The 70,629-nt window shown below is 48.8% G+C and overlaps 2 protein-coding genes across 2 annotated transcripts; one reads left to right on the top strand and one right to left on the bottom strand.

Annotated features, from left to right (window-relative positions):
* Nucleotides 1-16,715: 16,715 nt before the first annotated feature.
* Kcnk12 (potassium two pore domain channel subfamily K member 12) lies at nt 16,716-56,149 on the bottom strand. Its single transcript, XM_021644498.2, has 2 exons — nt 54,469-56,149; nt 16,716-17,769 (listed from the first exon to the last, which is right to left on the bottom strand). Exons 1-2 carry the CDS (start codon nt 54,857-54,859, stop codon nt 16,868-16,870), a joined length of 1,293 nt encoding a protein of 430 aa, XP_021500173.1. The 5' UTR covers nt 54,860-56,149; the 3' UTR covers nt 16,716-16,867.
* Nucleotides 55,316-63,669, top strand: LOC132652532 (uncharacterized). Its single transcript, XM_060378633.1, has 3 exons — nt 55,316-55,352; nt 55,538-56,224; nt 56,706-63,669. Exons 1-3 carry the CDS (start codon nt 55,316-55,318, stop codon nt 56,723-56,725), a joined length of 744 nt encoding a protein of 247 aa, XP_060234616.1. The 3' UTR covers nt 56,726-63,669.
* The last annotated feature ends 6,960 nt before the right edge of the window (nt 63,670-70,629 follow it).

The raw sequence follows: 70,629 nt of genomic DNA, 5'->3' as shown, positions 1-70,629 counted from the left end.
TGTTTTTACCCTCAGCATATGGTATGAGCTGCTGATTCAGTACTGAATGGCTCTTTAAGCTTGTTAGTTACATTCTGTTGATTAAAATGGTGTGCAGAATAGTCGGGAAAAGCCAGTCCCTGGTCTGAAATAAACATTGTTAATTAGCTCGTGAAGAAGAACAAATGAGTAAAGAGATTTACAGATTCCGTATGTTTGGGTTAAGGAGGGAGGGTATGGTCAGGCAAGAGGATGAAAATGCCCAGAGTGACATTGTTAGTGTGAAGCTGGGACTGCAGCCCAGCGTGAAAGAATAGCTTCTGCCAGATGTCCCTTCTGGGTGCCCACACCTCTTTTTTTGACAGAGCTTTTATTGCTCCGCTTCAGAATTTACACTTGTGCTGTTGTCCACCTGGGATCCCAGCACTGAGGAGAATCCTGAGTTTAAGGCCAGCTTGGATTTATATAGACAGTTTGAGGCCAGCCAGAGTTACAGTCTCAGAAGACTAAAAGCAGACTCTCACAGATCCTGCAAGCCTGACGCAGCGCTGAGGGGTGGTAACTCCGTGTTCGCAGCATGCCGATGTAGTGGGTCGCTCGCCTTGCCTTGCTCCATCCCCACAGTTTCTGGCAACATCCAAATATGATGGAACTCCAGCCAGCACAGTTTGACTCTAGGGTGATTTGTCCCGTCTGAACTGTCCCCCTGCACACATATCACAGTCAGGAGTGCAAGAGCCATGATGGCGGCAATGCCGGATAGTTCTGTATGAATTGTGCTAACTCACTTTCTTGAGAGGGTCTCAACATGAAGCCCAGGCTAGCCTCTAACTTGAGACCTTCTTGCTTCAGTTTCCCTTGCCCAAGGATTGTTAAGTGTGAACTCCACGCCTTCCCCCACCTGGCCTCATTCATCATCTAGGAGACTACGTTTTAAGTTTTGATTCACCTCAGTGTGGCAAACCTTAAATGGTTCAATTTAGAAGAAAGAAATTCTATCTATAAGTTGTTCTTATCACAGCCGCAGATTGCTTGTTCAGAATCCACTAGTAATTGCAACCCTAGCAAACTTTACAAATTATCTTGGATGGAGACAGCTATAGCTAAATTGAGAGTAATTAAATCTAAAACATTTTAACTTTTCAATTTAATCACTGACCTCCAGGTTTAAAAGGTACCACCAGGATTTTTTTTGTTTTTTGATCCAGGGTGTCATGTAGCCCACACTAGTCCCAAACTTGCTGTGTCGCTGGTCATGATCTTGAACTTTGAATTTTTCTGCCCCCACCTTCTGAGTGCTGGGGCTACAGAGCTTTACCAGCATGCCATTAATGTGCTGGGGATTAAACTCTGTGCTAGGCAAGAACTCTACAACTGAGCAATACGTCCAGCCTCCATTTTTCACATAATGATTAGGTTTTAATGTTTATCATCAAGCATACTGTGATGTTTTATTGCACAACATTGGCTAGCTCAGTCATATCAATCAAGAAAATGACTCTCCATGCTGAGCCCTTAATGTCAAAACATGGATTCACAGTTTGTTAAAATTGGCCACGGTAAATACGTCATGAGGCTCTGAGAGGGGCTCTAGCTGTTTGGGGGGTGGAGAGGCTCTTCCGAAGACTCCTCTAGTATTGCTATGACAAAACATGACCAAGGCAACTTAATAAAAGAAAATGTTTGATGTGGGGCTCACAGTTCCAGATGGGTGGAGTCCATGACTATTGTGGCAGGGAGTAAGCAGGCATGGTGCTAGAACAGTATCTGAGAACATACATCTTTTTGTTTGTGTGCTTGTTTTCCTTTTGAAACAGGGTCTTACTATATAGTTCTCATTGGTCTGTAGCTCACTCTGTGGGCCAGACTCAACTCAGACCCACAGAGATCTGCCTGCCTCTGCTTTCTGAGTGCTGGGATTAAAGGTGTGTGTCACCATGCCCAGCTGAGAGCTCACATCTTGAACCACAGACATGAAGCAGAAAGAGCTAACTGGGAACTAGCTCTAGTGTAGGCTTTGAAACCTTAAAGTCTGTCCCCAGTGACAAAGCTTTTCTAACAAAGAGTAAGCCATGCTTAATCCTTCCCAGACATTTCCACCAACCAGGGACAGTTGATGGAAATGAGCCTCAAATATATGAGCCTATGGGTGCCATTCTCATTCACATCACGTTCTATTCCCTGGCCCTATAGGCTTGCTGCCAAATGACAATACAAAATGCATCTAGTACAACTTCTAAAGTCCCCTGTCTTTTCACAGTCTCAGCGCAGTAAAAAAGTCCAAAGTCTGTCCTGAGACCCAAGGCAATATCTTAATGTAACCCTCCAAGAAACCAATAGCCCAGAATATCCATTACTATCCCAATAGGGGGGAATGAGGACATGGTGAGGAAATACTGGACAAGCAAGATTCACACCCAGCAGGGCAGACTCCATATCCGCAGCTCCACATCTGCTGTGAGGGGCTGAGATGGCTGTGCCCTCCCAGCCGTGCTGACTGCAGCACACTTCTCTTTTTTGGGTTGGTTACATGCCCTGCATATGCACACCCTGGTTGACACCCCATGGCTCTCGCCCCTCCAGCATCCTGGGGTGTCCAGGGTAATCCAGGTTCACAAGACAGCCTCTCAGTGTCTCCATGAAGGGACTCCCTTGCCACACGCCTGCCTCGGTGGCTGCTCGTAATCACAGAGAACGAGTCCACAGCCGCCTTTGCCTGTGCACCCTGTATGAATGAAGCCAGAACCACATGGCAATGCCATGTTGGCATGGCTCCCTCTTTAATTATATTTGCATAATATTTTCATTAATTCCTTAGGCATTTTCTTTCTATAAGTTGGATGCCTAGCCAGGTAGGGCCTTGCCTCAGGGCACCACTTCCTTTATTCTTTTTCACTTCAGCCTCTCCTTATCTCTTTCAGCACAAGCCTTGGCTATATTAAATTCCTTAGTGCTCTTTTTTTCTGCTCTAGCTGTACATTTTGCCCCTCATGCCCTGTGTCACTGTGGACCTGCATGTAAGTGATCACTAGTGGCCAAGTGACAGAGTCAAGTTAGGATTTCTTGAAATCCCTTTTTCAACAAAATTAGTCCCAAACTCTCCAATTTGGCTTCAGGCAGATTCTTAGAACAAAGTCAGAACCCAGCCACATTCTTGCCAAAACATCAGGAAAGGGCTCTAGCCCAGATACTGTTTCCCGCCTTGAGCCAGGCCTCTATGGTCCACACCGGTCTCAGCACTCCTCTCCTCCATGCCCCTGTTAGGAAAGCCTGTTATGCTCCACCTATAGCATTCAATTGCTCTCCTAGCTCAAAGCTCCAAAGTTGTCCACATATCCCTGACATCCCCTGTGATGTCAGGCCTATCACAGCAATAGCTCGTTTCCTAGCACCAACTTCAGTCTTCATAGCTCTTTGTGGCTGTGACAAACGTCGCAAGGCAACTTATAAGTGACAATGTTTAATTTGGGGCTCTTGGTCCCATGTGGTTAGAATCCATGCCGAGCTGGGAGCATGGCAGCAGGCAGACACGGCACTAGAGCAGTGGCTGAGAACTCACATTTCAGTCCACATGGGTGAGGCAGGATGAGTCAACTAGGAGTCACCTGGACTTCTAAAACCTCAGAGCCAGAAGAAGTGAAGACACTGGTCTTGAGAACACAGTGTTAGCAGTGTTTGGAGCAAGACACTGAGTGGGGTGCCTCAAAGCTTGGTCACTTGAGAGCCACTACGTCCTTCCACAAGCTAAGAATGCTTTAACCAGCCTGGGGCTGAGCCCTGGGCTTCTCCTTATACTCTGCTTTGAATATGTGCAGCTAAAGACTGAGCCACGTGTGCCTGGACAGAGAACTAAAGAGAGCAGCAGTGTAGTCTATCATGAAGGCTGCCTTGGACTGCAGTCCCTGCTTACCTGTGTGACTTTAACTGATCTCTCCCTGCCTTGGTTTTCTTCCCTTTTCTGTAACCTAAGACTGTATATTAGAGTTCTCAAATGCCATTTCTTCAGGGCTAAGTGAGTGAGGGGTGCAGAAAGCAGGGGCTACCGAAAGATGTAACAGCATTCAAAGACGTAAAAACACCACTAAGTTAGAGTTGAGGGTATAGGTTCAGAGAGATAGCCTTGAATGAGATTTTCAGTTCATTCCCCAGTTCTACAAAAGCCAGGCTTGGGGTGCACGCCTTTAATCCCAGCACTTGGGAGGCAGAGGCAGGTGGATCTCTGTGAGTTTGAGGCTAAAAAGTGAGTTTCAGGACAGTCAGGGCTACATACAAAGAAACTCTGTCTCAAACAAACAACAACAACAAAAACAGCAAAGAAAAAGAAAACAAGCAACAACAAAAACCCAGCAATAACAACAACAACAAAAAGCCTGCTACCCCAAAAATGTGTCTTTTGTACTTAGTTTGATACCTGGAAACCATATGGTAGAAGGGAACTCCAGCAAGTTGTCATGTCACTTCCATGTGTACACACACACCTAAAAACAACAACAACAACAACAAAAAAAAACCTGAACTCTAAATAGTAATAAAATGTAAAAATTATAAAAAATGTAAAAATCAAAATGTGATCTTTTCATACATGTATATGCTGTTTATATTTAAATAAAATGAAACATAATTGTCCACAAACACTTTCAGGGCCTCAGACTCAGGGTCCCACACATGTTAGCAAAGCATTCCACCATCGAACTACATCCTAGGCACTTGTTTCTCTGTAGCAAAAATACTCAAAATCCGGTCTTCTAGCTTTTTGAGATACTGAGATACAATGGCTTTTGAGCTCCGCAGTCTATTACAGCTACATTTAGTCACTGCGCTGTTCAGGAGCTCGGTACTGTCAAGCTCTCCCTAGCCCTTTCCTCCCTCTCTCCCCCAAGCCTCTGCTCAGCACATGATCTTCCAGGAACCGACCCTGTTGCCGGCGTGTGAGTGACTTCCCCTTTCTGTGTCTGAGACATTGTCTCATTTAAAGTGCTGCCGTCTGTCTCTGTGGTAACCCCGAGCCTCAGCGGCATCCTGCACATCTCTGCTGTGAATTCTGTTCATTTGCCTACAAAAATGTAAATGTCAGTGAGTGTTAGGATAACACGTATACTGGACGAGGCGGGGGAGGGTGTGAGCATGTAAATCTTTGTAAGATAATACACATTTTTTTAAAAATTTATATATCTATTTTATGTATTTGTGCTCTATCTGCATGCACACCTGCATCCCAGAAGAGGGCATTAGATACCAGTTTACATGGTTGTGAGCCACTATGTGGTTGCTGGGATTTGAACTCAAGACCGCTGGAGGAACAGACAGTGTTTTTAACCGCTGAGCCATCTCTCCAGCCTGTAAGAAATATTTAAAATTGGGAAACAGCCACCTAAGCATGCTGCTGGAAACTAGAGAGGAAAAGCTAGAGAACCGTGCTAAGAGGATTAAAGGCGGCTCCCTGTGGGACAGTGAGGAAGTCAGCCACCTGCTTCATCCTGATCTGCATAGTGAGTTCCAGGTCAGCCAGGGTTCATAGTGAGACCATGTCTCAAAAACAAAAACAAAACCCCAAGCCCACAAAACCAAAACAGACAAACCAAAAACCAAACAGAAAGAAAAACAAACAGTAGCTTTCATATACACCAACATAATGCTCAAAGAGAAAGTAGTTACGAAAATATACCGTTTCAAATAACTCCCCAACCCCAAATTTAGTACTTAGGAACACACCTAACTAAAGAAGCCTCAACAGTGAAAACGTCATCGAAAAAGGAAACCAAAGAAGATATCAAGTGATGGAAAGAACTCCCATGCTCCTGAATTAACAGAATTAATATTGTGAAGATAATTACATTGTGAAATTAATCTATAGATTTAATACAATACCAAAATTCCAAAGTCTTTTTCACAGATCTGGAAAAAAATTCAAGAGTTCATATAGAACCACCAAAGATCTCCTGGAGTAAGGACATACTGAGAGATCATCATACTGGACTTCAAATTAAACTATAAAGCTATAGTGATAAAGGCAGCTTGTGTGGGAAAAACAAAGAGGTGGACCAGTGGGACTGAATAGAGGACCCACAAAGAAACCAACAGAGCTGTGCCCACTTCAAGGAGGCGAAACAGCACAGCAGAAAAAATCTTTGTTGTTTTGAGACAGGGTTTCTCTGTGTAGCTTTGGATGTCTTGGACTTGCTTTGTAGACCAGGCTGGCCTTGAACTCACAGAGCTCCATCTCCCTCTGACTCCCTGAGCACTGCGATTAAAGGTGCTGCGCCACCGCCACCCAGCTGGAAAAAGTGTTTTCTGCAACTGGTGCTGGCAAAACTGAATATCCACCCACAGAAGAATGAATTAGATCTGTGTCTTTCACCTTGTAGGAAAATCAATTCTCAGTGTACCGAGGACCCCAATTAAAACCTGAAGCAGGCGCTGACACCCCTTTCTCCTTCCTTGGTGATACCTACGAGGTGGCTGCCATTTCTTTTGCAGTATCATGACTGTCCTCCAGCCTCTGGTGAAACCTAGGATCATCAAAAAGAGGACCACCAAGTTCATCAGGACCCAGTCAGACTGATATGTCAAAATTAAGCAAAGGAACAAACCCGGAGGTATTGCCAACAGGGTACAGAGAAGATTCAAGGGCCGGATCCTGGTTAGAAGCAACAGGAAAAGCAAGCACAGGCTACTCAGAGGCTTCCGGAAGTTTCTGGTCCACAGTGTCAAGGAGCTGGCCATGCTGCTGATGTGCAATGCATCTTATAGTGCTGAGATTGCTCACAATGCCTTCTCCAAGAACCAAAAAGCCATCATAGAAAGAGCAGCACAGAGGGCCATCAAAGTCATCAATCCCAATGTCAGGCTATGCAGCGAAGAAATTTGTGTTTAAATACAACCTCAAAAACAAAACAAACGAACAAAAACCTGAAACAGCAAAATAGGTAAATCTTAAAAAAAAAAAAAAGAAGAAGAAGAAGAAGAAGTGCCAGTACATAGCCAAGGCAGGTGATTTCCCCAGGGACAGGTAAGTGCACAGAGCTGCCTCGGCCAGATGGGCGCAGGGCTGCAGGGCTGGTCCCCTAGCTCTTAGTCCATCTCGATGCACCCAGCCAACAGCACTCTGCAGCATGGGCCCTGTTCTCACCGTGGCCACAGAATTGTACATTTTCCTCGTGCATCAGCTGCAGGCTAGCTACTTCCCTTTCCCTGCTCCTTCCTCTCAGGTTTGACTGAGGAGAAGGGGTTTTTATGGCTCAGGTGTATTGTGGAGCCCTTTTCTGGCTCCGTGCCTCCACCACACTGTGTGCAGGGAACACAGGCTCATGAAGACCATTTTTAATGGATCCATCATCTCCTCATTTGGATAGTTTTGCTCGTTTCCAGATCCCTCACGATAGGTCCAATTAAAATCTTGGAAGAAATCTGGACTCTGTACATTGTCCTCAGAGGAGTGACTAAGTGGTGAATATAGACAAATGAAAGTAAAGGCAAAGCCATTGCCGGGTTAGGATCATTAGAACATGAGGCATTTTCCTTGTGTAAGAGGGGGGAAAGTTCTAATGCTTCCATTAGGGAAAGAGAAACTTGTCTCCATTAAGATGAAAATCTAGCACTTGCCTTTGAGGCTTGGGAGTGTTTGGTCATCCTCTAAGCAGCCTCTGGATCTCTTTTAGGACACTTTCTGCCAAGTTGTTTGTAGCCAGGCTGGCTGTTTGGCTGTTGCCTCTAGATCGTATTGCCCTGTCTGCTTTGATGGACCACTTGCAATGGCATGTACAGTAGGTTAATGGGTGTGTTATCGGGAGTCAGGAGGTGGCTCAGTGGGTACAGGTCCTTCGCTGTGCAACTGTGAGCATCTGGGTTCGAGTCCCCAGAACGCACAGAGAAGCCAGAAGCATAGCATGAATATCTGAAACCCCAGAGCTCCTGTGGGGAGGCGAGAGGTGGAGGCAGCAGAATTCCTATAAATTTGTATGTCATAGGAAGTGGAAAACAATGAAGGGACCCCGTCTCAAGCAAGGTGGAAAGCAAGGACTGACTTTTAAGACTGTCCTCTGAGCTCCCACATGTGACCATTCGCACCGCACTGGCGTGTGTGTGTGTGTGTGTGTGTGTGTGTGTGTATGTGTGTGTGTGTGTGTTTGGGCCAATGCTATCATATGAGTAAGCACACATACCTCTCCGAGCCTATCTATAACCCAAGGCCTGTGGCAGCTGCGGAGGGAGGGCGTGCCCACTGTGCGCAGTCATGCCTGAGAGCGCGGATTTACGCTGATGTGGAGTCACAGCATGACCCTGGTTTTGGGTTGGATGTCTACCCATGGGTACATACAGTGGACAGTGCTTGGGCCTCGCCCTGGGATGATGGAGCAGAAGCCGGTTGGAGGTAGAGGGGACCACAGTGGGATCTGAGGCTGGAGCAGGACGTCTGCTTCAGCCCTCTGCCCCAAGGTTGGCCCTGGTTGGTGCCTTCTGGAAGGACAGACACACTGCGCCATGGTGCTGAGCAGAAACTCACACCAACACAGTGCCTGGCAGCTGCTGACGGCAGGAAGGCTTGATTTGGGCTCATGGTTTGAGAGTGCCATCTTCCTGCTGGGGAAGAGCGGCTCGAGTTGCCAGTGAGCATGACGGGCATGGTCACACCGCAGTCACACTCGGAAGTGGAGTGAGTGACTGCTCAGTTCATCCTTTTTGTTCTGCCCAGGACCCCAGCCCATGGATGCTCCCAACCCTCATTTGTGCATCTTCCTCTTTGGTTGACCCTCTCTGGAAAGCTTCTACAGATGTGACCAGAGGTGTGTCTTTCTAGGAGATTTCAGATCTCAAATGAACACCGAAGATCAGCCATCTTATGTGGCTGTTAATGGTACATAGCTATTGAACACGTGTGTCTAGAGCAACTGAAGATTGTTACATTTATTGTGCGTGAGTGGGCAGGTGGGAGAAATCGTGCCAGAGTGAGCGAGTGGAGGGCAGGGGACAACTTTCAGAAGTCAGCTCTCTCCAGGACTCACACTCAAGCCATCAGGCTTGGAGATGAGTTCCTTTACCTGCACAACACCTGGCCAGCTCAAGGCTGGAAGTTCACTTTGAAATTTAAATCCATGTAAACCTAAGTGTGTGTGTGTGGCTAGTGGGACATTAGTGGACAACATGCATCTAGAGAACATTTCATGTGGCCACTGGGGTTTAGAAACTGGGGAGAGCAAGAGCCTGGAGTCCGTGCTCCTCTCTGGGCTGTAGGATGCTGAGGCTGCACCCTCAGGGGGGATGTTTCCTCCCTCAAGCATCCGGATGGCTGGTCCTGCTGACCCAGGCTGTGGAGACAGCTGGGATCAATTGTTCAAGCTAGGCAGACCTTGGGAGGCGTTACATGTGGTTCTGATGGGGACCCCTGTGGACCCCTGACATTTCTCCCCTCTTCCCTAGACCATCAGAACTTCAAGGTGACAGAGATCAAAGGGCAGCCTCTCATTTTGCTGACATGAAAAAGGCAACTGTCTGATAAAGAGGATCAGTTTGCAGTCATGCAGAGGGAAGAGCCAGGTTAGGAGTGCTGTCTGTCTGTCTGCTGCCATTGGAAGCATTTTTTAGTAATTCTACAAACAAACCCTCTGTGAATGTGTCCTTCAAAATGAAGTCATGTGCTACTGGTGGACGAGAGGGGCATGAGGGGAATGGGGTTCTATAGTTCCTCTGGAGGCAGAGGTACTTTGAGTCTGTGCTTACACAAACCTGGGTAACACAGTGAGGCCTCGACTCCGTAACAAACTGCTGACCAAATAAAGGACTAGAATGTAACTGTCTTTGCTTCATGTTGCCTGAGGTGTCCTAGAGGGGCGCTGTACCCTTTTATTGTTAAGGATTTATTTTATTTTTCTTTATGTGTGTATGTTTGTGTGTGTGTGTGCAGGTAGCCACAGAGGCCAGAAGAGGTTGCTGGAGCCCATGGATCCAGAACTACAGGAGTTTGTGAATGACCCAACATGATGCTTGGTGTTGCATTTTATATTTACTGCCTCTAAACTGTTTTTATTTTATTGAGGCTGGAAGTATGAAAACTACATTTCCCAGAATTCCTTGCCAATTTCCTTCCAGGTAGGCTTGTTAATGGGGCTCAATTGCTAGGAGATTGAGGTGATGGCCACACAGGCATCAGAATCACACTAGTAATAACAAAGAGCTACAAACCCAACCTGACTATCACCCCCTCAGGAGCCCGAACAGGAACCACTCTAAGTCCAAGGCCAACTTGATAAAAAATAGTTTTCAGAGCCTTTGTAGCCATGTTAGGTCATATGGCAAAGTTTGGGCTGGTAGAAAGAGAAATGAAAGTGATGTGTGTTGTCTTGGGGTCCTACCTTTGAATGGAGACGTAATTAGACTTCTGCCTTGCTGGGAATGTAAGTCAATCATCAGACCATTCTGTGTGGGACGGTGCTGTCCACCCAGCTATTGTCCTTTGGGCTCCCAAAATGTCATTCAGGAATCACAGGCCTTGGCATCTGAAAAGCAGTTAAGGGCCACCTGAATCATCTCAATGAAGATATATGTATGTTCCACAGAGCTGGGCGACAGCTGGAGACCCTCATCAAAGGTAGGCAGAGCTGTGGGTGACTGGCACCCATGTGTGGCTAGCATTTTAGCTTAGCTAATGGTCACAATTGAAGGTGGGGCTGTTGGAAGCCCTCTCTCCAGAAATGCTATGGGCCAGGGTACTTTAAATGACAAGGTGAGCTCACAGACATTGAAGTCAGTTTAGCAGCTTACTCCAGCACTAAAACAAAAGGCAGAAACTGGTAGAGAGCCAGGGTTTTAATGGGACTTCTGTTATTTATTGTTATTTCATGTGTATGAGTGTTTTGCCTTCATGTATATATTCATATTGTGTGTATGCAGTACCCATTGAGGTGAGAAGAGGCCCAGAATGGGAGCTACAGCCAGTTGTAAGCAGTCATGTTGGTGATGGGAATCCAGCCTGGGGCCTCTGCAGTAGCCCATGCTCTTGATCTCTGAGCAGACTCTCCATCTCCCATTAAATTCCTTGCTCCATCTTATCACATAGCGTCATGAAAGGCCCTGGTGCGGGGAGCAGAGGGAAGAGGCCGGTGCCTTTGGTTGTGGTCAGTAGGGTGGGAGTTTATGAGGCTGGAGAGTGTAGACTTTGGTGGGTGAGGCCAGGAGAGGTTGGTGGAGCCTGGGTGGGTGGAGCCATGGATTAGGACATATGAAAGAAATGATAATAAATGAAGTAGAAACTGGCTAGGTAGTTTAGTGTGAAAAGACCCCCTCCCCACTTGAGTGACCAGATTCTCTCTTGACTAAAAGCAGGAAATGTCCTTAGGCCTGGTGGCAGCTTCATCCTGGCCAGAGCTCAGAGATGCTAGGAGTGTTTAAGCTATGTTTCTGCTACATTATTTGTTTGTTTCTGCTATGGCCAGCAGCTGGTGATGGGAGAATGGGGTGTGTGTGTGTGTGTGTGTGTGTGTGTGTGTGTGTGTGTGTGTGAGTGTGAGTTCCTGGGTGGGTGTGTATGTTCCTTATCTCAATTCCTCTGAAAAAATACCCCTCTCCTGGAAATGCGAATGAAGATGTAACTGAAAGTCCTAGACATTGGCCATGCGAACTTGGCCGACCAGCTTGCCTTCCTTCCTCCTCTCTCTTTCTCCGACGTTGATATCCAAGGCCACCAAGCTCGGTGTACCTTCCTGGGATCCTTCCTGCTACCGAGGAACTCTGTTCTCTTTCTTTTCCCCTCTTAAGTGCCCTCCTATTGGTCTATAATAAATTTCTCTCTAACACCCTCTGCGGGCTATGAATTCCACTCTTCAAAATTTCCAAGCTAGACCCTGAAATGTCAGGGTGGCTTTGGTGGCTATTGAATTTCTGGGGCCCTAGTTTCTTGAGAAAGGCTCTGTTGTCTTCAAGGGCTCCTCTGTAATCCTGTATCACTAGGAGGGGCAGATGGAGGAGAAAGGATGTCTCAGTAGACTCTGAAGCTAGAGCCAATGCTATAGCCGAAGGCTGCCGTGAAGGAGAGGTTTTCTGGAACAATGCACTAGCAAAAGCCTGTCTGCCCTGGGGAAGTGACAGGGACTTCCCTCATAAAATGCCCCTCAGAGTGAGGACTCCTTGCATCCCTGGAGCACTTTGTACTTCTCAAGAGTTCCCAGCCTCTGCTTACTCCTAATCTTTTGGGGAAGTAGGATGCAGGGTCATGATCCCACTTGAGAGATGAGGAAAGCCAGGAGCTGAGCCATTTCTGTGACTGCAGATCTGGCTCCAGCATCCAGAGCTTGGCTCTGAGTGGGGACTCTCCATAATGTGATTGCTCTGTATCTGTAGTGCAAATTGGAGAATCACCTGTACTAAGTAAAAAAAAAAAAAAAAAAAAAGTATTAGTCCTCGTGCCTATCCAGGGTCCCTTCTGGGTAGGGCCTGGTCTGAGCATAGTGTCAAGATCACTTTAGAGGGTCAAGTGCAACCAAGTATGAGAATATGGCCGTGGTTCAGTTTGTGCCCTGACTTTCCCAACCTTAGCCCAGGCTGGCCCAGGGATAGCTCTGCTGGATTTGTAGAGTCTCAAGTCTGAAGGGACCTGGAGAAGCAGTGAGAACAGGAAGTCGGGAGGAGGAGGCCCAACCAGACAGAAAGCAAACAGCTCAAAGGATGGCAGGCTGCTTTTTATTCATCATTGATTTAAATACCCTTTAGTCCTCTCTCAGAGCAAAGTGCTGCTCAGAAGGAGAGATGTGTTGTTTCCAGGTGCCATGGGCTTGCCTGCATGCTGGAACCCCTCCCCAGAGAATGCAGCATAAAATATTAGTTGTAAAGCCAGGGCCAGCTTCCTTGGGAGGAGGGGCAAGAGTCTCGGGTCAAGTTGGTGCAGAAAGGCCATCGCTTCTTTTCCATGCACAGTGAGGCTGGCTTTGCTCAGTGACGCCTGCAGGTGCCGGGGCTTCTCCAGGATCTGTGCTGCTGAGCCCATGTGAGGCCAGGAACGGCTTCAATAGGTCCTCCCCCTTTCCACTCTGCAGAAAGAGCCTTCACTGTCACCAGACGTTGGTCGGCAACCCCAGAGACAGACAGACGAAGCCCCACACCCTCTCCTGGATGCGGAAGTGCTCTGAGCTGCTGGCTGGCAAGGCCTGCCAGACACTGGTAGAGAATTGTGCTTTTATTTCCCCCCCAAGAGTGTAAAAGGTTACATTAAGATAGACCCAGGTGGCCCACAGGCCCGGTGGTGGCTGACTGGGTAAGGTGGTGTTGGGCTCCTTCCCCCAGAAGCATCTCTGTTAATAAGGGCTCAGGTACCCTCACCCCAGAACCTGTGGGAAGAGGAGCCTACAGGGGTGGGGGAGTCTTCTTAGGGTGGGCTTGGGGCTGGATGCTGGCTTCTGTGTAACACACAAACACATGCACACTGTATATAACCCCTCCCCCCAACACAAAGAGGAACAAAGCCCTAGGAGACCTCTAGAGAATTAAACAGGAAAAGTCCTTCTTAAAGTGGCTCCAGCTGGGAGGGTCCCCTGCGGAATGGGCTAGTAGCTGTTTGTAAGGCTGCTGTGCGTGTGTCTGCCTATGATATGACATGCGAGGGCCAGGGCTCCCTGTCACTACGCAAGGGTTGAAGGCCCTCAACTGCCTGAGCCCTTAGGCCATCCAACCAGGACCTGGGGCTTCATTTGGAAGAAACTGGGACTGACTACGCTTTAGTGAGCGATAATACCAACACTGGCTTCTTTACCTACCCAATTAACTCTGAGAAGGCCTGAGGCCCAGCCCCTGGCTCCTGTGGTCTTTGTGGCCACAATCAGAAGACAAAGGATCATGGGAGTCAGAATGTCATTATAGGAGCCCACAGCGCAGTAGGACGCTGTGAGTGTGGACCTGAGGTTAGGCAGGTGTGCCACAGCCCACAGGAATTGAGAACACTGGTGAGCTGCCAGCCATAGGTCAGACTAGATCCATCCGTGATCATGGAAGAGGTGTTGCCATCTATGGACATGGAGTCCTTCTTAGAAAGGGGTCTTGATCAATGTCATTGTTTTCAAACTATGGAGAGCCTATTCCTGGGCCTCAGTTTTCCCTTAAACAGGAAACCACAACACCTGACTCTATTGCTCTATCAATTCCCTGGGGGCCTGGCGAGTGCCAGCTTTTTAAGAGATCAGCCCCCAGGCATCTGGGGCACTGAATCCTTTGGTCTGAGCAGAGGAGAATGGTGGCATGTGGTACGTAGTGAGACAGAGACTGGTGCTGTGTGGTGGGGACCAGAGGGACAGGGGCAGCCACATACATACACATGGGGCTGGATCCTGAGATACTGTGTATTGTACTTGGAGGACAGACGTTTCCCTGGGAAGCCATGAGAGGGGAGGAGAACAGGGGCTTCCTTCCCCGGCCCCCTCACGTCATGCACATGCTTCATTGCGAAACTTGCTCTAACTGCAGCCAATCGCCTTCCTCCGAAGCCAAAGCACAGGAAAGAAGCTGCAAACAGCTCAGGCTGCGCAACATAAGCAACTTATTCGAGCTGAGAAGCATGGTGACGGAGGAGGCTGCCAAGGACTCCTGGCATTCCTCTCCCCTGGAGGAGGACTCTGCAGCTCGTTCCCCCTGCTTCTGAGGAGGCAGGATTCCATGCAGACCCATGTATTCGCCAGTGTGGTCCTGGTTGTCTTACTTTGTCCACCTTGGCCTTGGCTGAGCCTTTGCCCTACAGCGCTGAAGCCGGCACTTCCTCCCATGGGCAAACTGCTATTTTGCCTGGTCCAGATGCCTCTGCCATGGGGATCTCTACTTCCCCCTCTGGATAGCTCAGCTCCCCAAGTTATTTCCCCGTTGCCTAGGTAACATCTCTAATTGGATGCTTTTTAATCTGTTCCTCTTTTAAAGGGATAAGGCCCGTGCTCTGCTTCCAGTCAGAAGCCCTGTACTGGAGACACGTGTCTTAGAGGGTGTAGCCCCCTCCTGGCACATTATCCAGATGGTAGGTCGTGAGTTGGCCCTGACGGACGGTCACAGTGGATCCTGGACACACGGCTTCTGGAGGGGTCTACCTTGAAGATTTGGCAAGACTCTCTCTCTCCTGCCAGTCCTACTTCATTGGTTCCACACCAGACTAGAGCCTGTGTTTAAAGACCCACCTCAAACCAGATTAGCAACTACTCGGAATAACGGAGTCCCCGTGTCCTGGGTTAGTTTTCCCCCTTCCTAACTGAAACTGGAAGGGGAAAGAGGAGTTTGACGTTCAAACATGTTCTGCGCGTGTGAGTGTACATGTGCACACACACACACACACATACACGCACACACACACATGCTCCAGGCACTTTTGCCAGGGAGAGGGATGGTATGGAGATGACACTTTTGTAAAAATTCCCGTGTGTATTGGGTCACACCATATATTTATAAACAACGACACTACTTTCCCCAAATGTTGACATTTCTTCAGCTGAGACAAAGGGCAGCGGTGTGTTCTTTCACGGCTTCAGACTCTGCCATTTCAGGGAAGCCTGCGGCTCCTGGACTTCCCTCTGCAGAGGCAGTCTGGGAGATTCTCCCTTCAGCCTGAACACCATTTTAGTCCCAGGGTTCCTCCATCCATGGGTTCTGGCGGCTCCCTCCCTCCTGCCTCCTGCACCTCCAGTGCAGACTGCAGAGAGAAAGCAACCCGCCTGATCATTTGGAGACCACACAGTATTCAGAATGTGACCTCACTGTGCTTGCCTCCAGACTCTGTGCGGTGGGCACAGGAGGTCAATGGCTCGACATTGGCAATATGGCTGCTTTGGGTTTCTGGAGCTGTAGGCCCAGTGTGGGTAGAGGGCAGAGGCCTGAGTCAGAGCAAAGGTGGGTGGCTCGCTGTGCTTTGCACCCCCAGGCTCTCTAAGAAGGGGAAGAGCTGCTCTGGTCGATATGAAGTTAAGCAGACAACAATAACAAAATCTTATCTGTGAGGAGACAACCCGTCCTAGTCAGCAATGGAAAGCAGCCCTGTGTGCGTGCGTGCGTGCGTGCATGCGTGCGTGGGGCTCGTGAATGAAAGGAAGGTTGGAGGCTCGTTTCAGAGTTCACGCTGAGGTGGGGCAGGACCCCTGTGGGAGAGTTCCTCTCCCCACAGGTCCCCCTGGGCTTCCACAAGAACTCAGAAAGTGGACCAGCTGCGGCTGAGAAAGGCCAGCAAAGCCCCTCACCATTTGCAATTTCCGAGTGTGTGAGTGTGAGGGTGTGCCACCGACCGCAGGTTGGTGCTGTGCTTCCTCTCATTGCATAATACTACACCGATCCCCGTGTGTAGTGGCTGTTCTATATATACACGCGGGGAGGCAACAGATGGCGCGCCCCGCCCCCACCTGTCAAAACTGTGACTATATCACTTCTGACGACCAGAAGGAAGCTGCTAGGCTGGGCCAGGATTCTAAAGGCTGAGGAGGTAATTCAGAGCCATGAAAGGCGGCACCATATGCTTCAGGGTTGCCAGCTGCTTATGTGCATGGGGAAGGGTTTAGTGCCTGTCTGCAAAGCCCAAGAATGCACTCTCCTTGCTGCAGTATGCGCTGGCGCGGACGGGGAATTTGGGGTGCCACTTTTTCTTTCTGGGGGGAGGGCGGGGGGATTCTATTGCAGACCACGATTCTCCAAGAAGGGACTCAAAAAAAAAAATTACAGTCTCATCTAACACTTGCCTTTGACAACGCCAGGCCTGGCCAAATAGCATTTCTTTAGAAAACATGTTTGTTTCTGTGGTTGTTTTGTTTTGTTTTGTTTTTTTTTGGTTTCGTTTTTATTGGATACAGATTAAGAAAGCGCCGTCTCGGAGAGCAGTGAAGCAAAGCCGCCCGGCGGCGCGCAGCCCGGGCCGGGTCCGCGGCGCTGGGGGCGGTAGGCCGCTCTACCTGGAGGCGCTGGTCTCTGCCAGCCGGTTGTTCATGATGCCCAGGGCGCCCACGCCGCCCGAGAAGCCGTTCTGGCGCGTGTTGACGCACACGCCGCGCGGGTAGCCGTTGGCCGTCTCGGACAGCTGCTTCTGCAGCAGCGCCAGCGACACCTTGTTGGACGCCGTGAGGTCGCGCATGGAGATGAGCTCGCCCGACAGACGGCGGCCCTCGGCGTCGCTGTCGCGGGTGGCGGGGTCGGCGCCCAGCGCGGCCAGGCGACGGCGCAGCCGGGAGCCCGGGGTGATGGCGTTGCGCCGTGCCAGGGGCGCGCCGGGCGCCGGGCAGCAGCGCGTGCAGCAGCGGCAGCTCAGCTTGCGCAGCATCCAGTTGAGCACCTGCTTGATGAGGATGGAGATGACGTTGAAGAGCGAGTAGATGCAGCACACGCCGAGCAGGATAAAGAGGAAGTTGCCCAGGCGGTAGAGCCCCTGGTTCCGGTAGGCGGCGTGCTGGCTGCTCACCAGGTCCCCGAAGCCGATGGTGCTGAAGGTGACGAAGCAGAAGTAGAGCGAGTCCATGTAGTCCCAGCCCTCCACGCTGGTGTACATGGCCGAGGCGCAGCAGGCCAGCAGCACTGCGAACAGGCCCAGGATGAGCAGCACGTGGTACACCGAGGGCTTCCAGCCCGCCAGGCTGTCCGCCTCCGACAGCGCCGAGCCGCGGCGGAAGGAGGCGGGCAGCAGGCCGCTGCGGCGCAGCTGGCGCTCCCGGCAGGCGCGCATGATGAAGGCCAGCAGCGAGATGATGCGCTCCAGAAAGAGGTTGAAGAACAGGATAGTCCCCGCGCAGCCGAACAGTCCGTAGGCGATGAGGAAGGCCTTCCCGCCCACCGTGGCTGGGGTGGTCATGCCGAAACCTGGGGAGAGGACAGCCAGGGTCAGCGGGGGGGCAGGCGGTTTCTCTGGAGTGGCCCTGAGGCAGGCACATGCTAAGTCAGTTGGGGGCGGGACAGTGCTTAGATGGTTCCCTCGCTTGCTGACGCCTGATCACAGCGAACCCCAACAAGTTGGAGAAGCCCCTTGCCTTGGGGATATTTAAACATGGGTAGGGTAGGTAGGCCCTATGATGGGTCCAATCGCGCACCAAGCAGCAACAGGTGCACAGAGGCAAACCACTGAGCTACCCCCAAACCGACAAATGACACGTGTGAGCCTACCGGAATTTTCTATGGACTCCCGGGCAGATGGGCTTGTTGGGCTAGGCTTCCGGGAGAACATTTTGCAATTGGGATTGCGTACTCTGGGACCAGTTAGAATGACCGGGTAGCACTGGTTCACTTGCAAAGCTCACAGAAAGGATCATTTTGGGGACCAGTACCCCTCCTCATCCTTTTGAGTGCAAATCTGGACATCTGCCGCTGGGTTTCAGATCTCTGTCCCTGTAGGACCGCCATCAGTCACCTTTGCTCACATCATGCCCAAGGGAAATGGCTTGATCTGGGCGGATCCTGCGGTGCTGGTGTGCGGCTGGAGTTTTGTCCTGGAAAGCCTGCCCTACGCCCAGACAGCCGCTTACTGCTTTGAACCCTTGTAATTAAAAGGTTACCTACCCATTTGTTGAAAGCCTGGTTTTAACGGGTTTGTTAATGGATTCCCACAGAAGGCCTGGTGGCCCACCACTGTGCGCATTAGAGGGCTGGGGAGGAGGAGAGAAACAGAGGGAGACAGAGAGACAAAGAGACAGACACACACACCGAAAGAGAGAGAGTGTGCACCATGAGACATTTCCATGCCTATAGGAGCCGCTCAGAGGCATACCACTCCCTTCATACCCAACAGAAAGGAGCAACCTGTGTGCTGCGAGGCAGGCCCAGCTCCGGGAAGAACTTAAGCATGCTTTGTCCTATTTGGCTTATGGTCTCTTAAATAGGCCTAACACTTGCAGGGCAAATTCCTTAAGCTTGGATGCTAATCGTTTTCTTGATTTCCTGGAGGAAATGCCCAACTTACCTGTTCATCTTAAGCTTACTGACTCAAGTTCAGGGGAAAAATCATATGCTATCACTCACCAAGAAAGGTGGTTTAATTCGCTGCATTCCAAATTTTCCACGAAAGAATGAAAAAAAACGAGTAACAGTAACAAAACAGACAAAACGTTAGTAGTTTGCCCAGGAATGTGAAGGGGGGGGTTACAATACTCCAAAGCCAAACTCAAGTTCCTGGGCTCATAAAGAAATCAACTCTATGTGTGTTGCTGTATGTGGAGGTAGATTGCAGCATGCTGATGGATGTTTGTAATCCCAGCAGTTAGGAAGCGGAGGCAGGAGGATTAGGAGTTCAAGGTCATCTTTGGCTATATAGTAAGCTGGAAGCCAGCCTAGGATATAGGAGACCCTGTCTGGAAAACAAAGTCAGTAAAGTGAACTTAGGAAGTCCTGGATTGGGGGCTGGAGAGATGGCCCAGCTGTTAGGAGCACACTGCTCTTGTAGCAGACTTTATCTGAGCACCTACACCAGCTGCAACACCAGCTCCAGGGGCATTCAAAGCCTCCGGCACCTGCACTCGCCCCCTTTACCCTTCCCCCCCCACACTCATACAGTTTAAAGTCCTAGGCTGATAAGCCAGTGTAGCAACATGACTAGATCATGGGAAGGAAATCATCTCATTACAAAGAAACCTCATACACTGGGGAAAAAAAACATAAGCCATGGCACTATTATGAATATCACAAAAAAGAGTGTTGAACAAAAGCTGGACATAAAAGAAAATAGCCGGAGTAGTTCAATAATATGGTACAATCTTTTCAGCCTATTTTGCTGATTAAATCGTAAGAGCTGGGGCTGTCTTGGAATTTACATATAGGGGTCCTCAAAATGTCACCCAAATGCTAGCTGTGGTGGACATGTTAAACTGTATGTTTTATGTGTTTTCTCACACTTACGTGATAAGGAAAAAGAAATCTTGATCTTTAGAGTGTTACAACTGGAAGAAATTTTAGTCTTCTTTTGTTATAACTTACTATTTAAGCTTGAACACTGTTTTATTAGAGTTTCAGAGAAAAACAAGGGGATGTTTTTTGTTGTTGTTTTCTTTTATTTCGTCATGATTGGAGATTGCAGCCATCCTGAGGCCAGCCTGGGCCAGCGCTCTACCACTGAGCTCCATGCCCATCCAAAAGCCAAATTCTGACCTGTCCCGCACGTTGTGTTAGTGAGGGGGGTGGGGCAGTGAGAGCCTGGCCTGCTGCTTGCAGGGAGACAGACTGCCACCTCCACTTGTCACAAAACATGCTTCTGCTCTGGCAGGGAAACCAAACCTCTAGTGGAGGGATTCCTGTGCTTAATTCCTAAAGAGATGGACGATCCTCAGCCTGGAAGATTGCTGCTTAGCCTTCTCAAGAAGAGGATGCTGAATTGGATTTTCCTGTTCTTTCAGCTTTTCAGCTCAAGTCTCAAACAACCTGTGGCATGCAGTGCCTTTTTCCTCTTCTTCTTCTTCCTCCTCCTCCTCCTCCTCCTCCTCCTCCTCCTCCTCCTCCTCCTCTTCTTCTTCTTCTTCTTCTTCTTCTTCTTCTTCTTTAGGGGTGGTGTGATTCTTCGTAACAGGGTCTCATGTAGTCCAGGATGGCTTCAGATTTACTATGTAACGAAGGCCTGGAGCTCTGGACCCCTTATTCTATCCCTAGAGTGATGGGATTACAGGTGTGTGATTAAACATCAGGCGGGACTTATCCATGCTAGGTTTACTAAATAGGTAAAACAGGTTTCACAGCGAGGGCTCCCTCACCTCCATCCCCTTTGTATCCCCAGGTATCTGAAAGGGTAGAAACTAGCCTGGATATTGAAGGGAGATGGATTTGTGGCATTAGAGTCATTGTGGGCAAGCTCCTTCCACTGACCCCCAGGCCACTTAAGGTTATAGGCAGGGGCAGGGGCTGTCAAAAGAACCTTGGACTTCAGATGGCAAACAAAGCATCTCCTCTTAGCTGGGTGTTGCCTGAGGCTTCCAGGGCTCTCATGCACCTGCACGGATGTTGGAGTAGAATGTAGGGAATTCCAGGACAGCCAGACAGTGTCCTCAGAGTCTGAGGCTATACGGGCCAGCTGTCTGGGTGGGAACTTGCACAGGCAGGAAAGGAAGAAGGCGGGGATGAGAGCAGTTATCTCAAAGGTGCTATAGATTGGATATTTTAGACACTCTCCAAGGCTGCCTTTTGCCTCGGTTTCCCTGGGGGTGGTGCATGCCACTGTGCCTAGCTTACTGTTTGGATCTTCTCAAGGCTAGGGAGCAATTTACCATTTAACACAGCTAGTCTCAAATTTGGTGTGCATTCAAGAATGATTTTGAGCTAATTCTCCTGCTTCTACATCCTATGAACATTCACCACCACAGCTGGCTGGTTTGGATCTTGAATGGCCCCCAAATGCCCATGTGCTGAAGGCTTGATCCCTAGGCACTCCTGGTAGGTGCCTTAATGGGGGGTCTTTAGGCCAATGGAGGCACGTCCTTGCAAGGCTGTTTCCTGGTCCCTCTCTCATGCTGTTTTGTTCTTTGACCATGAGTATTGGCTGGTTGGTGGGTACTAGGAATTGAACCCAAGGCTCTAAAAAAGGGCATGCCTGTTCTTAGAGTGGGCAGTGCACTCTCACCAGCAACAGCTAAAAGAGGCTATTAAGGGCCCAGTGACATAAGAAAAAGTTCCAGCACAACCGTGCCCTCCCCCGCACTCACACTCCTGGGCCCCTGGTCAGGCCAGAGAGGGAGAAGCCAGCTAAACGTTGACAGGAAGTGAACTATAAGGTTGGACTTAGTATCTGAGAATGCCTCTCAATCTCAAAATGAGCACCAAAAGCCAAACCAAAGAGAAAGCTACTTGGAAACTCTGGTGTTTATGGAAGATGATGTTAAGGGATGCAGAAGGAAGCCCTTAAAGACAACAATAGAAAGAAGCTGCTCTCCACTTCTGCTCAACAAACCAATTCCACAGCCCTTGCTCTGCACACTGAGCCGGCCCAGTGTGTATCTGCTCACATTGTCTCTACAACCTGTAGAGAGGCAGGACCCACTCCAGAGAAGAAATCACAGGTTACAGCAAAGCAGTGGCCAGGCCCCACATTCGGGAGGAGAGACGGCGTTAAGAAGAGTTTCTTTACGTGTCATGAATCTTGTTGCTAAGAGTCCTTTGTGGCTGTGCCGAACCATAGCCACCACCTGGACCTGGACGTGGGGAGGCACCACTGTTCTTCCTCTAGTATTGCCACCAAAGTGGACTTGCCTTCCCATAGCACAGATAAGACAAGCTGGTCACTTAGAAAACAGCTGACCCAGGGCTTGAGCACAGCACATGAGATGTCTGTTGCTTCTGGGTGAAAGTCTGGTTGGCCACAGGCAGGGTACTCGGCTCTCCATGGAGTCACCACAGGCCCATCCATGTGGCCTTTCTCCTCCACCCTCCAGTGTGTGTGTGGGGACCCTAACACCCCTGCTCCCCATGTCTGGATTCCTGGCTTCCACTTGGGTTTAGGGTATGAATCTGGCTTCTTGGATAGCTCAATCTTCCAGGGGCCTCAGCAAGATGACCAATACCAGATAAGTGGCCTTTAATACCAACTTATTTGTACATAGCTGGCTCTTATTGTCCCTACACAGAGCAGGGCTAGAACCTGTGCTGGAGGCTTCTTGTAGCCTTCACTCAGACTGTACTCAGCACAACCCCTTGGAAGGACAATGCCAGTACCTGTGGAATGACACTGGTATGCGGCTAGCTATCCATAGGTGACAACAGCTCTGGAGGCTCTCTGGCGAATCAATGGACAGCCACTGAGTGTCTCTTTTATTGTCTTATTAACATTCAGGGCTCAGGACACCGGGGAAGGCTGAGGAGCTGGCTAGACATTGCTTTCCTCAGTAGATAGCAGCTCCCTCAAACCCAGGCAGCTCCTGGGCATCCAGGCTGAGTCTGGAGAAGGACTTAGAAGCCACAGTCAGGGATAAGGCAATCCCCACCAAATGGAGACCTCCCCCTACCCATCACAACCTGCAGAGGTGCAGCCTGTCCCCAGGGCCACACCAAGCCTGCTGTGTCGTTTATGCCACAATTGATCTGCCATCCCAGTCAGCAAAGAGCAGGCACTCAAGGCTTTATTATGTCACTCCCACAAAAACGGGTGAGGCTCATTACCCTTCACAAATGGCCCTGCTGAGAGAACCTCTGGAGTTTGGCTTAAGGAACCTGGGACTGAGACAGAGCACACTGATAATGGGCAGCATACACCCTCTGCAGGACCCTGGACACTGACACTCTCTTCCCATCCAGCTACTCTGTGAAGGGAATTAACATGGAAGCAGAGGCGCTCAGGGGCTGCCCTGGGGCCTGTGACCTTTCCACCCTGGCCTGGGCCATGGGAGAGGTGGCTCATTACCCTGTCGGACCCTCTGCCAGGAGGTGTGCACTGTTGACTCTGGGAAGAGGGGTATAAGGTACAGGGAAATCTGGAATTCTCTCGAGACTGAAAATGCCACTGAGAATTTCTTCAGGATGGTTCAACAATCCGAGTGCTACAAGCAGCTGGGCTGGATGACTGTAGTGCAGATTCCAGGACATGACCCATTCGAGGGGGTTTACTTGGTGCCCAGTGATCTGTACTTTAACAAATATCTCCATATGAATCTGCCATAGTCATTATGATAAATGTCAGTAGATATATGGAGGATTTCTTAGCTGGACTCTGTCCAGCTGTAGACAGGATTTCCACTGTGGGCATATTTTTACTAAAAGACAGTTCCCTATGTGAACTAGAATTGAAATTTCGGGTCTGAAGTTTTTTAGTTGCTAATTTTGGCAATGGAAACCCACCTGTCCTAGCATCTCATTTGACACTGTTTTGAGAAAATCTTGTTCTGTGACCCAGACTGGCCTCGGACTTTCTGCAACCTCCCTGCCTCAAAACTAGGATTACAAGTACTGAAATTACAGGCATGCACCACCTTACCCTGAAACTTTTGAACTGGCTAAATTCAAATTTAACTTAATATTCAAGGATTCTAAGACTCATGAAAGGCTGGGCTCTGCTGAGGCTTTCTTGGATGTAGAAGAGAAGGAGGTGTGGGGTGGGCTCTGAGGTGGGGGGAAGTTGCATGGAGATGGAACACAGCCTGATTCTATAAGAAGTGTGTGGTGGTAGTGGGGGCCTGGAGAGATGGCTCAGCGATTAATACTGGCTGCTCTTCCAGAGGACCTAGGTTCAATTCCCAGCTCCCACATGGCAGCTCACACCTATCTGTAACTCTAGTTCCAGGAGACCTGACACCCTCACACAGACATACATGCAGGCAAAACAGCAACATGCAGGAAATAAAAATAAATTTTAAAAAAAGAGAGAGGAAAAGAGGTTCTCAGCCATGCTCCATGGAGGAGCAATGCCATCGTTTCTTTCGCAGCATTTTAAATCCCTCATGATACACAGTTGAGTGTATCCCTAATGAAGAGTGCCTCAGATTGGACGGACTGGGGTGGAAATCAACATCATACTCGTTTGTGAGACTCATAGATGGGACCCACCCGACAGATAACAGTACTGAAGCTATTAACGTGCCCAGGATCATGGCACAAGTGATGTTTGTACCTAGAAGAACTTGTGGTAAGACAAGGGAAGAGAGACATACATGCAAGAGTTTCGAAGAAATAAAGGAGCTTTGTCTATGGTGGCAGTGTTTGGATCTAGTCACATAGCAGCATCACCTGGGGAGCCTGCAGACAGTCCCAGCTGCCAGGTGCACCCAATGGACGCCTCCTCAAGTCCCCTGCTGGGTGAGTGGGAAAGCCCGGGGGGGGGGGGGTGGAGGGCATGTTTGTGCTCAGTTTCGAAGACTGGAAGCGTAGGAGCCAAACTCCAGGACTGAGAAAGGCATGCCATTGCTAGGGTCTGGGGAACGTGTGGGGTTCAGGCTTCTGGTGCCTGACTGCGGCTGTGTTGGAGTGCGTCGTGAGTCTGTGGGGAAAAAAGAATGCCAGCAGAGGCTTCTATCCACCTCATCGCTTTGCATGAATGAATGCGACCCAGCTCTGCTTTCTAGGAACAGAAGTCTAGAAGCCTCAGAAGAAAGTCAGGACGTCGCCGTGCCCAAGGCTTGGCCTCCTTCCATGGACTGTTGAGGGGCTCCGTCTACAAGCGAGATGACAGGGACAAAGTACTGCTTACCCCTCCCCTCTGCTTTTCCCTCTAAGACACGCGTGCCACTCTCTCACTGTAGCCATGAGGACAGGAGGAGGGCATGGGTTTCCATGGGGCCTAGGGGGTGATGTGAGAGCACTAGCTTCATGAGAAACACCCTGGGCCAGACATGGCCCCTACATCACAGCTGAAGGGCTTCAGGGCCAATACGTGAGAAAAGTGGAGTTTAAAACACTATGTAGGAATCTAGGAACAGGAACAGGATCAGCCTGGCTCCATCATGGTCTTGTCTTTTCCCTTCACTGGACCTTACTTAGATTCACCTCTGAGCTCAGCTCCAGTCTTGGGCTCTCTGCTGGGTAGGAGGTCCATCTAGAGGTAAGCATAAACACCAGCTTTGTCAATCCAGAGAGGTAGGAAGGTAGGTACATAGATAGATAGATAGATAGATAGATAGATAGATAGATAGATGATACATATATACTTATATAAATAGATAGATGATAGGTAGATAGATGATAGGTATATATGATAAATAGATATAAAAACAGGCAGATAGATGTTAGGTGGGTAAATAATAGATGATAAGTGGGTAGATAGAAAGATAGAAGATAGATGATAGGTAGATAGATGACAGATGGGGCTGTTGGTGGGAAAGCTGAGTCTGAGGCCTTCTGCTCTGTGTTCATTGCTGCTTGTGGTTGGAGCTTTTGGCTTTGTGGGTACATGGGTGAGTGTCCATCTTACTGAAAGCTCAGTGACTCTGGATCCAGAGGCAGGAAACAGCCAGCCACATGGCAAAAGCACCCCCTCCCCTCATTCTGTCTGCCTGGCTTGTCTTTTGGAGCCTCTGAGGTAATTTTCTTTAATGGCAGGAAGCTGAGGGACAGGGAGGCTGAGGGGACAAGGAAGCTGGGGAAATAGAATTGAACCCCCTGAAGCAGACCAATGCCTTTTCTCTCTTGGTGATGAAGATAGAATCCAGGGCCTTCTGCATGTACCGCCAAGCCGCTAGCTAGGTCAGTGCTTTGCTTTTTTTTCTTTTTAAAGATTTATTTATTATGTATACACTATTGTGTCTGCATGTACACCTGCATGCCAGAAGGCACCACAACTCCTTATGGATGGTCATGAGCCATCATGTGGTTTCGGGGAATTGAACTCAGGACCTCTGGAAGAGCAGCCAGTGCTCTTAACCTCTGAGCCGTCTCTCCAGCCCAGGTCAGTGCTTTTCAATAGGAGAAAGGTTCTGGTAAGCTGTGGGCAGAGCTGTTCCCTGGAGCTCTGTGCCCTGGCACAGCTTTCCTGCTGGGGCTGCGGTCAACCCCCACTCTGCGCTTCATCTCTGGGATTAAACTGTTCTCTCCTCTCCAGAAATCATTCAACAAAATGAGTTATTAAAAGCCGGTTAACTACTCTTGCCTCCGGGTAGCTGCTGCCTCACAACCTCTCCTGGGGAGCAGCTGTCAAACGCAGGCTCTGCGGAGCTGGCGGGAAGATGACTCATTTACATAGAGTCAGGCTCCATCCTGCCCCCCAAGCTCTGCCCTTGTCTCTTTGATGACTAATCCCCTTTGAGGATTAGATCACCACCACCACCCCACACCTCCATCACAGAACCCCAGCCATGGCCCAAGACTTTGTGTGGCCAACAAGGGCCCAGGGTTAGGAGCAGCAGGTTAAGGAAGAGTCCCTCTGCCTGCCCAGCCCCGCTTCTTGCTCCCTACTTCGCAGCACCATGGGGAGGCTCCAGGGATGGCCAGGAATAGTCAGGCTTCCCCTAAGAGATGGGCCCTCTAAAACCCTGAAGGCTAGCTGACAGGCTCTCAGGGATGACTTGGTGATAGACCGTGGCGTTCTGCGTCTGTCAGCAACCCCAACAGAAGGTAGCCTGTTGGCTGTTCACGCGAGACAAGAAGGCACGGTGAAGACAGACCCCCACCTTCAAAGCTGCAGAGAAGTACCCGGAGCATTCACAGAGAATCCCGTGTGTGCCCTGCCAACCTGCTGACGTGGCCCATCCAGAGGCTGGCGGACAGGCCAAGGCATCCGTCAAAGCAGCGTGTTTCGGCACAGGGCTCCCTTACAGCCTGCAGGGGTCAGCAGGGTGGGACTGTCGCCGCCGAGCTGAGGAACTATGTGGGGCTGGCCGATGACCGTTGTACAGGGAGAGGAGCTGTGGTGTGAACTGAACCTTTGGAACCCCAGGCCCAGCACCCCCTGAGTGCATTTGGAGCCGCAGTCCAGAGTCATTATACAGGTTTGACAAAGGAGCAGGTGTGAAAGAAGAGCAGAGAACGGGGCACAGTCGTGACACCCAAAACTTTTCCATTATCTTCTTGGGTCCCCCCCTTCCCCAAGCCTGCAGGTAAGACAGTGAGACTGGGATTTCGATTCCAGACACATGCCCAGTCAATAGTACCATGCAGAGAGGCGCCTGCCCTAGGGCTGTGGCACCAGTGTGTACTGTCTTCTGTGTAGAAGGAGATGGAGGCTGTGGTGGTTTGGGTAGGAATGGCCCCCAGAGGCTCATAGATTTGAATGTTTGATGATTAGGGAGTGCTGCTATTAGGAGGTGTGGCCTTGATGGAGTGGGTGTGGCCTCATTGGAGGAAGTGTGCCACTGTGGGGTAGGCTTTGGGGTTTCAAATGTGTAAGCCAGGTCCAATGTCACTTTGTCTTCTTGCTGCCTGCCGGAATGTAGAACTCTCAGCTCCTTCTCCAGTGCCATGTCTGCCTGTGTGCCATCATGCTTCCTGCCATGATGATAGAGGACTAAACCTCTGAACCTATAAGCCAGCCCCAATTAAATGGTTTTCTTTATGAGAGTTGTAGTCATGGTGTCTCTTCAATAGGACATTGACTAAGACAGGGGTCAACGTTTGGAGCTGTCAATGACCTTGGCAAAGGTCACAGGATAATGCACTGGACACTGATTGCTCTTTTCTTCTCGCAGTGAGCACAGAGGTAGCCGGGCCACTGTGCCTCCTCCTTACACCATCTCACATGGGCGTTACCAACGCAAGCCTGGCATGCCCCTCTCCCACCCTCGCTGTCTGAGCACTGACTACCTCCCATCACCAGGAGACACGTGCTTCCTGTATCCTCACCTTGTGAATCACTCATGGACAGGTGGCACTTTTTGAATTTTTTTATTACATTATTTTTTAATTTACTTATTGGGAGGCATGTGCATACCATGGCCTGTGTGTGGAGTCAGAAGACAGTATGCAAGAGTCAGTTCTCTCCTTCTACCGTGGGTCCTGGGACTTGAACTCAGATCATAAGGCTTGGCAGCAAGCACCTCTGTCCCCTGAGCGATCTCACTGGCCCACCTGGCAGTGCTTTCTTCTTGTCAGGCATTTAGTGCCCTGTTGCCTGTGTTCTGTCGTTGCCTGTTGTCCTGAAGTATTATTTAGCCCTTCGTGTTTTTGCCATCCTGTCTAGCCAGTGAGGTTACACAGTTCTCCAGGCTTCCTCCTACCCTAGGAGAGTAGCTTTGACATCCTGCTGGAACCAACTCTGTCAGTCACCGGCAGACACTGTTCTAGGATCACAGCTTCCCTCTTGGTCAGAGTTTCATTCCTTTAATGAGTTTCTGAAGGGTTTCTCAGTCTTTGGACTAAAACCAAGTGTGCTGTGGTTTTGACACATGAAGATGGGGGTGGGGATGGCTGTGATGAGGAGCACTGTCCTACAGCCAAGGGCGCACAGTACGCCATGGGGAGCATGTCTGAGAAGGGGGCATCTGAAAGGGCTAAGGCTTGACTGCCAAGACTTGGGGCAAGGCTGAAGGCAGCGTTCAGGTCCCATCCTGAACTGGATGCTGTCTAGCAGTGGAGCTAAGTCTAGGTTGGGTCCCGTGATTGCTCTTAGCTGGCAGATGGGACCCCAGAGCACTGCCACTCGCTCTTTTTAGTCTTTGTGGTCTGGTGGACACTCATCTTTTGGTTATAGGCCTTTGTTCTTAGCTCGCTCCATGAGGGTCATGCAGTGGGCTGCTCTGAAGCAGTTACAGGGAACCACGGCCCTTTCGTGGACACCAGACAAGCTTCTGGCTTTCGGGAGCCACCTTTGCCTAGTTCCAAATGGCTCTGCCTCAGTGTCCCATGGTGACATCCACTTGGCGGCCACTCATTATTTTTGTGATAGAACTTCCCTCCCAGTACCTACTTTATTTGGTGGTATACACACATGCACTCATTTCCTTTTGGGAGCATATTTCTGGGTGATGAGAATACCACAGTTTCTTCTGTGTGCTTTTATAAAGATGTCACAGTGTTTGGTACATTGGAGGTTGTTCCTGCTTTTGTCCTTTTGCAGTGGTGGGGATTGAACTTGCAATCCTGCACATGCTGGGCGAGTGCTTTGCCGCTGAGCTATCTCTCCATCCCTAGTTTCTAGTTCTTTAAGTGAAAATGGGTAGTTTAAGTTCCCCGTCCCAGTGGCAATGAAGGCGTTATCTACAGAGATGACAGCAACAGAGGTGCTAGAGGAAGCCAGGATGCTCTGAGGGAAGAGGTTCAGAGCCATCCTCTACGTGACACCCTGTCTCACAAAACCACATCAGAACAACCCAAATGAAACAAAAAGCTAAAATAAAACCAAACAATAAAAAAGTGAGATGGATTCCTCATAGCACTCCCAGGATCATAGCTCTCTCTGGGAAGGTGGACCTGGAGTCCCTCCTGGAGAGTCTGAGGGTACCCATACACCTCAGAGATGCAGAATAAATTACCCATATGTTGGGACACGGTGGTTGAACCTCAGGGCCTGCAGTCAGAGATTTGGGTCCGCCCAGCTACCACACTGCACTGGGGCTTTCAGCACCACAATATATGCCTCCGTATGTCTGTCACATAAAGACAGGTCGGGAGGACCTGACAAACAGTCCCTATACTCAAGAGAGTACTTGGCGGAGAGCAGACATTAATAAACATGACTTATTAGCCTGCTGTTGAGGTTGGGTACCCGCAAAGGGCCAAGTAGGGAGGGCCAGGCCACACTGGGAAGAGCTCCTGTTAGTACACAGGCCTGCTCTCAGGGACCTAGTACCATCACCTGCCACCATCAAGTGTGCTAGATGCTGCAAATAGAAGGGCCCCAGCCACCCCAGATCTCTCTCTCCTCATCCTCTCTCTCTGCTCTCTTTTGTCTCTCCCCTATTCTCTCTCTGTCTCCCTTTCTCCCTATCTGCCTCTATCTCCTTTGTGTCCCTACTCTAAAACATCCTTTTGCTTTCCCCTCCCCCAATAAAGCTCTTACACTGGACCTACGTGTGTAATTTCTCAGGGACACACCTTGGCATAGGCCTGCCAAGGGTACATTTTATCCTATCACCTCAGCTTAATGAAGATACAGTGAGTGAGGTGCCATTTTTTCAGGCTTACCTATGTGCTGTAGCCAGTGATGATGGCTCATACCTTTAATCCCAGCACTTGGGAGGTAGAGACAGGTGTATCTGTGTGAGTTTCAAGCCAGCCTGGTCTACAGAGTGAGTTCCGGAACAGCCAAGGCTGCACAGAGAAACCCTGTCTCAAAAAAACCAAAAACCAAAAACAGACAAATAAAAAAAACAGAAACTGTAGACCACAGAAATGCTTTCTCTAAGGCTCAATGCTAGTTCCTCTGTGTGCATGAAGGGATCCATTTCAAAGCCATTTCTGCCATCTGCCAAATCTGAGGGGGACAGAGAGGAAGGCAGAGCAAAGAGTCTTACAAAGAAACCAAAGCCTTGACCTCAGTGTTAGCCTGTGGCACTGTGAGAAGTTAGTGCATGCCGGGCAAGCCCCGGCCACCACGGTGTCACAGAGCCAAACCAGAAACACACCGGCCAGCAGCTTGGCGGGCTGCAGGAGCCCAACGGCAAACCTTGGCCACTGTTTCCAGCAGCAGCAGAGGCAGCGGGGAGTCCAGGATGCAAAGTTCACTCCAGGGCCTTGGTCAGGAGGCTGTGTTTATATTTATCCCACTAACTTTAGACCCAAAGAAATAGCCTTCCCTGGGGGATGGGTCATCTGCCTCTGGCTCCTCCAGGTTGTCATCACTGGGTGTCTCCCTCCTGCCCAGCCCGAGGACAGATGCCTTTGCAAACAAGGCCAGTTCTGGTGTCTTTCAGGACTTAGGAAGTACTCAATAGACAGGACAACAAGATTTTCACTCTTAAAAAAGATGAGTCTAGGGGCTGGCAAGATGACTTAGCAGAAAAAGTCACTTGCCTCCAAACCCAAGTTCAGTTTCCAGAACCTATATGGTGGAGAGAGAGAACTGACTCCTGAAGGTGTCTTCTGACCTCCATGTGCCCACTATAGCAGGCATACACACGTGCAATAAAGAAATGTAAAAAAAAAAAAAAAAAAAAAAAAAAAAAAAATTAGTCTAAAGCCAGTGAGATGGCTGAGCAGGTACTGGTGCTTGCTGCCAAGCCTGATGAACAGAGTTCAGTCCCCAGGTTCCACAAAGCAGAAGGAGAGAACCAACTCCTGGCAAACTGTTCTCTGACTTCCACACATGCACTGTGGCCTAAGTCCCCACCCCCAAGCACACATGCACAAAATAAGTAAATGTAATTAAAAAAAAATTTAAAAGAACTTACATAATAATTTTTTTTTTTCAAATTGGTGAGGTATGGTGACACATGCCTGTTAATCCCAACACCCAGGAGGCTGAGGAGGAAGATTGCTTTGAATTTGAGGCCTGCTTGGACTATTGAAACCCTATCTCAATAAAAAAATAAACATCTTGTCGTTTGGGGCAGGATGGCTCAGAGGGTAAAGGTGCTTGCTGTCAAGTCTGATGACCTGCGCTCAATTCCCAGCGCCCACATAGTAGCAGAGAGAAAGAACTCTGACCTCCACACACATGCTTAATGTGGTAGATAAGTATGTGCACATAAACACACACGTAAGAAAATGCAATAAAAGCATAACAAATTAATATCTTCATGTCTTGATAAACTGTAAAATGCCCTTTAGCCACCACCTTTACTTCTTTTGTCTTGACATAGTTTTTCATGTATCCCAGTCTGGCCTTGAGCTCTTGATGCTCCTGCCTCCATCTCCTCAGTGCTGGGATGACAGACACAGGTCATAATGTCTGCCACATCCTTACTTTTTGTTTCTAGGAGGCCTAGGTCTCCTGAGCGGGCTCTAAAACCCACATCTTGTTCTGGAGCCCTGCAGCCAGGATGTGCTTTCAGGAGTCTATGGCATGGCAGCATTACCCAGCACTACCATGCTGTGACCATTCAGTGCAGCAGGGATAGCATGAGGGGAGAGGACCAACGCCAAGAGAGGGTACACAGGCTGCGGCTGTCTTCCAGAACAGCCAATGCCTGCCGGAGTCACAAGCAAGAGCAGGCTGCCAAAGCATCCAGATTTCTACAGCAGCTAATGGAAACATGCGTTTACCTCTAAATGAAGGAAGAGAGCTTGCCTAGCGTGCACAAAGGCCTGGGTTCAATGCTCAGCACTGCACAAACCAGGAATGGTAGCGCAGGCCTATTACACCAGCACTGGAGGGGCAGAAGAGAAAGACTAGAACTTCAAGACCATCCTTGGCTACATAGCAAGTTCAGGGTCAGTCTGGACTGCCTAAGACCCAATCCCCAAAACAAACAACAAAAGCACCCCCTGGCCTGTTCACAAGTTGGCATGTGACTGCAAATCCTTTCAAAGGAAAAAGTTGAGGTAGAAATTTTAGAAAAACTAATGATTTTTATTTTATGTGTAGGGGTGTTTTGCCAGCCTATATATCTGTGCAATATGCTTGTGCAGTGCCCTCAGGGGCCAGAAGAGAGCATCAGGGCCTTTTCAAAGGAAGTTACAGATGGTTGTTAGCCACCACCTGAGTGCTGGAAATGAAACCTGGGTCTTTTGGCTCTTAACTGCTGAGCCATCTCTCTGTATAAATATGGAACAAACAAATAAACAAAACATCTGCTAGGGTACTAGATGGTGCTCCTATCCCCAGGACCACCACAGACCACCACCGTCAGAACAAGAGCAGGTGGCAGCTACACTTTTAAACCTGCAGTCACTGGCCTGTGACACTTTCCTCACTGAGGCTTGAGTAGCTTTTGCAGTTTTAGACCATTTTAACGTGTTTTATATTTCACACCTACCTAGGCAGGCTTCACTGTTATCCTGTCTTCAGATGTACAGTCTGGGAGCTCAGGGGACTGTATGAAGGATTGGTAGAGTGGAGTCAGAGCTCCATCAGGGACCCCACTGTGGCTGAGCTTCTCCCTAGTGATGTCACCTTAGGGATCTCTGATGACAACACCTGGGGTAGAAGTCTGAAAGTGAGAAAAGCTCTGCTTGGCTGCTGGGGACTTCTGCTCTGATGCTGTACATTCCAGAAGGTGACAAGGTCTGGCGCCCAGGCATGTGCTCTGTTGGGGCTTCGTTAAATGGAGCTTGGACTAGCACAGACTGGATCTGCCTCCGGTCTGGTCCCCTGGGAGCTAGGCATGGGGTTGGAAATCCTATCACCTTTACCATGTCTGATTCTGAGGTCTGGAAACTGGTACTTGGCATTTTCACAGTGAGGTGTCAGCAACCTGGCTTCAGTTCTCATAGCAGTTCCTGTGATTGGCAGGAGGAGGAGCTAGTTCACCAACATGAGATTTAGGAGCAGGGATCCCCAGATGTGGTGCTGAAGCCCTAGGCCTTCTCTACCCCACCCAATGTGGGACTCTGCTGGTGAGGTAAAAGTTTGACATTTCTGGATAGCATCTGAGCTCGGTCTATAACTGTGGACTTCTTTTTCAGTGGAGTGCCCTCTCTACCTGAACCCTAAAACCTCTAAGGAGCATCACATAGGCCTTAGGGAAGATAATAGGCAAGACCTTTTCCTGATTAAAAAACTTGCTCAGCTAGCACTGGGGATTTTTGGAAATACCCCACCCTATGCTAAGGAGATCTTAGTTTTCAGCAATGATCTTCAATTGTACGTGAAGAGTCCACCCATAGGATAATTAAGAATTGTGCTCTCCTTCTTGTGATAGGACGGTGCCATTGCATGTAAATCAAGTATCCACAGAACCTCTAGCCCAGTGAATCAAACACATTCACCCTTGAAACCCCTCCCACTGCCCAAGGTTTATAAATCCCTGATTCCACATGAAATAAACTGTGCCGCATGATACCATCATCTCTCCACCAAGGCCTCTTGAGATTCATCATTTATCCTGGGGGAGGAAAGGCTCTCCTTCTCCCTGGAAATTCACCACTGAATTCCTGGTGCTTTGTTGCCAGCCAGGCCAGCTGGACCTGCCCAACCACCACAAGCTTGCTGACCACCCAAGGAAGTACCTGCTAGGCCTGGGCCTGCACCTCCCCAGGCCTGTGTTTCGGCCACAAGCAGACCAGGCACAGGCATCCTCTGTTGTGCTTAGCCCAGTAGCTTAACCACGGAGCTGTAACACTTCAGTATCATCACAGGCTTCTGGAACTCCCAAATTTCCACTGCCTTTGATACTGGCAATCTCATTTAAAAGCGCTCCCTGTTACACCCGATGGAAAACTCACTTCCACCTCCCCCATGAGACTGCGAGCCTTGCCTAGCACATGGGCCTTGCCCTAAATCTCTCTAGCCAGTCCTGAGATAAATGGAACCTCGGATCTCGGGGTCCCTCTGTTCTTCACCCAGAAGCTGACAGCCTCGTCCCGGACTACCGCTGGAGGAAGAATGACAACCTAATGAAAGGCCAACAGCATTCTAGAAACATGCTCTCACTCTCACCTCTTCTGTGTGTGTGTCTATGTGTGTACATGTTCGTGTGTGGTCGTGTGCATGTATGTACGTATGTGCATGTATACAAGGAGGCCAGAGGTCTATCGTTGTTCAGCTTGCTTTCCGAGACAGGATTTCTCAGTGGGACCAAAGGCTTGCCAACTAGGCTAGACTGGCTGGCCCTTTATTGCTGCTTCCCAGGTAATAGGGCCACGAATGCATGCCACTGCACAGCTTTCTGACGTGGGCTCTGGAGATCAAATTCAGGGCCTCATCCTTCTGAGGTATAACCTCCACTAACTGTCACAGCCTCCTGGCCCCACCTTTTTCTGCTGCTGTGCACGGCTGGTCCTCCTCCTGACTGAGACACACAGATGTGCGAGCTCTTACCTCTTCAACTGCCCCGTGCTCCTGCCTCCCCCCTCCACACATGCAGCCCTACCAGGGCAATGCTGCACCAAAGGGGTTCTCCCCGCAGCAAACCTCTGGCTCATCGTGGCCCGGATCATCTCACTCAGTAATCTGGCAACTGGAGGAGCTTGCCTCCTGGCACCTCAGCCACTGAGCTGGTGTGCAGGGCAGCAGCCGGGAAAGCCTTTCCTCTCCAGTGCTCCCTCCCAGGCCCAAGGATAGCCGCACCGTTGTCCCAGCACTCTTGTTCAGACACACGAGCCCTATGTACTCCTTTCCTGCCTGAGGAGTTCAGACTGCAAAAGCTGCGATCTCCCAGGATTTGTTGTAGGTCCCCTTTGCTGGCAGACGGGGGCTGGGTGTGAGCACTCTGTAATTTTCCAGCCTTCTAAATGGCCCCCCTGGAGCTAACACATACCATGTACCAAACATAACCCACCCCCTTCCCCACCCCCAGACAACCGGATTACTCAGGCATCACCAGGGCCTCCTGGGAGGGGGTGTGAGATAAGCCTCACGGAGAGACACACATACTCATGACAAACATGGCACATCCTCTCTAAGGAATACTATGTATCTAGTAAAAGTGATACGTAAAAAATACGTGAAAAGCAGTACCCCAAATTTTCATCAAGAGAGAAGACGCAGAGGTAAGTCTCCAGAATTATTATAGTGGTAGAAACGGGGGATTTCCTGATCTTTCTTCTATTTCTTTTTGGCTTTTGGCTTCTTTAAAGAAAGGTTATTATATTTTATTTATTTATGTGTATGTGTACACGTCTGAATGAATGAATGGAGGTCAGAGAACAATTTTTGGAAGTTCTCTTTTATCATGTTGGACTTGGGATCAACGTCAGATTTTCAGGTTAGCCAGTTACTCACTCTTGCTGGCCCATTCTTTGTTTCTGTTTGTTTGTTGAAAAAGGATCTCACCTGTCTGGCCTGAAACTCACTGTATAGATCAGGTGGCCTCAAACTCACAAAGATCCACCTGCCTCTGTCTCCCGGGTGCTGGGATTAAGGGCGTGTGTCACCATGCCCAACTATGGTTTATTATTTTTAATAATGACAAGACTAGGTGAGAGGGGAGGCCATGAATGAGTGGAAGATAGCAAGTTTGAGGGGGCTCCTACCCTCATAGACAGAAGTCAACTAAAAAGAAGCCCAAGGGACCAGGCAGGTTCCACAGAGCAGCCCTCTGGTGCTGCGTGGATATGTGAAAGCTGAGGGCGGGTGAAGGCAGAGGTACCACTGTGAACTCAGATCTGTACAAGGTCTGTTGCCCTTGGCTGGAGCTGAGGTTCCAGCAGGGGTAGTGGCTTTATTGCGATCTGGAAGGGCTGGGAACATGCAGAGCTTTCCCTGGAGCAAACAGGAAGCCACTGTCAGCAAACACAGGACATGGGTTCTTGTTTTCCTGTGGCTCAGTCGTTGATAAGCCTTATGTCTGCACACTTGTCATTTAGGGAGCACTCACTATCTTTGTGAGGGGTGGGGTGGCCCAGCTCTGTGGCCAGCTGACTCCCCCATCTCAAAAGTAGTGCACCTACCGTTGAAAATGTTTTAGATTTATTTATTTTAGTTCTTGTGTTAATGTTTTGCCTGCTTATATGCATGTGTGCCCTGTGCATGCTGGGTGCCTGCAGAGGCCAAAAGTGGGCACTGGGTGCCCTAGATTGGGGTTCTAGACAGTTGTGAGCTGCCACCTGGGTGCAGGGAGCCAGATCTGGGTCCTCTATAAGGACAACAGCTCCTAAAGGCTGAGCCATCTCTCTCTCTCTCTCTCTCTCTCTCTCTCTCTCTCTCTCTCTCCAGTTTCCTTGTTTGCAGATAATTGCACACGCTGTACCTGCCGCTGCAGGGTGGAGGCGAGGTGTAATGAGTGACATGTGCAGGCTGCCGCGCACTCTGCCAACATCTGCCAGTGCTGACCATTTGTGCTGACAGATGCAGAATAAGTCCAGAATCTCAAAGGTGAAGGCTAAGGACGGAGGACAGAGGTTGTAGAACAAAAACGCCCAACTAGATTTCATTTGCATTCTCGTTTTCTTTGGGAAAACAGTTTGCTCAGGGCTGAGGCCAAAGGTAACACATAAGGGCTCCCTCGGGAAGGAGGACACCTGGCACTGTCACCCAGGCACAGAGACAGCTGTTACAAAAGGCTCTTTTGAGGCAAGTGTGCTCCCTGTGCAGTGTAGTCGTCTCTGCAAAGTGGAGTGGGCTCCTGGGCCCAGGAGAGCTAGCATGGAGACCTGGACCCAGGAGAGCTAGCATGGAGCTAGCATGGAAACCTGGGCCCAGGAGAGCTAGCATTGAGTCCTGGGCCCCATGACAGCATGGAGTCAGTTCTGGGCCCTGGCAATTACACATTTACTCAGCACTGTGATTGTGTGTCTTATACTCTCCTGCACACTTGAGCTCTTTGTTTCCAAACGGGCCTGTGACAAGGAAGGATGCTCTTACAAATACAGCTGAATTAATCTGGGCGACTTCAGAGGGCACATGTATTTTGCTATTAATTAGTGGATTCTGAAAGCATACATGCCACGACTCCTACTGGTCCTGGACACTTTCCAGCCTCCCCAGGGCTTCGTCCTTGTAGACAAATGGTCTACCACTGAGCTGTACCTCATCTTCTGAGCACAGGCATCTATCTCCATCCTGTCTTAACACCATATTAAAAGGACCTATAAACTGGCAAATCCCAACTTTATATCTCAGTTCCAACTTGTCCTGGTTCAGCCTTCCCTATTTCTGTAAACAGCAATCCCATCTTTTTTTTAATTGTGTAAGGTTTTTCCCCCTGCATGTATTTGTATGTGCCATATGCAACATAGCATCTGATAGGTCAGAAGTGGGCTGGAGACTGAACCCAGGGCTTTCACGCATACTTGGAAAACATGCTTGAATGGATCTACAGAGCCAGCCCCTTACCCTGCTGCTTTATGTTTGTAGCATCTGTCACCATCTGATACTCACTCATTTATTGGCCTATTGCCTATCTCCCATAACCAGAATGTTATAGTAGAAGATCTATGTGCCCACTGCTGTGTTGCTGCAGATTTAAGACTGCGCACACAGAGAACATCCAACAAACACTTCTTGAGTAAATAGATAACCGGCATCAATGTTTTCTGGATGCTGAACTGGAACAAAAGGGCTGATAAATGTTCTGGGAGATGAAAATGAGTGGTCAGAGTGACACTCTCACCCTCCATCTGTGCCCCGAGATTTCCTGGGCTCTCTGCTTCTAGGCTCTTTTACCCAAAAAAGCATTTGGTGCTGGTCTTGGTGAAGCCTGTTGGTTTAAGGTGCAGTCTAGCCACAGGATGCCCTGTGCTTGGAGCATTTTGGTACAGAGCCCGGCAGGGACGCCTGCAAACATCACAGGTGAGCAGAGTGAGGGTAGCCCAGAGGTAGTACTGACTCTGGCGGAATCAAGAAGAAGGGCTTCTCCCAGCAGGCCCTGTGTCCGCTCCCTCCTCCACACTTAGCCCTAGGAGGGGACAGGGCCATGAGCTGATAGAATTCATCAGAGCACCAGGTTGGAGTAGGCATCTGGGGTGCCCTTCAGCCATAAATGGCCATAAAAGCAGAAGTTTTATGGAAAAAAACATTAAAAAAAGAAATAAAGCAGGGATTTAAACGAGGGTAAAGGAGATTCTAAGGATAAAGACTCCATGAATTCAGGTCATTGTTACAAGCTGGCTTCTGCTACAACCCAGCCCCAGTACCTTTCTCTCTGCAGAACACAGGAGGCTGCTCCAGAGACACTGGGAGGGAGGAACTCTGAGGAGCCCACTTTGGAGTGGGGAGCTTCCTCCTCTAACAGCTTCTCCAGGTGCACTGTGGAGAGCTCCAGGCCCTGCTAGCCCCTTGCCCCAGATCTCCATAAGTGGTCTTCTTGACCCCCAAGATTTATTTTCATATTTTCTCTCTCTCTCTCTTCCTCTCTGCCCCCCTCCCCCCGTGTGTGTGTGTGTGTGTGTGTGTGTGTGTCTGTCTGATGGTGAATAGATGCACATGAGTACAGGCACCTGTGGTGGCCAGAAGAGGGCACCGGATCCCTTGGAACTGAAGTTACAAGTTGCAGGGGGCTGTAAACTGCTCATCACCAGTGCTGGAAGAGGAAGTCCTCTATGGCCACTTCCAAAAGCATTCACCAACCTCTAGCTCCTATCAGTGGTTTCTTCCACCCTAATTCCATCCCGTGCCACCACATTGCAGTCTATTATTTGAGGGATCTCCCGTGAGCCTGGAAAAGTCCCCGCAGGAGGTCATTGTGAGAGAGACAGCCTGCACATTCCATCAGCCGAATTGCATAAACTGCCATTCAAACTGTAGCTACAAAATAGACCACCACCAGCCGCTCAGAGCTTAGAAAACAATTGACAATGGCAATCCTTTTGGAAGAGTGTGGGACCACACAGTGGGCCAGAGCTAAATATACAAGCTAAGCACATGCCACTCAAAGACTGCACCACGGCTAGAGACACGGCGCTCTTGATAAAGCGAGGGGACAGCTGGCAGTGGGCTGACTTCCATGTTGGTAAACAGCAAAGACAAGTGATTTCACAATTACTTGGTTGTTTCTAGGCAATGGAGATGCTGGTGGTTTATGCCACCTAGCCCGCCTGACTACGTGGCGAGGATGCTCTTGTACAACACTCAGGAACTTACAGTGGCTCCTGCTCCCAGCCTACGCACTTCTGCCTGGCCCTCAAGGTCCGACATCAACACAGCTGCAGGTTGTTGTTACTTGCATGCTCGAGGCAGCCTGCCCTGCCCCTGCTGTGGTTCAGGCCCACCCGTCCTGTCAGACATTGTGGAAAAGCAAAAGGTCTGGGGTGTGGCTCCTCGGCCCCCATCTGGCTGCTCACTGTGTGATCTCAGTTACACATTCATAGCGCATGGCTCCATCCTAGAGAGTCCATTAGCTGCCAGGGCCAAAGCTCCACTCCTCACTGCCTCCTGTGACCGCCCACCTGCCGGAAGAGTCAAGTTCTGTGAGCACCCCTATTTCACAGGTGTTAGAATGGGACCTGGATGTCGTAGCATAGGCCTGTAATCCCAGCATTTAGGAGGCCAAGGTGGGAAGATTACAAACTCAAGGTCATTTTTAGTTACCTGGTGAGTTCAGGACTGGTCTGGGATACACAAGACCTTCTCTCAAAAAGAAAAGAAAAGGAAAGGGGAGACATGCTAGGAGAAGGTAGTTTATTCGCATCGACGAGGGGTTCAGTGGAAAGGAGAGAGGGATAAGAGACAATAATGGCAGTGAGTGGGGGTGATCAAAATATATTACACACATGTACAAAATTGTTAAGAAATAAGTAGACCCCCCCCCCCACAAAACCTTGGAAGCTTATTCACCCGTTCTGCAAACACCAGGCAGTGGTACTCTCATATTGCATGCAGTGGGTGGGAAATATGACACGGATTTCTGAAAAGAATGCATGCTGTTAGGGCAGGCAGTAACCAAGTGAGAGGAGACTATAGTTTCGGGCCCAGGAAGGCTCCCTGAGGAGTGACATTTTAGTTCTAGACAATGGGGTCTGACTACAGTTGAGAAGTTAGGCATCTATGACTCACAGAGCAATGTGCCCAAGATAAGAAAGAAAGCAAATGCTAATGTCCTAATGTCTAAGACATCCAGCATGGCTTCATCGAATGAGCATAGGAGAAAGCACGGGCCCTGCAGGAAATGGGGAAGAGCATGATTTTGGGCAGTAAGAATTCACTGGAGTGTTTCAAGCAAGAGAGTGAACTGCCCTGACCTGTGTTTTTAAAGTTCTCTGTTAAGTTGGACCTGGTGGCTCATGACTGTAACCACAGCACGTGGGAGGTGGATGTAGGGGGATCAGAAGTTCACAACCTGATGAGTTATAGGCCAGCCTGAGCCACATGAGACCCCGCCTCCCCTTTTAAAGATGTCTTTGTTTTTGGAAAACACGCTGTCAAGATGCAGAGGGGAATCTAGGATGGGTTAAGACCCGGCAGTGTCCCACAAGAAGATGCTGCGGGGGCATGGGGAGGGTAAGAATGATGGTGAGGGAGACTAGAAGAGGGAATCATGAAGGGTTTTGTAGGTTGAGCTGGCAAGATTCGATGGTGTATTGGACATGGAAAGTTAGGACTAAAGAATTGGGATAACTTTGTAGTGTTGGTGACATTTATTGAAATGAAGACTAGGAAAAGAAGAGCTAAGGCAGGAACTAATATTCGGGACTTTCACATAGCTTTTTTTGTTGTTTTAGAAACCAAATCTTACCATGTGTTCCCAGCTGGCCTGGACCTTGCTCTGTAGATCAAGTTCAAGTCCTCCTAATCTTCCTGCCTCTACCTCCCAAGTGCTGCGATTATAGGTGTGCACCCACCAAACCTCACTTTTATTTTTATTTTTTCCTGTTGTGCAGCTATTGGTCATTGCAAGGGTGTAAACAGAACCTGTTGGAGTTGGATGGAGAAAAGCATTTCTTTAAAGGAGATGTCAAGGAGCCCAGGTCATGGTCCAGGATGACAGGCAAGGTGCAGAAATAGACTCAGTGAAGCAGCAGGAGGCAAGTGATAGAACCACAGGGTTAGAGCAAAACCCAAAACCAAGGCGGAGTTCTCAGAATTCCCCACTAGCACTATGCACATAGGCTCAGAGTGAGCTGGTTCCTGATGCAAGGTTCCTCCCCTTTAAACTGCAGACATGAGTGATGCATAGTTGCCGTTCACGCAAGGCTCATATAGAGGTTTGTGAGGCCAGTTCTACCCCACAGGCCATTCTCTGCTGGGCAGCCCCATGACCTGAGTGCCTGCTGCATGCTATCCACTCTTCTCAATGGCCCAGCCGATCTTATGTACTTATTGCCCATGAATGTGACCTAAGGGACCTAGACTGCCCTAGGCATCAGGGGCTTGCAAGGTGGAGAAGTGGACTCTTTATAGCTGCTGATTTCAAGTTCTGTCCATTTTCACTGTGCTAAGACACGTGGCTCAGAACAGCCCTGCCATGAGTAACTCAAAAACTGGCGTTTTCTTTTACAAAGTGAACCATTATCTTTGTTGTCTTTCTTTCCTTCCTTCCCTCTCTCCCTCCCTCCTTTCTTCTCTTCTTCCTCTTCCTTTTCTTCTTCCGCTTCTCCTCCTCCTCCTTCTTTTAACTTTTTTCATTTGGTTGGTTTTGTTTGAGAAAGGTTCTCACGTGGCTCAGGTGAACCTCAGACTCACTCACTGTGCAGCAACGTGTGGCCTTGAACTGACTCTCCTGTCCAGCTTGTCATTTGGTTTGTAAGTGGAGGTTTCACATTCTACTTTTCCTTTAACAGGCATGCAGGTAGACTGGGAAATCCTAACCATTTATTCAATTCAAGAATATTTCTGGAGTCATGTGCCAGGCTTGATGCACTGGGGAAAGAAGGGCCAGAGATACAGGGTCTTCACCTCCCAGGAACCCAACATCTGCAAAGAAGACAGATGCTAACCACAGGCTTAGCCACACAGGGAGGATGTACCTAACAGGAAGTGTGAGGATGCTGGTGATCCTGTTGGCAGGGTTGGGCCTGAGGTCCTATATCTGTACTGATGTGGGTAGGGGCTGCTAGACCTCCTTCAGGATTGGCTAACATATCACCTCAGCTTTCTGAGGAAGAGGAGAACCCTCCATGCCTCCCAGTGCTGTTCCCCAGCAAGTACCAACGTGTTTCCTTCTCCCTCCGGCAGGAACTGTCCCTGCAGCATTTCTGGCTGGGTCTCGGATGAGCAGCCAATCAGGCATTCTGAAGGTGCTCAGAATTCAGAGCACTTGGCAGCAGGGGAAGAGATCTCGGCCATTTGGAAAGGCAAAGGGAGAAGAAGGCACACAGGCTGTGATTCAGAGTTTGCGTTGATCTCAACTGTAACTTTCCAGAAAGCTGGGACACCCAATTCCAATAAAAGCTTCCTGGAGTATTTCTGGAGGCATCGTGGAGGTGCTGGGCTGTGTGGGTGGGTGTGGCTTTTCTTGGTTTGTGGAATTATATTTTCTTACGGATTAAAAACTTCCATCAACTTTGCGAGCCAGTGTCCATCTATGTGGGGTGGTCCTGAGCTGGTGAAGGCATGGGCTAGGGATAGAGCTGAGTGGGAGATCTCATGAGTGAGGGACACAGCTAGGACCAGGGTTAAGACTGGACTCTAACTGGAAGAAACAAGGCCAGAAGCGAGTATTCTTGTTCAGGACTGAACTTTTCCCAGCATGCCCAGTGAGGAAGTGTGTGTGGGAGGGGCAATATTGTATATGTGACAGGGATGAGATTTTGTTTCACCCAGTTTGTTTTCACTCTAGCAATTCTGGCTTGGCCAGGCATCTTTACGTCCAAAAGCCCTCAATCAGGGTCAGAGCAGGACCCATCTGACTCAACAGCCACAAAGACTGCCAGCCAGGGGAGTCCCAGATGATGGAGCTGGCTGCCCAGCGTACACCTGCCAGCTTGTGACCAGACAGCAGGACTGTGTTCAGCTCTATCAGCCGCAGGGTGGGGGTGGGGAAGGAGCCCTGGGGGCGGTCCAGGGTTGTCAGTTACTCACTCACTCACTCACGGAACCCATTCAACATACGTTGGCTAAGGGTGTACTTCGTGCCAAGCATCATGTTCCAAGACTGACAGGAACCAGTGTGGGCTTTCATGATCTCTGCACTACTTCATAGCAGTCATTCAGCATAGCAGTGCTTGATCTGGTCATGACCTTACTAAGTGCACTAGAGAGGCGGCATTACTAAGACAAAGCTACTGCCTTAAATGAAAGAAAGGATAAATAACAACAACAACAACAACAAAAAGTGCTAGGGTATGTGCCAGCATTGCCCACACCCTATCCTACCCAGCGCAAGCTTAGTTAGAGCTGGGGAAGCTGCCACAGACATGAGTAATTAGCACATGTCTGAGGGCTGTAAAGGGCTACGTACCAATGACCCCGAAGACCAAGTTCAATGGGTAGAAAATAGGAAGAAAGAGAAGGGCCTTCTAGGTGGAGAGCACAGCATGAGCAATGGCCCAGCAGCTTGCTGAAGTGCTTGGAGCAAGTGTGAGGGCTGTGTGGGTAGATGGAAGAGTTGGAGGTGCAATGAAGAAGGGTAGCCAGAAGTTAAGGCTAGACAAGGGATATACTGACAGACACAGGGTTTCTACATTGCCTAACAGCAGGGCACGGCTTACCCTTAGGCTGTGACCTTGAGCAGACTCTTGTACCAAGCCTTCCGAGGCACCACCATGCTTGCCTGCTTGTGGCCTCCTCCTAGAGAGGCGTGGGCTGTGACGGATGGAGCAGGCAGCCCTTGCTTCCGCAAAGCAGTGGAGGCTAGCACAGCACAGCCAGATTATAGACTTCCTAAACTGTGCTCAGTCCTGCCTGAGCCTTCCTTCCCCTCGTCTTCCATCTCCCACCAATGGGCAGACCCAAGGCTGGGCTATGGATCTTCCTGTGTGCAGTAGGGCATAAGTCAGGAACAGCAGATAAGATCCTGGGCAGTTAGGACCCCGGATTCCCATGCTGTCCGGACTGACTTGCATACTGATTGGCACTCAACCTCTTTTATCTTGCTGCTATATCCACAAAATAAGATTTTTTTTTCTTGGTTCAAAGGATTTGAGGCGGTTCTGGGAAAACATAATGAAGCTGTGCATGATAAACTGGCCAGAAGACATATGACAGGGAGGGGAGTCAGCCAACGCGATGATGAGATGGCGCTTTGGTCCTTCCCCTAGCCCCAGAACACAGGCTCTTGCTACTGGCATAGTCTGGAGAGAGGAGCTTGGGGATCATTCTCCATCAGGCCCTACCCAGTGATCTTGATGCCAGATCCACCCAGGGAACCAGGGTAGGACCTACCTGGACCAGACTTTTTTTTTTTTTTTTTGAGATAGGGTTTCTCTGTGTAGCTTTGGCCGTCTGGATCTCACTCTGTAAACCAGGCTGGTCTCAAGCTCACAAAGATCCGACGGCCTCTGCCTCCGAGCGTGTGCTGGGATAACAGGCGTGTGCCATCACACCTGGCTTCATGTTTTTCTCTGTTACTCTCAGTGCCACAACCTTCTCCTGCGACTGAGTCCTGCTGAGGAAGAGGAAGGAGGAAAGGACAGGGCTGCGGGCACCTCTGTGGAGGCTGGAAGCAGAAAAGCCAGAGGTTCAGTCACTTAGGCCTGTGGAATGATTAAGACACTTGATGGGGCCTGGAATGCACTCAGTTGGCAGAGTGCATCCCTAGCAGTCATGAAGCCCCAGATTTGACCCCTAGCACCCCATAAAATGGGTCAGAGTTGGCACATGTCTGCAATCCTAATACTCAGCTAATAAAAGTAGAAAGATTTTGAACTCAGGGTCATACTGGGCTAGCAAATCCAAGACTAGCCTAGACTACATAAGGCCCTGTCTCAAAAAACACATAAGTAAATAAGTAAATAAAAAAAAATAAGTATATAAAACTCTAGCTAAGTATGCTTAAAGAAAAACTGTTTTAAAGAACACCTTTCTAATCCCAGTATTTGGAAGGTAGAGGCAGAAGGATCAAGTGGTCAAGGTCATCCTCAAGTTCAAGGCCAGGGTAAGCTACGCAGGATCCTGCCTCTAAAGCAAATGAAACCAAATCATGACAATGGTTATGTAACAGCACAGGACCGTAGCATGCCTTGTAGACAGAGGCCACCTCAGAGTGGTGTGGCAGAGATCCAGAGGGCCCTGCCCAGAGTGGTGAGGCCAGGGGAGCTTCAAGGGCAGCCCAGGGCTCACCAACAAAGCCTGGCCAGCTCTGGAAAGCTGCTGCTATTGTTGTGGACTCATCAGGCATGCTCACAGGATGAGCCCTTTCAACCTTTAGAGCAGCTCATGAGCAAGAATCCTTTCCTTTTATTTTTGGTATGTGTGCTGGCTGGTTTTATGTCAACTTGGCAGAAGCTAGAGTCATCTGAGAGGAGGAAGCCTTAATTGAGAAAATGCCTCCAAAAGATCAGGCCATAGACAAGTCTGTAGAACATTTTCTTAATTAGTGATTAATGGGGGAGGGCTCAGCCCACTGTGGCAGTGCCATCCCTAGGCTGGTGGTCCTGGGTTCTATAAGGAAGCGGGCTGAGCAAGCCGTGGGAAGCAAGTCAGTAAGCAGCACTCCTTTGTGGTCTCTGCATCAGCTCCTGCCTCCAGGTTCCTGTCCTGTTTAAGTTCCTGCCCTGACTTCTTTTGATGATGAACTATGATGTGGAAGTATAAGTCAAACAAACCCTCTCCTCTCTAATTTGCACTGGTCATGGTATTTTAACATAGCAATAGTAGCCTTAAGACAGAAATTGGTACCAGGAGCGGGATATTGCTGTGACAGACCTGACCGTATGCTTTTGGGAAGATTGTGGATGAACTTTGGTAGAACTTTGGGCTAGAATAGCCATTGAAAGTTCAAACCTTGGTGAGCTCTTCTGTCTGAGCATGGAAGATAAGAATGTTAAAAGAAATAAAAGATGGAGGCCTGGCTTGCAAAGTTCCAGAGGGAAGTTTAAGAGTTACTTAAAGATTCTATCAGGGTCATTGCATATTGTGAATTAAGAATCTAGTCAGCTGGGACTGAAGAATCAGCCATATTAACAAGAGACCAGTACCACTGAAGTAAAACCTTTGTGTTACTGGGACAATTGATGCTGGTTAGCTGGAGCTGAGAAAATAGTGGTGTTTAAGAAGATAACAGCATCACTAGTGAAATCTGGAAAATATTTCCTCAGAGTCAGCACACAAAAGCTGTTTCAGAGGTGTCCAAGGTTGTACCTCACTCTAGCAGCTGAACTTGGTGTGTAAAGTCATCAGCTGGTACTGGTTTTGAAGGCATGAATGGGTCACGGAGAACAGCTGAGGCCTTGTACTGCGAGGCCAGGAGAGGCCACTGCTGAAGGTGCAGCCTCAGTTGAGGCTTGGCACCATGAAGAGAGCCTATGAGAGGCTATGAGAGGTGAAAGTGTGGAACCCAAATTGCAGCAGAGGATCCCAGTGTTTTGGAGATGCGAGCACCAAGAAAAGCAGCAGTGAAGTGGAGCCATCCCAAGTCAAGCTGTGTGCCACAGAGGGCGGAGTCAGAGACTTGACACAAGCCCTCTGGATGAGCTTAGAAGATGGGAGGGGGTTCTGGACGTCGTCGGACATTGAGTTATTTACACAGCTGGAGTTTGGTTTTGTTTTGATTTGATTATGACTGCACCTTGGTTCTTCCCTCAGAAAGTAAGAAAGTATTTAGCCTATTTTTCATTTTTATAGAAGCCTGCGGTTGAGAGACATTAGATTTTAAAAGACTTTGGATTTTAAAGAGACCTAATTTTAATTGTTTGAATTTTGAAAAGCTGTGGACCTTTGTAAGTTTGCAGAATGTTTTCTCTTGTGATATCTTTATTAATGTGTAGTCTCGGGGAGGAATAAGAAAGGGAAGTTATGGCTTAACAGCAATGTGTTTGTGTGTCAAGCTGACAAAGGGTTAGTTGTGCTGGCTGGTTCTATATCAGCTTGATACAAGCTAGAGTCGTTGGATAAGGAATGCCTCCATAAGAGAAGGCTGCAGGCAAGCTTAAAAAGATTTTCCTTAACCAGTGATTGATGTGGGAGGGCCCAGCCCATTGTGGGACCTAAGCATCCAAGCGCCAGCATGGGTGAGGCCCAAGGAGCATCAGTCTCCTTTTTGCCCTCCACCAGCACCTTTCGCACTGTGGTTTGGCTTTTCTCAGTCTGGAGAAAGTGAGAGGCTCCTGTAGCTTTACGGTCTCCCATCCTCTACTTCTGCTCCAGGGGGAAGTCTACCTCTGTGAAGATCTGATTCGGGAGCCTCCCAGTGTGGACTCCCTGGGCTCTCTATACACTTTGGTTGCTAGCCCATGTACTGATTCCAGAACCTGGTATCAGTGGCACCGGACAGAGGTAAGGGGAAGGGCCAAGCACTCAGAGAAGACCTGTGGCTGGGACAACCCCAGGAACAGACCAATGACTAAAGGCCTTTGGCTGTCTCCTAGCTTCTCCTAAGATGATCAGCCTGCAAGGCAAGGGTAGTCCTACTCTTGACTCCAAACACATACTAAAGGCTGTGATCAGCACTTTCAAATCAGGGAGTTGTTCAGTCTTCTTTTTCATGTGGAGTTGAACACACACTGTTCTAGAAGCCTAGGTTCCAACTTGGGAAAACTTTAGCCTGATTCAGCCCTTGCCTTCCATTTGAGCAGTGTATGCAAGAACACACAAGAACCTTATCCTTCTCCCCTTCCTCCCTGTCCCTTTCTCTCTGTGAGTACGTGTGTGCAAGAGTGGGAACATCTACTTCAGCAATTCTGACAAAACTTTTCTAAAGCTTGAGTTTTCAGTGCCCATTGGTCTTGCTGTGAATCTTCAGGGAACACATGCCTCCTGCCCCTGCCCCGGGGCCTTGTGTAAGAGGAGGAATAAATTTAACTTAGCTTCTATTGGACTAGTCTGGGAAGAGCTCTAGGGCTCCTCAAAGACTTCAAGGGCCAAGTGTAATATTTTGTGCTACAATCCTAGCACTTGGGAAATGAGTTCTAAGGCAGCCTAGGACATATGGTAAGTTGCAGCTAGCCTGGGATACATAGCAGGACTCTGTTTTAAGGGGAGGAAAGAGAGAGACAGAGATATTTCAGATAGTAGATGGCATCTGTGGGGTGCTCTAGAGCTTGGGGTTCTTTCCTTGCTCTCCAGTCAGTACAGCTCTGCTACAGTCTATAATGGGTTGTTGACTTTTGTTTACAAAATGTTCTTCTAAATGGTTAGGGAAAGTTCTAGATCTCTTCGTGGTATGTCCAGCTACAGAACTCAAGGGTGTGCCTTTGTTCCATTTGGTGCAGCTCTGAGCCACTTAAGACTGGGGTCCTTGGGCAGAGCCAGCACTAAGTGGAAGGATGCTCATCATCAGCTGGCTGAGACTTGGAACAGTGACAAACCATTCCCTCAGAGACAGGAACGATGAGGGCCCAGATGTTCCTCCTGTCTTACTCTTTGACAACCTGCAGCTGTCCCCATCTGTTTCTCCTTGTCCTTCTCCTTTCAACCAATGCTTCCCATAGGAAGCACCAGTGGAGGCTAAAGATGCCTAGTTCAGCAGGATCCTGGAGAAAACCAAGTAGATATGTGGCCTGTATCCATGGAGCAATTAGCGGATGGCTGTGCAACCTCCGTGAGGTTTTATAGAAGCCAGCAGCTCACCTCAGGAAAAAGCCAACAATTCCCCCCTCCAAGATGGCTGGCCAGAAGCTGTGAAGACAGCAGCACCTGCTGACTCAGCGACTTCACACACAGCACCCACTGACTCAGCAGTTTCAGTGCCGGAGACTCACCCTGAAGAGATGCTCTCCAGAAGGAACAGGCCATATGCATGAAGTTGCTCATTGTGGCATTACTCAAAATAGCCCAGACTGGGAACCACCCAGCCAGCCTGCAGTAAGGAAGCATCAACTACAAAGAATAGTATGCACCTATCAAAAGCCACGTGTGCAGGCCAAGAGGAAACATGGACGTGACACTGATGATACAACAGGGGGAAATAGTGCCTCCCGAGTCAGTTAGGTCCTACAGACAGAAGAGCTATGTCAGTGCAGTGCTGTGTCAGAGTGACTTGTTCTCTGAATCACTCAAACAATTGCTCTTTACTGTGGCCCCGGTCAGGGTATGAAAGGAGAGAGGGAACATAGGAATGTATTTCCTGTTCATCAACAGCTTCAAATCCAATATATGTTTTCCCCAGTATCCTTCAATTCTGTTACAGTATCACTTTCCAATAAAAACCAGTCAATGAAAGAAGCAAGTAAGAGAAGGCATTCCCCTTCTTCTGGGACACATATGTCATGTCAGGTGTCAAAACCACCTCAAGCTACATTACATACATGTTAGAAGAAACCCAAACAAATTATGGTAGTGACATTTTGGTCTTATAATGTCTTAGTGTCCTCTGCAGCAAAAGCACTTTTGAAAAATCCATTTTTTAAAGGAGGGGGGTGGTGGAGTTAGGACTTGTTACTAATCTCGTGGCCGAATAATTAAGTATACCTAATTCCGAAAGCAGCAAGCTAAATTATGCAGTGCCAAAAGTGACAACTCTGGTACCTACCACCATATCGTCTCTACGGGCATGATTTTAGCTTTGCAGCTAAAAATCTCTGCCAGGAAACCTAATAGAAGGAAGCAAAAATATTTCTGTTTCGATCGAGCTGCCATTTGAGAAAGACTTTTAAAGATGTTCTTCTGTATGTGTAAATCTGACAGCAGATGCATAATTAAAGCCCCAAGGGAGAGCTTCCTTTTAATCTTTTCAAAGCAAACCAATAAAACATCCTTTAAGATGTGAGATGATGGATTAATACTCTTTGGGCTGTTCTGAGTTTCTTCAAGCCGGAGTGCTGCTGTTAAGAACTCAGCCAGGAACTGGAGGAGCCAGAGCTGCTGTCATCATTGTTTGTTCATCTGACCCAGACACTAAAGATAATGATGCGCCAAAGGCCACACTTGCATCTGCCACGAGTGCTGTTGTTTTTTTGGTGTTTGCTAAATGGAGGAATGCAGACGCAAACATGTTCACATTAAAATAAACTTAATTCCAACCCCCTAGGGAATATGTCACAGAGGGTAAATGGGAGAAGTAGTAATTACCCAGGGTCTCAGATCCGTGTGAGCAATCAGGATGAATAATTTAGAGTATAAAGTGGACTTTTAAAATATCTTGCTTGAGCTACTCAGAGAGACTTGGTAGAGGCTGCTGAATAATTGCAGGCACATTTCCCCATAGGGTCTGTGCTGTGCGAACATATGTGTGTTTACACAGTTGCAAAGTGCCCAGCTCAGGAGATGGGGCTCCTTTCAAGCCAAATGTTAGGACAAATATTCCCTGCCACTCTGATGCTCCATCTGACCTTGAATACACAGGGCCAGAGTGAAGTTTCCCCTGTGCTGCCTACTGTTAAAGGCCAGTTCCTGCTCTTTTTGTTGCTGCCCAGGAATGCATGCTATTGAGAGAGAAAGCTCTCAGACCACTCTTCGCCACGGTGTCCCCTGCTTGCTGGCGCCTGTCTTGACTTTCTCTAGTTTGTATTGGCTCTTGCCTATCCAGCCATTTAAGGCCCACAGCTGCCTCTAACTCATCTGCCTGTAACATCTGTGCGATCCTTCAAGTTTTCTGTACTTAATCAGTTTCTGGCCTGACAAGCAAACTAGTCCCCGCCTTAGTGTCAGATTTGTGCATATACACACACACACACACACACACACACACACTCACACACACACACACACACACACACACACACACACTGAGAGAGAGAGAGAGAGAGAGAGAGAGAGAGAGAGAGAGAGAGAGATTCACATTGTTAATATTTCAGTTTCACCCAAGGATATGCCCACTGCTATATGCATGGAATTACTGTAATACACACCACACAAACTCAGCTCTGAAGTGAGGTAAACCCCTCATTAACTGTATAAATCTCCTAACACTACCACACAGACTTGACCAAAGTTCTCTTTTTTGTTCTGGTCATCTTTAGTGAGGATGGCTAACATACACTGTATCTCAGCTGCCCGTGTTGGAACATGCTTAAACCCCTGGCATGTGGAACAAAGGTTGACCTTTCAAAACATTGCACTGGGCTGGCACACACAGTTCTTCGAGGTTACTAAGTGAATGAAGGGCTGTCTATACCAAAACTATACAGATCGTTTCTCTGAGCCAGAGAAATAACAGCAAAAGAAATACTCTATTTTTAAGCAGGATACAAACCTGGACACGTGAATTCTACATCGCTGCATGAACCACACGCCATGTGATAGCTGATCAAGTGAAACCCAGAACGTGATAGTTTCCTCTTTCCCGGATGAAGGGGCAGACTAGACAAGCCTGACTGAGCTCTGGTTCCCTGTGTGATTGCATCCATAAATACATAAGTAATAACAACTGGACATTTCAAGGGAGGGAAGTATCTAAGCAGGAAATACACAGACATATGTAGCTCTTCACAGAGATGGCTGAGGGGATGATCATGCTGATAACTCAGCAGAACTTGTTTGACTGACTTTAACAGGACCAGTTTAAATCACTGTGTTGAACCAGGCAGGCAGCTTGCAGAGACTACTCAAATGGCAGAGAGAGATTCACATCATTAATATTTCAGTTTCACACAAGGATATGCCCACTGCTATATGCGTGGAATTACTGTAATCCACACCACACAAACTCGGCTCTGAAGTGAGGTGAACCCCTCATTAACAGTGTATACATCTCCTAACACCATACCACACAGGGTTTTGCTGGCCCTGAAGCTGGCCAGTTCCATCCTGAGCCATCCACAGCTGGTGTTGATTTTCCCCGGCAGATCTTAGAAGCAACATGCTAGGTCATTCATAACTCAGCCATACGGTGTAGCCTGTCCACACTGCCTGCCTACGTCTAAAACCACAAGTCAAGAGAGTACACAGTTCCATCCCACGTGACTAACAGACAGACAATTCTGACAGTAGACTAAAGACTGAGGCTTGGAACGGTTTCCAAGTAAGCTGGCTTGATGTTGTCCACAGAGCTGAGAGAGAAGCCTGGGTATAGAATCACTGCTTCTGAGGGGACAGTGTGGCTCGTGAAAGACACACAGAGAGCACAGGTCGCAAAATGAGGATGGATTCACAGCCTGTACGGGAGGACGCCGGCCACAGCTTCTGCTCTTTTGCAGCTACATTAAGGAGGCTAGAGCGTGTCACTGGGAAGAAGATACTGTGACATGCATGACATGCTCACAGGTGTACCTCTAGGTAGAAGAAGCAACAGAGAGTGTTTACAAGAAGAGTACATGCTAACATTGAACTATAAACACATGATGTCATCCTCCAAGATTAAGCATCCTTAGTACTTTTAAGCACTTAAAAAAAACCCTCTAGTTGCTATAGCAACTCGATGCAGCTCTTAAAAGGGGATTTTTGAGGGGGTCGTTTTATATCTTCAATCACCATAACAACATGATATATTTTTAAAGGGTATTTTTACCTAATTTGTATAGACTTTGGACTCAGTCCGTATTTGTCTTTTCTATTTAAAATAATCAGATCAAGCATGACACAGGAGAAAACGATTGGAGGCAAGGAAGCGCCTTCACAGACTATCCATACAAACACGAGAGAAACGTAGAGAGACCTTTCCCTCTGTGCACATCCTGAATGAACCTGCTGCCTCTCTTCAGCCTCCAGGCAGCTGTAGGGAGGTAGTCCGTGGCCAGTGCTCTGAACTGACACGAGGAAATGATGTTTATAAAATTCCTCACTTCTCAGCCCTGAAAGCACAGCCCCTTTCTTCCAAATTGCATCAGCAGAAGAGGAGGTTTTGGGGCGACTACTGTGACCAGCAAGTACTGCTGCAACCCTGAGATGCAAAACAGGAGTGAGTGAGACACGACCAAGCCTCGCCAAAGTCTGTATCCTCTGCCCTCTGCACAGCTAAATAAATCGGGGGTGGGGTGGGAGGGTGTCTGTTTGACATGATACCAAGCGCCTAGGAAGAGGCGAGGGTGAGAGGGGCTGGAGACGCACTCTCCAGGGGGAATACCAGGGGACTTCAGTTCAGCTGAGAAGGAGGGTTGGGGTCTTGAGAGTCTGCCCATTTCCCCCGAGGTTACGAAAAGTGAGCTGTTTGGTATAAAAAGTAGAATGAAAAGGCCACTAACCCCAGTTTGTCCTTTGGCACCACTATTGGTCGAAAAGGGGGAACAAAGACAAGAGGTCAAGAACTTGGAGAAGTTAGGGGTGTAGGAAGGGGAAACGCGAGGCGAATGGTGTGATGCAGTTAAGCGGAAGGGCTGGCTTGTGAATAACGGACTTTTCTTTGAGGGGGGGTGGGGCAGCGTCAACAGGAGCAGAGAATGCGAAGAGGAAATTAAAACACTGAGCGTGGACGGGGAAACGGTTGTTTTTGTAACACACGGAGGCCCGGGCGGGGTGGGAACTAGCAGCCGTCGACATGAGTTCTCACAAACCCTCTTACGGAGGAGCAGAGCCTGGACATGGAGCCCTCAGAGCGCTTGGCGCCTGGCAGACAACACAGTCAAGTGAGTGACAGCTGGTGAGAGCTAGAGATGGTCCGCTCGGGCCACCTCTCGCTCCGAACGCAGGAAAGAGGGGTAGGAGGACAGGAGGACGGAGACCAAAGTAGGCAAAGAGTATCAGAATGGAAGGGAGGAGCCGGGGGACGCGGGCCCAGGCTTCGATGGGTGGAAAGGGCAGCGAGTGACAGGCGCGCAGAGGGAAGACGCGCGGGGCGCGCCGCTCACCTATGGTCGACACCACGGTGCCCACGAAGTAGAAGGCTCCAGGGAAGTCCCAGCGCGGACGCAGCGCGTCGGCGCGGACCCCGGCGGCCAGCGCGGCCTCGTAGTGCCGGAGGAAGGCGCGCAGCTCGGGCTCCGCCACGCCGTGCGCCGCGCTGAAGTTGCGCAGCGTGGCGCCCCAGCGCGCCCGCGCCTCCGCCTCGCCCGGGCTCTCGAGCGCGGAGAAGACGGTGGCGCCCGCCACCAGGTAGAGGCCGATGAGCGCGGCCAGCAGCACGAAGCGGCCGGTGTCCTCGTTGAGGTGCGAGCGGCGGCAGCAGCAGCAGCAGCAGGAGGGGCGCGGCAGGCGGCGGCGGCAGCGGCGGGGCGGGGGCCGGGGGCTGCGGGAGGACATGGTCCGCAGCTCAGCCCCGGGGCTGGGGCGGCGCTCGGAGCCGGGGCCGTGACATCCCCGCCGCAGGAGCAGGAGCGTGAGGATGGTGGACCGAGGTCGGGGGCCGCGCCGGAGCCCCTCCGCAGCCTCCCGGAGACCGGGACGGCGGGGCGCCTCCGCCTCCTGCCGGGCGTTCAGGCCACGCACGGGGCGCGCGGCCCAGCGGGCACCCGGGCTGGAGCGCTTCTCCCCGCGCCCCGACGCCTTACCGCCTCCCGCGGCTCCTCACCGGCTGCCCTCGGGCTCCGGGCCCCGAAGCTAGGCCAGCGCCGCCCGGTGGCCGGAGTCCACGGGGCCCCGGGCCGCATACTCCACTCAGGACAGGCCGCGGGCTGTGGGCAGGTCGAACCGTGCAGTCCGGACGCCTAGGATCGGAACCCGGTGGCAGGGCACAGAGAGAGTCCCCTGGGGCGTCCCATGAGGCTGCTGGGGACCGGTGGCGCCTGGGCGCGGGGTGCGCGGCCAGTCCTGTTTCACCCTGTAACTGAGCTGGCGGTGCCGGCTTCGGAGCCTTAGAGGCGAGCTGAGCCCTCCGGGAAAGCGCTCCCTTCCCTTCCCCGCTACCGCCGGAGAGCTACCCGGCACGGAGAGGCGGAGTCATCCGAGCCTGGGGCGGGGTGTTGGGGAGGGGTGAGTAAGGAAGGGAGGAAGGGGTGGAGAGTTGGGCTGTTGAGCCTCCAGGTCGCTCTGGCGACACCAGTGCGCCCCAGTGGAGCAGGTGTCCCACTGCCGTGCTGGCTGGCAGCGCGCTAGACAACCGGGTCCTTCCTTCCCTGCGCTTGGGCTCCGGAATCTCTTCGTCTCTCAAGCCACGGGGAAACTTTGTTCAACTTGGTGCTCTGAGGGCTCGGAGGCTGGGAGCCATCGGGAACCAAACCCGACTTCGGTTCTTGGGCTCTAGCCTGAAGTTTAAGCTCCCTTTGCTCACCCGTTTGTTCCCGGATCCAACCGCAGCGCCAGGACTCCGGCGGAGTTCTCTGGGTGTAGCCGGCTCGGGAACCGAGGACAGGCGGGGGCTCCGGGCTCCGGCGCGGCGGGAACCAGGGCGCCTGCTCCCGCTCCGAAGCGAGCGGCCGGCCGGCGTCAGCACCGCGGACAGCGCGTCGGTGCCGCAGCCCGCGGGTGGGAGGCTCCAGGCTGCGGGGTCCCGCCACCGGGGGCCAGGCTCCTCGCCCGGCGCCGCGGTGCTCCCCAGACCCTCCTTCTTTCCCCCTCTACCTCCGGAGAGTCCCCCACCCCACCCTGACGCAGGTGCGGTCGCCGAAACTGCGAGTCGCCGGGGTGCGGACGCTGCGGAACAGGAACAGGAGGAGGAGTCACGCGCAGGTGGGGGAACTCAAGGCCACCAGAGCAGGCGGATCTCAGCCCCGTGCTGCTCGGGCTTCTGTGCTGCCCCAGCTCGCCCGCCCGAGGGACGAGAGCCTGGCTACACCCGGGTGCAGTGGAGGGCGAGGAGGGTAGAGGCTCGCCAAGGGGAATGGCGAGCTCTGGAACACCCTAGGAAAGCGTCCTCCGCCCCGCCTCGGAGGGGAAAGCCAGCGGGCTGGTGCGCGCAGCCTCCGGTCCTTCTCTGCCCAGCAGAACCCAGTTTGGCTGGGGTCGTAAAGTTGTGTAGTGAGGAACGTCCTCGGTATTAACAGATGATCCCGCAGTCTCTGGGTAGCCAGCCCCCTTCCGTCTTTTATTGGCCTCGATGAGGATACTGATAATAATATAGATAACAGGAAAGAAAAATAATGATGTTGATTTCTTAGGCACCCCAGGTGGCTGAGAGCAAACCGCAGAGCTGCCTCCGTCCCCTCCGCAGGCCAAGACCAGGCTAGATAGCCTCCTCCGCAGGAAAACATCAAGCTGAGACCTACTCAGAGCGGTGCTTGCAGCGTGGCGGGTACTCACTGAGGACCCTGAATGAGTCTCCACCGCTCAGCGAACACATCACAGCTATGAACCTGGGATCCTCTCACGCACGGGCCGGCACTCGAGGCAGGAGAGCTGTGGAACGCCGAGTGGAACCTGACTTGGGATGGAGACAGGCTTGCCTCTCAGAGACCCCGCTCCAGCGAATGGGTGGAGTGGACCATGTTTCTCTTGGTGTGTGCAGACGGGAAGAAGCGCACTGCACCGGGGCTTGGGTGGCAAGCGGTTACTGCTGGTTCAAGGAGGAACGCATTCATCCCCTGAGAGAGCCCCGAGGCCCTGATTCACTGTGGAGCACACAGTGGGAGCTTTATCCAGTCGCCAACTACCGCCACTGCAAACCACTGTTATGTCAACCGTTCCCTTCCCCAGCCTTTGCTTCTCCTCAGCCACCTGCAGGTGCTAAGTCAGCTGCTCCCCCCAGTCAGCACCTTCAGGCTGTGAGGATGGCCTAGCCATAGATCTCTGGGACTGAGCCCCACTTGGCTGGTCAGCTCAGAAGGAAGCCTTGAGAGGTGCCATTTCAGGAGACGGCCCTGAAAGACACTACCAGGCCTGTCAGGGCTTTGCCCAGACTCTCAGAGCAGGGATGGGCTGCCTGACTGCAGTGTCCTGCGCTCCCTGCCCAGCTGGCAAAGGGCCTACCCACCCTGCCCTCCCGCTTGTGATTCCAGCTTGATTAGCATCGAGCCCTTGGCATCAATTTTAGCACTGAGTGTCAAGTCTATTTATGTAATAGGAAGATGATGAGTTCCCTGCTCATAGATATAGGTCCTTTAGGGAACCAGCACCATGATGAATGTGACTTTTGCCCACTTGGCCACTGACTCTGCCAGCTGACTATCCTCAATGCTTTTACCTCAGCCCAGGGCTGTGGCAACAGCCTCCTAAGCATACGGCTTGCTGTGACAAAGTTTCCTCGCAGAGGTCCGTCCTAAGTGCCAGTCACTGCTGTCATCCAGCCCATTCAGTCTCGTCATGTGACTGAGGCCTCTAAGCCTCACTCTCCAATGGCTTCCCAATTCTATACAAAATTGGTGTCTAAATCCTTGAGGTTAGAGTTCAACACCTTTGATTATGAGATTTCTAGAGTGGGTGTGTTTGTGTAGGGTCACCTCTTACTCTTTAAGCACCCTGTTCCCAGCCCAGTCACCAGGTCCTGACTATGCTGTTGACCCCACTTCCTCAGCTCTACATTCCTCAAATGTAGGATCAGATTTTCTTTTCTTTAAAAATTTTGATTTGATTGATTGTGTGCTAGGTCAGAAGACAACTTATGGGGGCTGGTTCTTTCCTTCTACCATGTGGGTTCAGAGGCGGGAACTCAGGTCATCAGGTTTGAGACCAAGGACCCTTCCTTACCCACTGAGCCATCTTGCCAACCCGAACATCCCTATTCTCACAAAACCTCTCCTTTGTAGGAAATCTGACCTGATTACTTTGATGCCAGCATTTTAACCCCAGCCTTCCAGTATCTGCCATGCACTCAGGACCTTCAAACAAGACAAAGGAACACAGCCTCTCGTCCTTCCTCCACTTCCTCTTTACTTCCTTTCTTTCTCTCTTTTATAGAGGGAAACACAAGACTGGAGGGTTAGCCAGGAAATACAGGTGAAATCAGGTTCAACCTCAACTGCCATCTCCACGCATAGGATTGTAACTAAGACATGTAGAATTGACCATCTACTACATACAGAAATACTGACAGTTATAGCAGTAACAAGGTCAGCTGATATGTGGGAAAATAAAACTTAGCATGTCTATACAGTGAAGTGGTCAGCAGTAAGTGGAGTGGAGTTCTGACATGGGCAATAACATAATAGTCTTTAAAAAATTGTACTTACGGGCTGGACAGATGGCTCAGTGGTTAAGAGCACCAGCTGCTCTTCCAGGGGACCCGGGTTCAATCCCTGGCACCCACATGGCAGCTCACACCTGCCTGTAACCGTTCCAGGAGATCCCACACCAATGCAAATAAAATAAAAATTTAAAAATAATTTTACAAGGAAAAAAGTATCACAACAGCTTACATATTATGAATTCCAGTCTTATGAAATGTTCATCATGAATAAATCCACAAAGACAGAGGCAGCTCAGTGGTCTCTTTGAGGTTATGAGTGCCTGGGAATGACAATGGAATATAAATTTCCCTATGAGGGCTGTCAAAATATTCTAAAGTTGATTGTGATAATGAGTGTATGATTCTGTCCTGAGACTAAACAGCATCCAGGTGTGAGTTTAAGTCCTGGAATTGTATGGCACATGAACTAAAGCTCCATAAAGCTGCTTAAGAAGCACGGGTGTAATTGATTTGGCAAGTTTTTATTTAAAAAATAGAAGCAGAGCCAGGCATGGCGACCCACTTTTGCAATCACAGCACCGAGACAGTTGAAGCAGGAAGATTATGAGTTTAAGACACGTGTGGATTATGCAACAAGTTTCACATCACGCTGACAACATAGTAAGAATATGCCACAAACAAAAACCACCCCTAAGAGGTAAGTAATTTCTCCTTCCTTCCTTCCTTCCTTCCTTCCTTCCTTCCTTCCTTCCTTCCTTTCCTTCTTTCTTAAACGCCGTGGGACTCACAAAGATCCAGCTGCTTCTATCTCCTGAGCACCAGGATTAAAGCTGTGCACACCCATGCTCAATGAAAAAAATAACTCTTTCAAAAACAACAAAAAGGTGGAAAATCGGAGCCAGCTTAGCTGTGGTAAAGAGAAAATCGATTATAAAATTCAGTTTGAATGAAGGAATTTGTTCCAGAAAATACTTTTAAAAATTAATCTATGCTGACAAAGTTTTGTTAGACTTCTACATTCCAAGCAGCAGATTTAAAATGTGCTGGGCGCCTCCAGCCCTTTTGATCTTTTCAGAACTCTCAAACACTATTACCTGACTTATTTATTAGTAATAAGCTGTACCAAAGTGCCACCACGCAGCTCAAGTCCAAATTCAGTGTTGTCCTTCCACTTTCTGAGCAGTGTCCTTACGGGTGGGCACCACTGAGCCCAGTGTACAAGTCACTTTTTGTTTCCAGATAGCATTTCATTGTGTAGCCCTGGCTAGCCTGGAACGCGCTATGTAAACCAGGTTGGCCTTGAACTCCACTCCACCACACCCAGCCTCACAAGTTACTTTTTAAATATCAAGTCTGGAGATTAAGTCCTTCTCCTGGCTCACGTCCATTGCTTACATTCGGTTCTTCCTCATCCCTCAGCTTTAGTCTTTCTTACACTCCTCTTCAGGTTACACATGTGTACATTTGTTTATATCCATGCATACATTAAAGAGAATATATGGTTTATGTCTTTCTGAGGCTTTGTGATCTCAATTATTAATGTGCATTCTAAAATTCATCCATTTTCCTATTTCCCACTTCATTTTTTCTTTTTTTAATTTAAAAAATTATATTAATTACAGTTTATTCATTTTGTATTCTAGCTGTAGCCCCCTCCCTCATTTTCTCCCAATCCCTCCCTCCTTCCCTCATCTCCTCCCATGCCCCTCTCTAAGTCCACTGATAGGGGAGGTCCTCCTCCCCTTCTATCTGACCCTAGCCTATCAGGTCTCTAGTCTATCAGGTCTCATCAGGACTGGCTGCATTGTCTTCCTCTGAGGCCTGGCAAGGCTGCTCCCCACTCAAGAGGAGGTGATCAAAGAGCCAGCCTCTGAGTTAGTTCATGTCAGAGACAGTCCCTGTTCCCATTACTAAGGAACCCACTTGGATACTGAGCTGCTATGTGCTACATTTGTGCAAGGGTTCTAGGTTAGCTCCATGCATGGTCCTTGGTTGGAGTATCAGTCTCAGAAAAGACCCCTGGACCCAGATTTTTTGGTCCTGTTGTTCTCCTTGTGGAGCCCCTGTCCCCTCCAGATCTTTCTATCTCCCCCTTTTTTCAAGATTCCCTGCACTGTGCCCAAATTTTAGTTATGAGCCTCAGCATCTGCTTTGATACACTGCTGGGTAGAGCCTTTCAGAGGCCCTCTGTGGTAGGCTCCTGTCCTGTTCCCTGTTTTCTCCCTCTTCCAATGTCCATCCCGTTTGCCTTTCTGAATGAGGATTGATCATCCTACACAGAGTCCTCCTTCTTGCTTAGCTTCGTTAGGTTTACAGATGTTAGTATGTTTATCCTATATTATCATTTTTTCTTTAGAACTGAGTAAATTGTGCATGTGTTCATTATCTATCCATCCGTTGGTGAACAGAAAGGTTGATCCCACTTCTTCACTATGCTGAATAAAGCCGCAATAAACATGGATATACAAATAGCTCTGTTAGGGGATGGAGCTCTGTAGGTTTGTGCCCAGGATTGAAATAGTTGGGTCATATGATAATTTTATTTTTTGAGAACTCTCCAAATGGATTTCCATAATGGCTGTATTGACTTACTTCACCAGCAACAACTAGGAAAGTTTCTTCATCCGCAGATCTTCTCCAACATTGTTGTAGGATTTGCAGATGACAGTCTTCTGACTGGGGTGGGGTCGGATCTCAAAGCGGTTTTAATTTTAATTTCCCAGATGGCTAGGAATACTGAACACTTTTAGAATAGTTATTGGTCATTTGTGTTTCTGTCTATGTGGTTCACTTGTCCATTTGTTGATTGGCAGTTTCGTTCCCTTAGTATTTAGTCTCTGCAGTTATTTACAACATCTGGATCCCAGCCCTTGTCTGCTAAGAGCTTTCTCCCATTCTGTGGGCTGTTAGTAAGCTGTTGACCTTCTGCTTTGCTGGACAGACACTTTCTGTGTTCAGGTATCCATCTGTTGATACTGGGGTTCAACTTTAAAGTTCTTGCCTACCTCGGTATCTTAAAAAGCAACCCCCGAGCCAGCTGGTAGTGGTTCACACCCAGCACTCGGGTGGCAGAGGCGGGCAGGTCTCTGAATTCGAGGCCAGCCTGGTCTACAAAGGAAGTTTCAGGACAGCCAGGGCTACGGAAGAGAAACTGTCTCAAAAACAAAACAAAATAAAAACCAAATAAATAGATGATAGATGGATAGATAGATGGATGGATAGATGATAGAAAAAAAGAAAGAAAGATAGAAAGAAAAAAGAAAGAAAGAAAGAAAGAAAGAAAGAAAGAAAGAAAGAAAGAAAGAAAGAAAGGAAAGAAGAAAGGAATAAAAAGCATCTCCTGTAGTTTCTATTTTTCAGGTTTAAGTTAAGGTTTTGATCCATTTTGATTTGATTTTTGTGCAAGGTGAAAGATAGCCTAATTTCATTTTTTTGCAGGTAGAAATTCACTTTGCCAGCACAATTTGTTGAACAACAAAAAAGCTATCTTTCCCCCAAAGTATGTGTTTGCCTCCTTTGTCAAAAATTACCCAGACATGGTTTTGCCATTTTGCTTTCGAGTCTTCTGACTATAACATTAGTCTTCCTACTTTTGTGCATGCAGGGTTTCTTCACTGCTGTAGCTCCACAGTATAATTTGAGGTCTGAATTGTAATTCCAGCATTGCTCTCACTCCTTAGGATTGCTTTCAGTGTTTGTGGTCATTTGAGGTTCTGTATAAACAGTTTTCTTTCCTAGATCTGTAAAATATGACACGGGAACTTGATAAGTATTGCATTAATTCCACATATTAATTTTGGTAGCATAGACATTTCACAGTATTAATTCTGCCTATCAGGAACATGGAATATTTTTCCATCTTTTAATATCTTCTGTGGTTTTTCTTTTTCAATATCTTTCATTGTAGAGGCCTTCCACTTTTTTGGTTAGATATCTTCCTAAATATTCAATTTGGGGGCAATTATTTTGGATAGAATATAATTTCTAATTTCTTCATCAGAGAGTAAGTAGGCTATTAATATAAATAAAGTCTACTGATTTTTTTAATATTGATTTTTTTTCTCCCACAACCTCCTTGTGCTTATGAGGTCCAGGATTTTTCTAGTAGAGTCAATAATAGACTCAATAAATAAATAAAGACTCATGTCTGAAAGCAGGGCAAGTTTGACTCCTTCCCTTCCTATTCCCACCTTTACGTCTTTGTCTTGTCTGATTGCCATAGCTAAGAACCTGAGCAGGGGAGAGTGAAAACTTCTCATTCCCGACGTTAGAGGAAATGCTCTCCATTTGTCTCCGTTATATAGCAATACTGTTGGCTCTACTGTTTTGCTGGATAGAGCCTTTATTATTTGCGTTGTATTCACTTCTAAAATCTCTAGGACTTTTAACACAAATGCATGTTGAACTTTTTCGAATGCTTTTTCAGTGTGATTTGAAATAATTACGTGGTTTCTGACCTTGAGGTTGTTTATATGGTGTGTTTATTGATTTATGTGGAACCAACCTTGGCTTCCCTGGGATGAACCCATGTGGTCATAATGTATTTTTTCCTTAATGTGTTCTTGAGTTTGGTTTGTAAATATTTTGTTAAAAAATGTGTATCTATGTTCATTAAATAAATTGTTTTGTAGTTGTTTTTGTTTTTGTCTTCACTTGGTTTTGGCACCAAGATGATACTATCTTCATAAAATACATTTCTTTACTCTCTAGTTTGTGGAACAAGTTTAGGAGAATTGGTGTGAAATGTAAGCAGATGACAAAGATGTGAATTTGGGTAATGGACACAAGTTATGGGAGGACATAAGGCTAATTCTTTTTCTGGCTCTAATTCTGTCATGGAGTGTTTGGATTTGGTGCTGGATATGTGCATAAAATATATTCAATACCAAAAGTGTAAAATGTGAAGTGAAGCTTCCCAGCTTCTGTTTTTGATGCCAATTTTAACTCTATGTAAGCTCATTAAGTTCTGTGGACTGTGGGTATGGTTAACTTTGGTGTATGATGTTTATTGAAAGGGAATTTTTAATAATAAAGTTTCCTTTTAAAAGCTGCAGGAAGTTGGTCATCTCTGTCTTATGAAAGGTTGTTTGAGTTTCTTTCTTGAGTTTCTTGGCTGTTTAAAGGCAGCCACTGTCTCTCCTACATGCTCTTGAAATCAGGGTTTTGTTTTCCTCAGTGACTGGCAAATGTCTCTTTATGCCAATGTCACAGAATGGTGGAGGAGGACAGCAATGAGGAGAAGATGAATGAGTTTGAGGGACAAAATCACTTTTATAGTGAGGTCTAATAACTGGCTGATCTCTCCTGATGTCTTCAGTTGATGCATCCACTCACTCTGTAAAATCCAAAGAAGTTTCTTTCCCTTCTGGAATGAGAATTAGACATCTCTTATTGGTGGGCTTGTGCTTGGTGAAGCCAGTTTGGGTTAGGTTTTCAGTGTTCTCACATGCGTTGCCATGTTATGACATGGGGTGTCAGCTACACCTGCAGAGAAAGAGCCGTATGAGTGAGGAGTGCTGCATGGAGTCAGGGGCTCTGGTTTTTAAATCTGGCTGTGTGAAGCATGCACATCTTCTGTTTATGTCACCATGATATATGTGGGTAAATGGAGGCACCAATCACTCCCTACTGACAAGAATCCCAGGGTGGAGAAGAGCTTTAAAGGCCAGTGAGGACCAGCTTATCTCAGTCTTCAATCCAGAAAGCTGAGTGTCCCCTGTCTCAACAAGTTCATGGGAGTCAGCGTTTCCACCGAGAAGCAGTTTTAAACACGCTCTTCACCTCTTTCTTATTTAGAATGCCATCCACAGTTTTCGTTTGGTAGGTAAGGACATGAGGCATGTATCGACTTCTCCTCAAACGGATTTGACATCGCCTTTAAAGACAATATGGCTGTGCATGCAGCTCAGTTGTTAGATATTTGCCTCACATGTGCAAGGCCCTGGGCTTAATCTCCAGGGAAGAAGAGGAAAAGGAAGGGAGAGAGGGAGAGGAAAAGGCAGCTAAATACAGCCAAATTGTTACAGTCCCTCAAACCTCTAATCACAGTGCACAGGAGGCTGAAGCAGGAGGCGTTAGATGGTGGTTTAGGCTCCATAGGGAGTTTCAGGCCAGTGTGGACCACAGAGTGATACCCTAACCTCTTTTTTTTTTTTTAAGACTACATCAATTCCTTTAATGAATTGCTAATTTTGAATAATTGAAAAGCCCCAAAAAAGCAAAAATAAGAAAACACAAATTACTTCAGATTCTATGTCATTGTTCAGAGAAAAAAAATGACTGCTCTCAATCATTTTAATTATTCTTTTCTTCCTTCTGGCTCGCACTACCTGTCATCTGTCTTTCACCATTGTTATCCTTGAATATGCGATGTTCCCACCTAGGCTTGTTCATGCATTGAACACTTGGTTCCTAGATGCTGGTAGGAAGTTTGGGGGATGCTCTTGCCCCTTTGGGGGGCTACCTAGAGGAAGCAAACCCCTGGGGTGTGCTGTAGAACGCTGACTCACTGACTGGTCCTGGTTCCTTCTTTCCCTTTACTGTCCACCACAGACATGCCTCATTCCTGCCTGCTCTCTCCGAGGGTGAGGCCAAAGCCTTAGAAGCTACAGTTTAAAGACAAACCGTTCCTCTGTTCCTTCTGTTTGGTCTTGTTTCTTGTCAAAGCAAGAAGAAAAGTAACTGAAATGTTCATCAATCAAATCTGTCCGCATACACGTGAATTTCATTTGATTGAGCCCATACATATTTTCTGTACTATTTCAAATGCTTTTTTTTTTGTTTTGTTTAATATTGGCTTTTCAGATAGGTTCTGTTCCAATGTATTTGCTGAGCAGCTACTGCACACTGAGTGTGCTTTTAGGTATCTGGAGTCGGTCAGTGAGCATGAAACTTACATGGCTTTTTCTCCTTTTCTGTTCTTTTTGCCTTTGTTTTTCATTTGCTTGTTCTTGTTCTTTGAGACAGGGCTTCTCTGTGTAGCTCCAGCTGTCATGGAACTCACTTTTGTTTTGTTTGTTTTTTGAGACAGGTTTCTCTGTGTAGCCTTGGCTGTCCTAAACTAACTTTGTAGAATAGGCTGGCCTTGAACTCATAAAGACCCGCCTGCCTCTGCCTCCTTGGTGCTGGGATTAAAGGCGCCCGGCTTCACAAGGCTTTCTTGTTTCTCTAAGTTTCTCAGAGTTTATCTAATCATCACTCATTTGTCCAGTATCCTCCCAAAAGAGGTTTTTATCTGAGTTTCATTGGCAATTCTTGTGAGACTGTTTGGTCTTTCCTCTGTCCTTTCACCTTTTTCTTTCAAATAACAGTAAATATTTGGACTTGTCTTTAAAAAATATTATTACTGCCGTATGCATATGCAATGCTCTTATTGGCATTATTAATGTTGTGTGCGTGTGGAAGCACAAGCGTGCTGTCTGCGGAGGCCAAAGAGCATCTGTTGGTTTCTCCACTGTGGAATCATCCCAGGCCGTCAGGTTCACACGTGGAATGGTTCTGATGGCTGAGACACGTGCCCTGCCCTTCTTAACTAAACTGATAACTGCCATTTAGACTTGAGCTTTCTCAGCAAAAGGATGATCATTTTGTTTGAGTGTCAACGGGCCCAATTAAAATCCCCTTTTGGGAGGCCAGTGAGATGGTTCAGTACATAAAAAAACAAAAGAAACCTTGCTTCACAAACATTAATTTGACCCCCAAAGCCCAGACTGCAGAGAACTGATTCCCAAAAATGAACTCTGACCTCTACCTGCATATTCCCACATTCCCACACACAAACTAAAAATAAATAACTAAATATTCATATTTTTGCTGGGCATAGTGACCAGTGCTTTAATCTCAGCACTCAGGAGGCAGAGGCAGGTGAATCTCTGTGAGTTCATGGTCAGCCTTGGCTACATCCAGAGCTACATAATGAGACCCTGTTTCCAAACAAAACAAAACAATCCTGTTTCACCCTCCCTCATACTTAGCTGTGCTGACTGTATTGCTACAGATGGAATGCAGGGCCTGGTGAGGGGGAGCGTGTGTTCTGACACTGAACTCCTCCCTCAGCCCCCAGAGGAGAGTGTGATTTTACCTTCTAGCAAATACGATGGGGAATTCCAGAACTGCTGTGTGGATTCCAGTGGCCGGCTGAGGTTTCGCTTTCCGCCGTTTCTAGATTGTGCTTCCTACAATGTGGGCATCACGGCTGGGCCTCCAGCTGCCACACTGATGAAGGTGGTGTACAGTGTATAGAACCGTAGCGGGTAGGAACAAAATTATCGAGACTCCTATGCTTCTCTTACAGGAGAATTGGTCTTTATGCATCTGGCCCACAGTTGCACAACCTTTTTTACGAACTGTATGTTCAAAAGTCCTGTTTGAATGAGTGTGAGGTGGAGATTTGGACACAGCAGGTACCTCAGCTTTCTTCTCTCTCAGGCCTTGTGCCCAATGTTCTCCTCACAATAGACTTGCTTGTGCTCTGCTCCACCCCCAACAACACCGCGTCCTTTATATTTCTGCTTGTGGAAGAGATGAGAAGTTGGTGGCGGAGCACAAAAGCAGAGAAAGAGGCTCCGGGTCGCTGCAGGCGACACTGAAGTCCTGAATTGTCGGAAGTCTGAGAGAATCGGATGAACCTTTTTAGGGAGATTGGGCAATCGTTTTAGCTGGGAGGCTTTATTTTATTTTTCATTTACTTATTTGCTTTTAGATGGGGTCTCACTATGTAGTTCTGGCAGACCCGGTACTTGCTGTGTAGAGCAGGTGAGACTCATTCTGCCTCCCTCCATGTTCTGAGCTCTGGGATTAGAGGGGCACACGGGAAGCTTTGAGCGAGGCAGAGCTGCTGAGGAGAAGGAATAGAAGAAACGCAGGGAGATGTGCAGGGGTAACGGAAGCTCTTGCACTTCTAGCTTGGCTGTGGCTGCAAAGCCTGTGGCACAGGACGGATCACAGCACAGAACACCAGGTTAGACTCGGAGAACGGAGAAGAAGCTGAAGCTAATGGCTGTTGTAAGTGCTCCAGAAGTGAGGCTCTGGAGTGGGGAACCCCAGGAGGGGTGTGGAGTGAGGCGGGGCCTGCAGGGCAAGTGTCCATGGCGGTAGGAGGATGAAGAAAACGGTTGTTAGAACATCTTTTTCATAGAAACGCATCCCCAGGCTTGAGGACAAGAAGCGTTCCTAAGGATAGACCTGTTGGAAAGCTGGATGTGCAGACTGGGAACGGTTCTGGTCAGTGGAGAGTTCACTTAGCGTGCAGGGAGCCTGGGGTTTGATCTCCAGTAATGTCTGCAATTCCTCAACTCAGAAGGTGGAGGATCAGAAGTTCAAGGTCCTTCGAAGTCAGTCTGTATGCACTACATGAGATGTTTCGGAAAATAAACCAAAATGGGGCTCTCTCATCTTCCTCCATCTCTTCCTCAGCAGTATTCACTGTGTTTTTGAGGATTCTGACTTATTACAAATTCTGTTGATTTTCATGGTTGGGCAGGAAGGAGACTGAGAGGCCATAGAGGTAGCCGCAATCCCAGACAAGGATGCTAAGGCATGGAGAGAAGTCAGCATAGGCTTCGTTGGACAGAACTGTCCCTCCCACATCCGAGTCCTGTAGGCTCCTGTCTCCTGACTTAGCACACTCAGCCATTCACTCTTGTAGCTGGGAAGACGAGAGGGCATGATTTTGGAGTGTGGAGGGGCTGGCTTCGGAGAGGTTGGCTGGGCGTCAGCTCTTAGATATGAAATGCCTCCCCTAAAGACTCTTGTGTTAAAGGCCTGGTCCCCAGCTGCTGGATCACGTCATTGAGAGCTAATTGGATCCTGAGGTCTTTGAAGTAATCAATGGATTAATCCCTGGATGGATTCTTAATTTAATGGTATTATTGGGAGATGGTGGAAAGTAGGAGGTGGGGCCTTATTGAAGGAAGCAGGCCCCTGGAAGAATGTTCTGGAAAAATGCACTCTGTCCCTGCCTCTTTCCTTTTTGTCTTGCTGCTTCTTGGCCGCCATGAAATTACCAGCTCTGCTCCATCTCAGCTTCATGCTGTGAAGTTCTGCCCAGAGATACCAAAGCCAGCCAAGCATGGACTAAAACCTCTGACTCCAGGGACCTGAATGAACCTTTCCTCCTTTAAGTTGCTTCTTCCTGGCATTTGTCACGGTGACAAAAGGAACAACAACAAAAACACAACCAAAAGGGGCAAATGCACTGCAAGCGTTTCTTCTTGAGCAGAAAGTGCAGAATGAATTTACTTTTGAACACAATTACAGTCTGGGAGAAACATCCTCATTGCTCTGTGCATTCATTTTTCTTTAGTAAAAAGCATAATATGCTGTGACCTGAGGGTGATGAGCCAGCAAAGCACCAGTGTGGTCCACTCAGGGAGCCACAGCCATCCTCGGCTCTGCTAGTAAGCAGATTTCTATCTAGAAGGCACAGGCTGGGTTGGAGGAGGCGCCAGTGAAAATGCTCACTTCAAAGATGCTCTCTTTTCCCACTGCCCCCCACAGGTCTCCCAGGGCTCTAGGTTTGTTTCATTTGCTCACTTCTTTTTCACCAAGCAGAATGGGATAGTAACTGCATACCAAATGCTGGTAGGTTCTGGATACAAGAGCTGAGCCTGCCGAGGCTCCTGCCTTCGTGAAGTTTTAGGATTAGTTTGTATCCATGTTGATAAAAACTGACCTTTGGTACATTAGCAATGAAGGCGCATGCCATGTTCTGGGAGATGCATACAAAGAGATTTGACCAAGCCCGGCCTAAGGGGCAAGCAGAGGCAAAGAGGAAGGTATGTGTAGCCAGAAAGGCCAGTGAGTACAAGTCCTGCAGCTGGAGGCAGAGGCAAGGAAGAGCCCTGTGAGGTGGTGACCTAAGTCCCACAGAGCTTTAGAAACCCCGTAAGAATCCCGGGAAAAGGGGGAAGCCTGGATGCTCGCTTCAGCTTGTTGCTTTCAAGTCTCTTCCCTCCACAGTTTCCCTTTCAAGTCTCTTCCCTCCACAGTTCACCCTCTGGGAGTTTTGCTTGGCCTGTGTCCCTTGGCTGGCTCTCCTGAGTCCAGAGCGGCAACTGCAGCCTCCTCCTGTAGCTCTTAGGCTCTGTTCTTTTGGACCTAACCTATCTGTAGCTCTATCTTCTGCCCTCACGTGCCTTTACTCCCCTAAACCTCTTGCACACACTAGCAATGTCTTCAGCTTCACACGACACACACAGCATCTCCACTGCCCCTTGTTCCCTCTCTTCTACTGGGAGGTTCTCATCTACACAGCAACAGAAACACTCCCAGGCTGAGTGACTCTGTTGCCAGTGCTTCTTCTCCCAGAACGGATTTGACCTCTTGAGGGCCGACCCTGACTAGTACCTGCCCATGTGGGTAGACAAACAAGGCGAGGAAAGGTCACATGGCAAGCTCTTATTTACATACAATTTCCATAATAGACAAATCCAGGGAGACAGAAAATAGATTAGGAAAGAGATTTGGGATAGATTTGGAAAGTGTGTTCCCAAATATGTACGTTTTTTTCCTTTTTAGTACTTGTTAAATTGGTAAATAATCAAACAGTTACTTCCTGATCAGACAGGAAGTTTTCTTTGCTAGCTAACGGATAGGGAGAAGTCATGTGGCACAGAGCCTTGTCTCTGAGCATTGTTCCTAAGACTGGATTCAGAGACTGTGCTCATGAAGTCATTAGAGATGTTAATGGAAGAGTGTGTGTGACGGCATTCCTGGGGAGGTGAGAACTGTCTACTCATCCTAGATGGGGAACCAACAACCAGACCAAAGTAATGACACCATCACAGTCAAACTTAGTAAGCAGTGAATTCGTTGGGGTTGTTTACAGGAGCATGGGTGACTCAAAGGCAGCTGCCTCACTGAATACCCACCCCACCACGGGCAATGAGTCACAAAAGCTGGAACTCTGGAGCTCTCTACACCATGTGCAGCCATCTTTGCAGATTGGACAATCTTCTCTCCTCAGCAGCCCCTAACTGCTTATATAACCTTGATGATGGTGGAGCCTCAAGTA

The sequence above is a fragment of the Meriones unguiculatus genome, chromosome 1, assembly GCF_030254825.1.
Source record: "Meriones unguiculatus strain TT.TT164.6M chromosome 1, Bangor_MerUng_6.1, whole genome shotgun sequence".
NCBI lineage: Eukaryota > Metazoa > Chordata > Mammalia > Rodentia > Muridae > Meriones > Meriones unguiculatus.
The sequence above is the reverse complement of the archived record's forward strand: the minus strand, read 5'-3'. Positions and strand labels throughout refer to the sequence as shown.

Excerpts from the sequence above, each read along its gene's own strand:
- Kcnk12 (XM_021644498.2), bottom strand. The coding sequence starts at position 54,859 with ATGTCCTCCCGCAGCCCCCGGCCCCCGCCCCGCCGCTGCCGCCGCCGC. Across the intron at positions 17,770-54,468 it reads CACCGTGGTGTCGACCATAG|GTTTCGGCATGACCACCCCA; the intron begins GTGAGCGGCGCG and ends TCCTCTCCCCAG.
- LOC132652532 (XM_060378633.1), top strand. The coding sequence starts at position 55,316 with ATGAGGCTGCTGGGGACCGGTGGCGCCTGGGCGCGGG. Across the intron at positions 55,353-55,537 it reads CGGTGGCGCCTGGGCGCGGG|GAAGGGAGGAAGGGGTGGAG; the intron begins GTGCGCGGCCAG and ends GGGGTGAGTAAG. Across the intron at positions 56,225-56,705 it reads GGAGGAGGAGTCACGCGCAG|GCCAAGACCAGGCTAGATAG; the intron begins GTGGGGGAACTC and ends TCCCCTCCGCAG.